Here is a 72,089-nt window from a genome sequence, read left to right as displayed (position 1 = left end):
TATCTAAGATTATTCGAGAAAATTTAGGGGAGATCACTCCCGATTTATTCTTATTTAAAAAAAGAATAACACGGAACATATCAGTTAAAAAGTACTCTGATATCTTACTGAGTGTGCCACGTCTATATCTTATTGAGCAATGGTCTGTATAAACAATATGAGTCATACTAGACATCCTGCTTAGGTTAGAATTTAATTGAAGACTCAAAGGTAAGTCTGAAATCATGTGTTTATACAGTGTAGTAACTAAAAAAAAGCCACCCCCTCCCCCCACTCCTCCATCCAATATCATCTATTTAAACGAAACTCCATCCATTATTACCTACCTAAATTACACTCCATTCAACATCAACTATCTAACAAAACACTAAGATACGATACGATAGCAGAGAGATTCGTTGAAACATGAAGTGATGGCATTATAATAATAGCTTAGAACCTCCGTCAACAACAGAAGAACAGAAGAATCTAGGCTAAATATTGATGTTGTAAATACCACTTGCATTAATCAGAGTTTCAGTTTGATAACAATAGAAACAAAAGTTTGAGGCTAAGAAACAAAGGATTATCGAAACTTAACCAGTAATTTGTTCGATGACGTCATAGCTAAACGATTGTTATTTAAACTTGAGTTAAAATGTTTCTTTGTTATATGATACTAACTCTTTCCTTACTATTAACAATACACCACTTCAAATATAGGTAATTATGATGAAGTAAGATTTCTCCAACAATCGAATTCGAATTTTAAAACATCCAATTTTAGGTTTAATGTTGTAATAGCTGGTTTACGGTGTTATTTTGTGTACAATATTTTAACGTATAATTTAATTCGTTGTGAACATTTGTTTTGCATTTAGGAAAATAAATACAAGCTATAGAATATGAAACTTTCTTAGTGTAAATCATAATTTGTTTAGTTGAACACAGCAAAGGAGAATTCCTCATCATATAAATACTTCAACAGATCTTCTATTTCATCTAAATATTTGCATAAGGGAAACAACGTTTGTTAGACAATATTTCACCCGAGTTCATCATTTGACGTCATCATGCCAGGTGTCGACGCATCACGTGACCTGGCAGTGACCTTGTATTTCACGCTCTTCATGTCATCCCAGTGTCAGAGCCAACCCATCTGTGACGTAATTGACCTTCGACCTACCACGACCAACGGAACACTCGACTGTTTTGTTTCGACCCCGACAGTTCAACCTGGGCACGTGACGTCATCACTGCTGCAGACGCTAACCCAGGCCACATCGTCTGGCAAGATAATGACGTCATCTTCTGTCACATCTACTAAAGCCCTAACTAAGAAGCTCTTAGGAGATAATCCAGCATCTGTTGGATTTACAGGCCAGCTGATCAAGAAAACAGAGAGCCTGAATTTGATTATAGATAGCCTGATGCAGAAACAAAACAACCTGAAGCAGAAACCAGAGAAACTGAAGCAGAAACCAGACAATCTGCCAGACAATCTGAAGCAGAAACCAGACAATCTGAAGCAGAAACCAGACAATCTGAAGCAGAAACCAGACAATCTAAAGCAGAAACCAGACAATCTGAAGCAGAAACCAGACAAACTGAAGCAGAAACCAGACATCCTAAAGATCGCGAGCCCAGTTAGCCAACAAGCCATAAAAATGATTAGGGTGGAGCGGAACACAAACAATCCAAGTTTCAGCGTCAGCTTGTCTGTCAGACATCTATTGAGTTCTATAACAGAGGCTAACGTGGGAACACTTGTAGCGCAGAATGAAACCTTTCTTGGTGCACGTAATCAAATGACACAAGCAGCGGATAACGAGTCGGTACCAGAAGCGGAAAACGAAACGGAATCTGGAGCGGATTGTGAAACGGTACCTGGAGCAGATAAAGAAACGGAACGAAGCGCGTATAACGAAACGGTACCAGAAACGGATAGCGGAGCGGTACCAGGAGCGGATAACCCGACTGGTCTTAGAGTGGATGACGAGGCATATCTTGGAGCGGATAATCAACCCGACGTAACACCATATTTCAATACCACCGACAACACGATCCATCAAATATCCACAACCGTATCATCGCCTTACAGAAACATTCGTATATCCATGAAATGGGTCTCATCAGTTGTGTTAGATCCGGTTCTTGGCGTTCTGGGAGTTCTGGGTAATTTAATCAACTGCGCCGTTTTAAAACGGAGCGGATTCCAAAAACCTTCCAACGTTTTTTTATTTAACTTGGCCATCGCCGACGTCTGCGTGCTCCTAGGATCGTTCGATTTTTTCAAATTCTTGATCCAATTTCCGGACCACACCCCGCTTGGTAGTAATTACTTAGAGTACGCATGCGCGGACCAGGGATTTGCGGAGTTGACACTGCGCATGTCCACGACAATTGTCTACATTTCGTACAGCGGTATGAGCATCAGCAACTGTTTGTGTGTGGTCATCACCATTGAGAGACTTCTGGCTGTTTTCTTCCCTTTGAGGTTCGCTGTACTTCTCACTTCTCGCTGTGCCTGGCTCGTGTCCGTCTGTTTGCACGTCTTCTGGTTCTGCTACTTTGCCATGTTCTTCAAACTTTTTGTTTACATTTACATCAGCTCACCCGATGGCGTCACCTGCTTAGCTGCCTGGGACATACATTTCAACGACCTTGAATCCGACCTTGACACAGTTGTGTGCTGGCTCTCCAGCTACTTCCTGCTGCTGGTCATCTTGACCGGCTCGGCGGCCATTTTGGTGAAAATAACGGCCATGCAAAGAAAGCGTCGGACAATGACGTCATCGGTTTTTGTGTCTTCTCTACGAACGACGAAAACTTTGTTGACCGTATGTTTGGTTTTCGGGTTTACCCAAAGTATGCGGTTTCGTTTCGCCATCCCGCAGGCCGTTTTCGACGACCTTGACATTGAACTGATGTACAACACCCTTGTGCTGACAAGTTCATACGCCAACAGCGCCGTGAACTTCATCATCTACGTGACCTTGAACAAAAAGTTCAGGAGAATTTTACTGCGCATGTTGGGATGTGAAAAGGGAAAGAAATCTGAGTTGTTTTGTAATGGGAGGAAGTCGCCATTTAAATTTATGAAATGACAAAGATTAAAAGAGGGAACTGGGTGGTCGAGGGCTAGAACACACAGTTTTGAGCCTGAAAAGTGAAGGGTTCAGAAATGACTCGGGGTGACAGATAGGAGCCCAACGGAAACAAAACACACATGACACTGACTATGTGAGAGGGATAAATGTTCTATTCCACACGACTAGAAAACGACTTAACATGAAAAGTGATTTTTTTAAAGATTATAAAATGTTCATGTTATATTGCTTATGATGCCTTTTTTGAAAATTTCCTACCTTAAAAAACTAAACTTTTTCACAAATTTTATAAACTATTCCATTTTGGTTGAAAATAAGTTTTCTGGCAACTACAGTTTTAAACCACTTCTCAAGCCTACTCTCACTCCTCAATTGGTAAGGAAAGGGATACTACTCTTTAAAACATAACCTAAATAAAGGGTAGTTTTTTTAAAAAATTCACAAAACAATTTTTTTTTCAACAACAAAAATATTTTAAAAAAAAAGTAAATTAGGAACTCATTTAATAAAATATAAATGAAGTCTTTATTGCAATTAATTGATTAAAAATTAATTCATAACCACTGCGATGGCAAACGCGTTCGTCTTATTGGACGTGGCAAATCAAAGCACTTTTGCAACTCTGATAAGCGATTCAATTTTTTTAACGTTTAAGTACTTAAAAATGGATTAAATATCATGTCTATATCCCGAGTTGCCATCCCTCCTAGTGTTATATAAGAATTTTCGAAAAAGTTTAGGGGAGATCACTACCGGTTATTTTTTTTTGTTTTTAGCATGGTTACAATACTTTCTCTATACTTTGTATAAGAGAAAGTAAAAACAACCTATGCGCTATTTCGAATGCTAAAAATACAAAAAAAGGAAGTTTGCTTACCGTATCTTCTAACTGTAAAGTTGTAATTGTAATAAAAAGCGAAAAAAAAAATCAGCGTCGCAACGACACAATACACAGAAGTGGCTATGGCGACATCAGGAACTAGAAAAAGGAACATGTACATGTAACCATTTCTGTTAACTGTAAACACAACAAATTTACATACGTATAAAAGATAAAATAATTAAACAGTTCGGTACAACATTAAGATATACCTTTATAAAATGAAATTTGGTTTTAATAAAGTTAGCTTCAATGCATTATTAAATCCTCAATCAAATTATGCTATAACGTAAACTTTGTTTGCAATTCGCTTGAGGGATCATGAAAAAAACGTAGTTGTGCTAGTTTAGAAATTTTGAACATTTTCCAAACTAGAACAACAGCTACGTTCTATCCTTAAAGTGTGAAGCATAAAGACAATGATTAAAAGCTGACATATTGACCGTCATAAGAATTTATTTTACTAGTTCAAAAATATTTCTATTGAGCTTTTATTATTATTGATAAAGGTAGTTTAATTTTCTTATTTAATTTCGTCGAACAGAGGAGATAATACATATAAAATGTAACGTTAAAAGGTTGTTCGATAACTGTTGTTTTGTGATATTAAGATTGTTGTGGTATACGGTTATCTATATATATAATTCTCTTCTGGGATCAGAAAACAAGCTGCAAGCGCGCCTTTGCAGTCCCCTCTCTTCCTCTCTATCACTACCATCCCCACCCCACCCCCACATGATCTGGTGAGCGGTGTTCACTCTGTTTACATTTTACAATCACAGAGACGGGTTTGGTGACGGCTATTAGGGGCAGATAATTTAGTTTGAAACGATTTTAAACTTAGAGGAGGTAACTAAGAGGAGGCTGCTTTCACGTGGGGGGGGGGGGGGGGGGTAGTGTTTTTAAGCAAATATTTTCAATGGCAGCATTGGTACTGTCGAATTCACAAATTATAAATACTGAAAAGTAGAAAAAAAAAACAACTAAATAGCGGCGTATGATACGCAGCGGGTCGGCTCGTAATATTAAAAACTGTCGCTAATTTTCGTTTAACGGTTTTTAAAGATGTGTGTTTTTAACACGCTTCAAACGAATAACTTACACTATCTTTCTTTTAAAAAATAAAAGAAAGTTTTAAAATTGTATCTAATAAAGATGTACATGATATATTGATATGAGAAACAATGTTAGTTTTTTCGTCTATTTTAATTTTATTTTTAGTAAATAAAGATTAACGCTTTCAAAACAAGACTTCAGAGAAATATGTGAGCATTGTGCAGTATAAGTTCTCCAAGCAGAATGGCCATCAGGTTATATATAGCACGATTTGAACTATTTATCCCAGTGGCAACTGACTTGAAATCATAAACAACTGATCAAGAAACATATGATATATTTCTAGGAATTTAGGAGGTTTTCCATTATAAATAAACTGCGATTTGAAAAAAGAACACCAACGCTTACAAAAACAGATGAATACAAATGTAAGCCCTGCTAGGGGGGGGGGGGGGGGATACCTTAAAATCTATCTAACTGTCCGGGTCAGGGCAACCGTGGTGAAACCCACGGTGGTTATATCTTATCCTTAGTCTAAATAAAATACTAAAATAAAACAAAAAAACTTTAACAATAATATAAAATTTATTTAACAAAATATGGAACCAAAAGTTATTATAAAAAACTAGAATCTAGATCTAGACAAAATAAAACACTCAAGACATACAAAACAAACAGAACTCAACGAAACAAAACACCCAATTTCGGACCACCGTCCTAGAAAGAGGAAAAATAGACAAATCAATTCAAAATGTAAAAACAGTTATACACAAGGCACTAAGAAGTTGACACAATTGAAAATAAATGGATATTGTACAAAATGAACTTTCAAATGAAAGTAGTACAAAGAACACACTTAAACGTAAATATCAGGTTACTGAGCATAAAACTACTAGTTCAATGCACACAATAATCAGCCTCAACAAGAGGTTCTCATAAAATATGTAAGTAAAATCTAGAGATAGATTCTAGATTCTCTAGATCCATGACTAAAATCTAAACCCAAACCACCATATTACCACGTGGTCTAGATACATCAACCATTGAGATTTCTTAAAGTCGAAGTGACTAAATAGTATGTAGTCACTTCGTATATAAAATAAGAAAACCATTAAAAGGAAACCATAATAAAACAGTATAAAAATAGCTCTACTTTACCATACACCACATACATGTGATACAGAAACACTTCAACACACAGGCCTCGACATTCCCACTGAATGTCCCTCCCTGTCCACACACCAACAGACAGACTCGAACCAGCCTAAAATCGACTTCCACACACCTCACACACTACACGTAAACAAATAGTCCCTAATTCACGGATAACAAACCAAACGCCACGAAACATGCAACAGAATTATATAAAAAGACACTTAATATAAACAATGACAACAATATAAACGAAATATATACAAACTAGCTATAAACAGGGACATAAACAGTGAGACAGCGGCACCAGAATACGGGACTACACAACTAAAAACTACGAACAATTTACGACATGAAACGAAACGATACATTCGCCTTCTAAGTTACAAATAATAATAATACACTCCAGCCGCTCACACAAACATTAATGTTTAAGATAGAAAATATAGTTAGGATTTAAAAGGCAAAATAGAGAAGGTTAGGTTGACAGCGAAAAGTATCACTTTAAATAATAAATAGGAGAGATTTTAATGTTTGAAATACAAAAAAAAAAAATGAAGAATATAGGCATATATATATATATATATATATATATATATATATATATATATATATATATATATATATATATATATATATATTCTTCATCTAGTTTTGTACCTCAAACATTCTATTCTTCTTCATCTCCTATATAATTATTGAGAGAGAAATAGACTTTTTATGGCCTGGAAATAAAACTATCGTCTATGAGGGCTCTGATACCAATATCTGGGAACCACTGAACTACCCAGTGACAATTATTTTCACCACTCCACGCATGTCAGACTGTGGTAATTATGTTGACGCGGTTCGCTTCAGTGATTCCGCCTACACCGCGGCTTTGTAAGACGTCTAATATATTCCCGGGAACAAGTGAACGAGTGAATGCTCGGGAACAAAAAAAATTGTCTGACAGAAACTGTTATATGACGCCAGGCCTCGCCTCGCTAGTCAAGCACAAAAGCGTCTCAGTGCCTGTGGAACTTGTGTCTATTTCTTTTTGTAAATTGAGAAACGTGAATGGCCTGTTTTTCTTCGAGTTATTCAAATGTAAATCAGTCTGTCGTATCTTTAACGTCTGGTCGTATCTTTAACGTCTGCCGTATAGACATGGCCGACGTCTCGATCGTAAAAAACATGCTATATGATCTCGTTGGGTAGAATCATAGTGTGAATTCCACAATGAAACGAGTACTGGTGTGGGTATTAAAGCAATAAAATTTAAGCAAGTAATCAATATGTGTGTGTATGTATGTGAGTGTCTGTATGCAGAGGCGTAGCGAGGGGGGGGGGGGGGGCGGGGGTGCGGACCGCACCGAGTGACACCATTTAGGGGGATGACAGCAAGGCAAAAAATAGCAAAATATATAGAGAAAAATTATAATTCCACTTAATTAAGTGATTAATTCGAGTGTTGAATAGTCTTTTAAAAGGTGCAAATCGTTTGAGGAGGGGGTGGGGAAGGGGGGGGGGATGCAAATCGAAAGTTTGATGGGGGTACAAATAAATCGAAAATTGAAAGTTTGGCCCCGGGAAGGGTCGCTACGCCTCTGGGGGTGACACCATTAAGTGCCGCACCGGGTAACACCCGACCTCGCTACGCCACTGTCTGTATGAGTGTGTTTGTCAGTTGTCTGGGTGTAACTGTGTGTATGTATGTGTGTCTGTTTAACAATCTGTATCTGTGTGCCTGTGTATGTGTATCTATGTGATTGATTGTGTATTTGTCTGTGTTTGTCTGTGTGTGTGTGCGGCTTTTTGCTTATCATTGTGTCTATGTGTATCTTGATATGTGTGTCCGAATGAGTGTTTCTGTGTTTAGTGTATGTCTACTTGTGTGTTTGCGTCTATGTCACTCTGAATATGTGTGCCTTTGTTTTTCTATATTTACATGTCTGTGTGTATTTATATATTTAACCGACGAGCCATAAAGAAAAAAATGATATATGGTGTATGACAGACGAGTGCAGTCAAGCACGACACAATTGCACTCTTACACTGTTTCACTGAGCTCAGCAAGCAGCACTGAAGCAGGGTATAATGTTACAGCAGTTTCAAGGTTTTTAATATGAAAATAATTTCAGCTGAACCTAAAATACCGTCCTCTGCGCCATCTAGCTTGTGCGGTAGTTCTCGCAGCTAGTTGGTCCTGTAGGGTAGAGGACAGTCACTGTGGTAGGTGTGGTAGTTTGATGTCCTGTAGGGTAGAGGACAATCACTGTGGTAGTTGTGGTAGCTAGTTTGATGTCCTGTACGGTAGAGGACTGTCATTGTGGTAGTTGTGGTAGCTAGTTTCATGTCCTGTAGGGCTGATGACAGTCACTGTGGTAGTTGTGGTAGCTAGTTTGATGTCCTGTAGGGTAGAGGACAGTCACTGTGGTAGTTGTGGTAGCTAGTTTGATGTCCTGTAGGGTAGAGGACAGTCACTGTGGTAGTTGTGGTAGCTAGTTTGATGTCCTGTAGGGTATACGACAATCACTGTGGTAGTTGTGGTAGCTAGTTTGATGTCCTGTAGTGTATAGGACAATCACTGTGGTAGTTGTGGTAACAAGTTTGATGTCCCGTAGCGCTGAGGACAATAACTGTGACTGTTGTGGTAGCTAGTTTGATGTCCTGTAGGGTAGAGGACTGTCACTGTGGTAGTTGTGGTAGCAAGTTTTTATTTCCTATAGGGTTGAAGACGGTCACTGTAGTAGTTCAACACGGTTTCATCTGCCTTGTTTCCCCACAAAACTAAACATAACCTACTATATGGAGACAATTTAAAGTTTAAGTAAAAAGACAAAATAAATTTTTACTTTAGAACTAATCAGTTGTGCTTAATTACCATCTCAGTACTTCAAATGAAATTGTGTTACCTTGGCTTAAAATTTGATCTAAGAAATAAACAACATGGACTTCTCATACTTCGATAGCCAACAAAAATAATTTAGTAACAAAAGTGCAAATGCCATTAAAATCGCTATTCGGTCTAATATCTTGAGAACCTTTGAAAGCAGTTCCTTACAAAAACCCACTCAGACATTGACGCATGAATTAACAGCAAAGAGTCCTTATAGAAACTGTATCTTGATGAAGCACACACGTCTCTGTGCGTATGGGTTGGACAGCCTTATAATGGCTTCACTATGAGGTAGCTCATACACACTTTGTGTTTGTGTTTTTTGTAGGATGAGACTGTACATTTTTATATTGTTTTTTCCCTCTTCTCTATTAGGTAGGTAATTTTAGTTTAAGGTTAAGTAATTATACAAGTTTAAAGTAACGATTGCATGATTATACAGTTAAGTTAATTATACAAAGGGGTAAGTAATTATACTGAAATATATACAAATAAAAATATACTATTATATATATATATATATATATATATATATATATATATATATATATATATATTACTTATAAAAATATATTTCTGTATGTATTTATATATTGTACAGCAAGGAACTGTTCATTTTACCCTACCTATGAGTTAACTGAAAGTAGTTCAACCACTAACCAGGTAAATAAAACAAATCTTAGGCAAACAGTTCAAACTATTGTTTACACACAGCGAACTATGTATCTATCCTATTTGTTTCCAAACCAGCGTTAGTTGTTTCAAACGTGTCCGTGCAGTTATACCGAATGTTGTTTCATATTAACACTTTATTTTTAATATGCTTTAATGAAATTAAAAATATATTTGTGATTACTTTTCATAAGATAAACAATCTATTTGTTCTCAGGCCTGCTTTGAAGCCTGCACGTCCGACCCAAAATGCTTGCTTTACATCTTCAATGACGGCGGGTGTAAGCTAGCAATTTTAACGGGCGATGCCCTGGACCCCAACACTAACTCCACGGGACGTGTCGTATGTGACTGCCGTGAGTGGTTCTTGTTATATGTACAACAGTGATTCTAGGGGGTCAAGACGTCCCCACGGCAGCTGATGACGGCACAGACAAACATAATTTCTTTCTTTCTATTTATTTTATTCACTTTTGGGTATAATATCCTTTCTGGTGGTATTTGTGACACGACAAAATACCTGAGATGTTTTCATAAATTAGTTTTTCATTATATATATATATATATATATATATATATATATATATATATATATATATATATATATATATATATATATATATATATATATATATATATATATTTCTAGGGAGACAGTGTTCAGTCATAGAGCATCTTGGTGCATTTACCACAGGATCAAACACTTCTCAGGTATAATTCATTTCAACTGTTTAAAGCAGATGTAATAAATCAATTCTATCACGCAGATTGAAATTTGCTTCAACAAAATAAGTTGAAAACCATTATAAAAGTATTACAGTGCTTATCGTAGAGCATGTTATCGCAGTACTTTGAACCCAGTGTTACAAAATATAGACACACATGCACACAGACACACATAAACACACACACACACACACACACACATATATATATATATATATATATATATATATATATATATATATATATATATATATATATATATATATATATATAATATCACAGGCCTGTTATACAGACTGCACATCCAACCCAAAATGTACTGGGTTTAGCTTTGTTGGGGGTAACTGCACGGTTCGTATTTTAGATGGGCCTGACATAGACACCACCAACAATCAGTCAACAAGAGGTTATGTCTTCTGCGATTGTGGTGAGTACATTTAAGATGTTTACTGTAAGTCCGGTGAGTGAATTTGTGTTATGTTTATTGTAATTGCGGTGGGTGATCTTGTTTTATGTTTACTGTAATTGTATTGAGTGAATTTGTGATATGTTTACTGTTATTGTAGCGAGTAATTTTGTTTTATTTTCTGCGATTATAGTGAATTAACTGCAGTTGTTAGTAAATGTGTGATTCAGTGCAGTATGCTTTATCTCTTCGTATTACTTTATTACACTTGTCTAAGTCTAAATGTTTTAGAAAATGCTTGCTTCGGTTATGACTATAATATATTTGTTATAGTTTTAATTAAATCTTAGTATAATATAATTTTATTACCTTTTTCCTTTTATTATGAGAGTGAATGGTAGAGCTTTTGGCTGCTAGCCCGTAGATCTCGAGTTCGGATCCACCCAGGTCTGATGGCTAACTGAGTTAAGTTGGGGAGAATAGATGCGGTTAGGTATAGTTCTGGCCACACTCTGCCTTCACATAAACAGGTGAACTCTACTTCATCTGCTAAATAGACCGCAAGGTTCGAAGGTGTATCTTTTTTACATTTTAAATACCCGACACCAGATAAAACAACGACATCTGCTACAACCGAACCCACAACAACAACACGAGCCCCAGCCCAGCGCTACTATGACTGCCACAGCTGTACCAGCGGCTGCAGCAGCAAGAAACAGAACTACCTGTGTCCTGCCAATGGGAAAATAAAGACTGGGACCAACACACGTTTTGTCAGGTGTAAGGGACCCTGCATGTCTACTGTCAAGCGAAAATTCTATCCAGGTGCTCAGTGCTATTTATATGTCTATTTCCTTATCAAAAACATATATTGTTATGGTTACTACTTACCACTAAGATAAAAATAAAAGCTAAACATAATTGATTTTGTTTTATAATTAAATATTTTAATTTTAAATGCACATAAATAAATTAATGATTTTACTTAAGGTATCTAGAGTAAGATCTTTCAATTAACAATGGAAAAGAAAAACATATTATATACATTAAGGAGAAAAAATTAAAAATTCAATGACTTTTTATAACCAGAACATGGTAATCATTCCAGATGTGGTCCGTGGATGTTCAGACGGCAAGTTCCCAGGTCTACGTATCCCAGCCAATGGATGCCTGACTCACAAGAAGGAAGTCACGTGCTTTTGTACTGGTGACCGCTGTAACACCAGAAACATGGTGCAGGAGCAGAGCAGGATGGGAGATGCATGGTGGATGGGGCGTAGACACAACTAATAACATGATGTTGACATGATGTAGACATTGGCAAATGACAAAACGTAGAACGCACTAAATGACACTATATAGACATTGGTAAACGACATGACCTGGCCACAAGTAAATGATTGTGGCCAGAATATCTTTATATTTTTGACACTATTAGACCTTTTAAAAAAGGTTTATTTCACTGACTACGATAATCAAACTTGGTGTAAGAGGTTGGTCCCAACAACATTTTTCAGATGGCTTGAAATTTAAAGACTGTGTAAATAAAACGTTTGCTATTGGTAAACGGTTAACTAATGTATTTTTAAAAAAATATTTGACCTACTCTATGCTAAATCTACATCAGTAAAACTGCTTAAAAATGATATACATGTAGGCAGAAGAACTGATAAGGTTTGTTGTACAAAATGCCCTACAGGAACCCGAAATCAAAGTGTGCAAGAGTTTCATTTTGGTTGGGAAGGAAATAATTATTGTTTTCATGAAAATAAAATTTTTTTTTTAAGTTAAATAAAATGTTCTATTGGATACAGTTTTATTTTCACTTAACTCGATTTTACAAGTTGCTTTTTATCCTCTATCTATTGTGCTTTTGTCGTCCTTAATGTGATAGGAAAGGTTATTGACTTCGTCAAATATATATTCACATTAATTCACGGGATGCAGCTAGTATATATATAAATAAATAAATAAATAAATAAATATATATATATATATATATATATATATATATATATATATATATATATATATATATGTGTGTGTGTGTGTGAATCACATATATTTGTGTATGTGTGTGTTTTGAGGCGCCTTAGTCTAACAGAGTATTGGCCTACTGCACATTGCCAGATTCTCTTCTAGTATCAAGCCGCCCCCCTCTCTCTCACTTTGCTGATAAACCCAAGATAGAGGAGGTTACCTGTGTAGCACGGAATAGTCAGTGTCACAGAAGCGGTAGACAGGAAATCAAAGTCGATATTCCTATCACCCAAGGGACTTCACTCATTATAGGATTCAGAATTTATTTCTCCAGGGTAGCAAAACCCTGCTTACGAGCCTTATCTGGCGCGGGTTTGAACTCTGGATGGGGTGGGGGAAGGACACACATACACATATACACACGCAACACACTCCCACCCACACCCTCCCACGCATCCACACTTCACGCACAACCAACCACCCAACAACCCAACCCACCAAGCAACCCACCCACACCCACAACCACAACGACCCACACCTATATACACACCCACCCACACACCCAAAACCCACACATACCCACAGCCACACCATCTCACGTCCACATACTCTCACATCCACTACCATATCCATCCATCCAGCCACACACACACACACAAACCCACACCCACAACTCTCACACACACCACCCACACTTACACACCCGCCCACACCCAAACCCACAACGACACACCTACACACACAAACCCACCCACATCCACACCTCAAACCAACACCAACCTACCCCCTTCAAGCATACTCATCCCTCCCAATCACTTACACACCCACACACAATACGCACACAGCCAACCCCACACATACGCTCACCGATACCAGCACACACAGTTATATACACACACCTACACGCATACCCACATGTCGCACACAAACACCCAAATACGCTCACACATACAAACAACTACACACAAACATTTATGAACCACTCACAAAAACCCACCCAAACAAACACAAACACATACACACATATAAATAGACATGTAACCTACAAGATGTTCTTGTTTGTTTTAACACAGAATATTAGCAATATACAAAAGTTAGTAGTTCTTGAGAATATGAATCATGCGTCTTATAACCCAAACTATTTAATATTCTTTTTAATCTTTTAAGATACAACCTTTTTAACTTTCAGACACGGTTGACCGACCATGTGAAAATATGTAAGCAATTAAAACGCAGAAGTTTTCAGTCACAGTACACCTACTAGATGATCCTGTCAGCATGTTAAAACGCAAACGTTTTTATTTCAATGTCATTTGATTGTGTTGGGTAGTAACTGACAGTATGTTCTTGCAAAGCAAATGAACAAAAATAAAAAAAATAAAAAATAAAAAACAACGTTAAAATATCTAAGTTGAGAACGATAAAATAATTTAATATGAACAACTTTTCAATTTTTCGCAGACAGCAGATAAATAGTTCTACACAATTTTTAATATTAATTGTTGTTTTTAAAAATAAATAAAGTAAAAAAAAAGTTCTGTTGAAAGTTCTACTACGCATTAACAAGAACGTGAGGCAATGACAAGATGAAACGAGTCAAGTTTTTGAAATGCAGATTTTAATTTATAAGCGACTTCTAAACTAATATTTACAAAAAAAATTGTAATCAACTTTTAGAGTTATACATTGAATTAGAGGTGTAACTTGTAATCTTAAATACAAATTCAATTATTTTTACTTAGGATTTTAACCAATGTAAAGCATAGAACAAAATGGTCCTTTTTACTTTCTAGTGTGCAGAGTATAGTGGAAGTATTGTAATCGTGAAAGAAAATCACATGCAATTTTGACACATTTCACCGTTTTACACCTCAAAACTTCATCATATACGGAGTATAGAGGAATTATTTAAATCGGGTCAAAATTCTAATACCAGATTTATCAAAATCTCTGCGTCTTACGCGTCATCGAGTAGGAAAAACTTTGCTTTATAGTTTGGTCCGCTTGTCTGTATGGATGTTTGTCTGTCTGAGAACACGATAACTTGAATACCGTTTCAGCTAGGTTGACGAAATTTCATATATAAATATTATATCAAATTTATAGATCTGTATTAACTTTTCTGCGATTTTCGGTAACCGAAAGTGGAACTTATTCTACTTTCAGTTTTTAAATTCTACAACTTGAGTACTGTTTCTTTTCGATTGACGAAATTTCACATATAAATTAAAAATAATAATCAAATTCTCTATTTTCTATCACATTTTGAGTACTTTCCGTTGACCGGATGTTGTACTTTACGCTACTATTTTCGATTTCTCCCAAAACGCATATGATTTTTAATTTGTTTCTTTGTCTTTCTACCTAATCGAGTTATTTTTACTTTTCGCGAAGGTCAAGAATAGAAAACAATGCACTGTTACTTAATTAGATGATTTATTAACGCTTTGAAAATTAATTAAGGTATTCTTTATATCGACTATTATACACACATTTTTTTGCTGTTCATTTGATGCACAATTATATTTTCTATTCAATTTAAAAAAAAATTAAAGTATTTAAAAGTTGATTAAAATCATGTTTAAATGCAGAGATGCCATCCCCCGCAGTGTAATATAAGAATATTCAAGAAAATGTAGGGGAGATCACTCCCGCTTTATTCAAATATAGACTTCATCCAAAGTCACAGAAGTCACACATGATTGTAACGCATGAATCACTTCACGCATTAAAGACTTGAACTGAAGCTAAAAAACAAGGTTATGTGTTTCACGTTGCAGCTGTCTAATTTTAGCAGTTCTTTGTCCTAAAAATATTTTTTAACGAATATCTACACTATGACTGAACAGCCTGTAGGCCTATATTTTAGTATTTTAAGAACGTTGAAGTCACTGTCTAGAAAGGATTGTAAGCGTTAAGTTGGTCTTCTTTCTGTTGTGTTTGCCCATGGCTGTATGGGGTAAGGTTTGACGAGTCCACTAAAGCGTCGTACCAGTGGCGTAGGCAGGGGGGGGGGTTAGGGGGGGGGGTCATAACCCCCCCCATAGAACCCTCGGTATATATAAAAAGTATGAGGGGGGGTGCAAATCGAAAGTTTGAGGGGGGGGGGTGTAAATCGAAAGTTTGAGGGGGGGGGTGCAAATCGAAAGTTTGAGGGGGGGGGGGGGGTGCAAATCGAAAGTTTGTCCCCGGGTAAAAATTGGAACCCTCCCCCCCCCCTTGAGACGATCCTGGCTACGCCACTGCGTCGTACATATCTACAATGGAAGAGAGAGACGGTGCACTCAGTGTTGTGGTCAGCCTGCTACAGAAAGTGTGCATTGAGTTGTGTGGTCAGTGTTTTAATAATACAGCAACTACAAGTGCTAAAATAATGACTTGAACAATGTGCGAGAGACACTATAGACTGCACCTCTTTTAATGCGTCACAGCTTTTGAGAAAATAAGTCAGGTGTAACCAAGGTGACCTTGGCGAATGTGAATGTCAAAAATACACGCCCTACTGAATTTGTAATAGGAATGCCCTGCCACGTGAAACTTCATAACTAAGCGTTTTTTATATGTATATGAAACCTTTTTTTGTTTGTTATTATTTTCGAGATGTTTGAATAGATGGCTAGCTAGTAAGAGTTATAAGTTGTAGAAATGTTAAAACCCGATGTATTCCACAGCTTAAGGCGTATGTTTGAAATACTGGGATCGAGACAACTAAAATCAGAAGAGACAAATAAAGCAGATACTCAGAGAGTTCAAACAGCTCCCCAGATAGCTCACACAGCTTCTCAGATAACTCTCCCCGGTAGCCTACTAAGAGAGTTCAAACAGCTCTGTCGTCGATGCTCATTGACTACCGAATTAGTAAAGTTGACGAAAATTCATATACAAGTATTTTCAAACTATCTTGTAGTTATATACCAACTTTTCGGCGATTTCCAGTAACCGGAAATTGTGCTTACTCTACTTCCGGTTTCTAAATAGCACAATTTTAAATTAATTTTTATAAAGTGATTAAGCATCAAATTATATCAAGGCTCATGCAACATTTAATTTTCATCCGGTCAAACGTATCAATTAAAAAAAATAGTTCACTAATTTACACGTATGACAAAGACAAATACAACTAAATTAGCTTGTACACAATTTATATTTTAATTTTAACTTAAAATCTCACTTTTCTGAACTGCTTTTCTAAAAACAATGTATAATGATACAAGTATCTATTCAACATTTGACAAGATCCGAATTTGCTTAAAACTAAATCTGTTAGCTGAGCGATATATTGGTTTTAGTATTGGTGTTATAGTAAACATTGTTTCAAATAATTAATTGTTTTATAGAGAGTCACGTCACAGAATATCGCTAAGTGGCTCAACATTGAGATATACATTTTCTTTCAGGTTCTCATTTTTCATTGAAGAAAATTTTAAATATTAAAATCGATTAGATAATATAAAATTAAGTTGGCTACATTTAAATAATCAAAATATTAATTTATCGTTTTCAGTTTTGGCATTTAGACAATATTGTAAATTTTGGGTAGATGAAATTAAATATTTTGAAAAACAAAAACACATTCTATAAGTAGGTTTCTAGAAACTTTAGAGCAATCTCCAGTAACAGGAAATGATACATAACAATATATGTGCGGTTTCTTTAAAATCTTTTCAATTAGTCGGATGAAATTTCACGTGTAAAATTCTATAGATAGTTTTTCATCACTTCATCACTTGTTGTCGATTTCTCTTAGCCTGAAATGCCACTTTTTTATGTCTTTCGTAATTTTTTTGAAGAATTTGATATTTTTTAATCAAATGCCGCAATTTGCTCTATGGACTGTTTCCCTTTATGTATTTTGTCAAAAACTTCCATTTTTCTATCTTGTGATTCTACTGACTTTGACAACCCCAACCGTAAATGTTTTGTACGAATAATTATCATTAAAATTAAAAAAAAAACCCACGTTTTCTGATTGAACTAAAAAGTAGAAAATAAATGTTATACATCACAATAATGGTGATTTTCTTTTACTTTTACTTTTACTTCGGCGTGGGAAAATATGCATTGGAACTCACCCCTGCTTTATTTTAAAATATTTGTAAGGCTCCGCATTACGGCTAGTGTGATATAATTATCTTAATTTTTAGATGATTAGATGAACAACCTCCCTTCATTAACTTAAACCCACTAAAAACATAGCATCCACAAAAACCACACCGCTACTTGTTTCACACCAAACATGATTAACACGCACTTTTTAAACAACTATTCTACGACACCCACGTCAATTCCAGCCATATAGACGTCACGCATGACTGCTACGTCCTGAAAGGAGGGCTCAGAAAACAAGTTATTACGTTCTAAGTTGTGGCCTTACAAGTTTTATAGATCTTGACCTGAAACAGATTTTGGAAACGAAAAGTTTGACCGTACCGAAATATATAAAACAGAATAAACATCAGCGTTTTTATGTTGGAATTTTATTTACGTTGATGTTGGAGAGCTGAAAAACTTAGTAAAATTACCTGGACAAGTTGAGAGTTTTAGTATAGCAAGCATGAAGTTGGTCTTCTTTTTGTTGTGTTTACCAATGGCTCTATCAGGTAAGGTGTTACTGGTTACTTCTACTGGTGTCACCGTGTTTGTGTTCAAGGTGCTTGCTGGGATATAAGTTACAACATTGCTTTCTAAGTTATAAGTTATATATATATTTACATTTTGTATGTATTTAATTAGTTTAAATTTTTTGCTCTTCCTTTTCCAATATATGACAAAGTATAAAGAAATGAAAAAATTGTATTTTAAACATATTAATTACATAATTTTCTCATTTAGTTTTGCAAAACAACCACCTATATCACACGTACAAACACATGAGCACTCAGAGAAACCAAGTTCAGAAATTTAACCAACTAATTTTTCGTTTTGTTAAGAAATTTAAGAATATGATTATTTATAATAATATACAGCTGATTATACTTTGAATGTTTAACATTTTTTTATAGTATCCTCCCACTTCATTTTTGCGTTTTTTGTTTGTTTGTTGGTAGCTCAAGATTGCACGGCGTCGCTTAGCATTGTAAATAAGCCTTTAAATGTATCATCCGCGCAGGTAAATTTTTATTTCTTTAAACTTTAAATTGTTTTAAGAGTAGGGCCTACAATAATTAATTATTGCTTGTTTTTGGTTAGAATTTCGTTGATTACATCTACGATGTCAATATATATAATTAATATATTTTTAAAATGGTCAAATATTTGACATCAAATAGTTTAGGATGAAACTTTGCTTTCCTAGTATCTAGATCTACATAAAAATTCCACTGTAGGTCTGTAAAATAATTCCACCCTAGATCAATATAATAATTTCAATCTAGATCAATATAATAATTTCACTCTAGATCTACATAATAATTTCACTCTAGATCAATATAATAATTTCACTTTAGATCTATATAATAATTTCACTCTAGATCTATATAAAAACTAGGTATACTGCCTAGCTTCGCTAATTCATTTACCCAGGTCTATGGAAAAAAATGAGCCAGAGGTACAGAGCGAAATAGCACCCTGTCGGGGCGCCGGTGACCGCCCGGATTCGATTCAGTTAAAGACCTTTCTTATTCACAGTCTATCGCACTATTTAAAACGAAATTATGCACCATAGCGCTCACAGGATAGCCTAGAGCACCAAATCAAACCCTGCCGGTGCGCCGGCGGAAGCGCCTGATTCAATTTTAGTGAACGACTATAATACCCCAATCTTCAGACACAATAAGAATTTTGTAAATTTTCTTTAATTTTGTTTAATGCACATGCCGTCAAACAACACTATAAGTTTGGAAAATGAAATTTGTTTGAAAAGCCTTTAATATTAATTTTTTAAAACCAATAATCAAGATAAGAGCCCTTTAGATATATTTCAGTATGGCGATCAAGTCTAGTTATTTGTTCCTTTGTACCACGGGTGCGTGATCTTGATCAAGAAGGAAAATCCGTTTTCCCCAAAAAATCTTGACGTTTTACACCTCCATGAGGCGAAAAAAATAGATTAGCAATTTTGTCCGTATATCTGTGTGTTGCTGTGTGTCTGAGAACACGAAAATTTGAGTACCGTTACAGTGAGGTTTGAATGAAATTTAATATATATGTATTAAATCAAATTTGTAGTTCTGTATCAATTTTTCAGCTATATCCGGTAATCGGAAATGGAACTTATTCTTCCTTTGGTTTTCCTAATGCTTTTAAATAACCAGAGTACTCTTTCAGATAGATACATGAAAATTCACAATTATCAAATCTATTTCTCTGCATTCTGTCATATTTTGAGTAATTTTCGTTTACCGAAAGAAATACTTTACGCTATTTCCGATTTCTCAAAAAAAAACAACACAACACATAGTAATTTATTAAGTACTAATATTCCACACTGTTATAAACACATTGTGTGCTGTTCACTCGGTGCGCATTTCTTTTTTCTACAATATTCTAATGTATTTTAAATGTATTACATATTTAAAAATTGATTAAAGATCGTTTTTTTGAGAAATCGTAATTAGCCTAGATTAGTACTTCTGGTCAACAAAAGCTACTCAAAATTTGAAAGAAGACAGAGAATTAGTTCTTTTTACTTATATGTGAAATTTTATTTATCTATCTGAAATAGTACTCAGGTTATAGGAATTAAAAAAAAATTGAAAGTAGAAAAAGTTTCACTTCCGGTTATCGGAAATTACTGAAAACTTGATAATGATCTGCAAATTTGATATAATACTTATATATGAAATTTCATCAACCTAGCTGTAACGGTACTCAAGTTATCGTGTTCACAGACACCCATACATACACACACACACACACACACACACACAAGGAATATGAATTAAAGAAGAATTTTAAGAAGCATATGTAGGCTTTTTCTAATTTAATGCAGAATAGGTTATTTAAAGTAATAGGAATAATAGAAATAGTGTAGTTTACAATTATATCACTTACTTTGTTGTTTAATTTATTATTGTAACGCTTTGTTCTTTAATTTAGAAATAAGTCTGTTGTGTACAATTTTATAATTTACTAGGAGTGTTTTGAAAGCTGTGCTTCCGACCCTAAATGTACTGCATATAGATTTGCTGATACATGCATAAATGCAGTCTCCAACGACGTGCCTGCTGATACTGACACTGAGAATATTACTGGTACTGTTACAGTATTCGTGCATTGCAGGAGTAGTAAGTAATTAGGTTCCATATAGTAAATTTAAAAAAAGCCAATGTTTGATAAAGTATATATAAAGTATAAAGTATATATATATATATATATATATATATATATATATATATATATATATATATATATATATATATTAATATTCATATATAAATATACACATATAAATATTCATATATAGGCCTATAATATATATATATATATATATATGTATATATATATATATATATATATATATATATATATATGTAATTTTTTACCAAACAGCACAGCAGTGTAAAGCAAAAGCAAGTGCTATTGAAGAAATATCATCAGTTAACAACACTGTAGGTTTAGTAGAACAAATATATTATCGTATGATTAGATTGGGTCGTTTATAAAAAAATATTCCTAAATTTAAAAAAAAGTATCCTTTGTTTCTCCTGCTAAACTCACACAGTATGTCTTGTGTTGAAACTATTTACATCATCGAAGCTATTTAGCATTGTATTACTGATAGTATAACTGTGTGGTGGAATTGTAGAGTGTTTGACTGACTGCTTAAAGTCTCGAGTTCGGATCTCGGCTCGGACTGGTGAGTGTAGGACATCACTGAGTACACCCAGCTCTGATGGGTACCTGACTTGCGTGAGGGAAAAAAGACGGCTTGGCAAGGTGCTGTCTTCACTTTCCCTACATATGCCGAGGTAGTTGAAACAGATGAACTCTAGTTCATTTGCAAGATTTGCATGAACTCTACTTTATCTACCCCATATGCTTTGGTCACGAACAGTTGAAAAACAAAATTTTATATTGTTACTTTTTTTATTGAACTAATAAACGAAAACTCTAAATCACAGTTTCGCTAATTCACATGATCTATCTTTCCTAAATTTCGTCATTTACACTGAAATGTAAATGATTACACTGAAAAACTCCACAGGAATGTTTCCGCAACTGCTCCTCTAATCCAAGATGCTATGGTTACAGATATTCAATAGGAAACTGCATATATGCTTTAGCGAGCGGAGACGACATCGACATTTCTACCTCCACCTCGACAGCTATTGTGTGCTGTTCTTGTGGTGAGACAGTACCCACTTCTTGTCCCAAGTTTTAACCAAAGCTAGTTTTGGGGATTAATTTATAAATATTTTTTTTCTTAGTAAATAGCACGATACATACAAAAATGATTAAATCAAATCATACAATGAATAAAAAAGCATTCAAACATTAGAACAGTTAGGATCAAAGTAATGTAAAAGATGTCGAAAGGATTATGAAGATAGAAATAATTGTTTAGGCACTTCTCTGTGCCGCTCAAACTAGAGAACTGTTGACGCTTGAATGATGTTATTGAGCAACTTTCGGTTTTATGTTTTATACGGTAACATTGAAATTTTGGTGTTTACAAAAAACCCAAAGTATTTTCTCTTATCTACTTTTCATATACACATATTATATATATATATATATATATATATATATATATATATATATATATATATATATATATATATATATATATATATATATATATATTCATGGATATGACGGTGTACTAATACCGTTATAGCTGTTATCAATATAATTTTATACCAGATGATCCGATATCGACGACCGCAGCATTTACCACCACCACGCTAACAACCAGTCCTATAACGACCACCATTACAAAGATAACCACTACAGCTAGCACAACCAGCACCACCAGCACACGAGCACCAGCCACCACGCAAGCAGATACAACCACGAACGAACCAGCAACCACAACAAGATTAGTAACAACCGTGAACAACCAGCAGACTACGAATTCTGCAACCAGAAATAACCCAGAACCCACACCAACCACACGAGCCCCAGCCCAGCGCTACTACGACTGCCACAGCTGTACCAGCGGCTGCAGCAGCAAGAAACAGAACTACCTGTGTCCTGCCAATGGGAAAATAAAGACTGGGACCAACACACGTTTTGTCAGGTGTAAGGGACCTTGCATGTCTACTGTCAACAAAACACCTTTTGGTGGCGGTGAGTAGATCATGAACATTTATCATTAAATAAGGTGCCAGAAATACTAATTTGAAAAACAATGTGATAACATTATATGCAGTGTATAGGCTGTTGGTTGATACGCTCGACTGCTAACACTTAAGTCTCCAATAACATCCCAGGACGGACTATGATATAGAATGTGACGAAACTAACATGTTTTCTAAAAACAATATCTCATACATTTTCGTTTTAATGTATTTCTATACTTGGGTCAAAGGTACTGACCCATTTGCGGTAACAATGTTAAGCGTTGCTTGTACTGCCTGCGTCCGATAATGACATAATAATTGATTCTTTTTATCTTTTTAAATAAGAGTCGCTATGTTACTAGTAGAAAACAAAATACAAACATAACTTTCTTTTGCCAATGCTAACCATATCTAAACCTAACTTCTGCCCAAGTCCTACTAGAGCCCTAACTCAAATATCTGAACTTAACACTAAACCTTTTTTCTGAAATACTATCAACACCCTGACACACTAATATAGTTCTTCTGTTCCAGATGTGGTCCGTGGATGTTCAGACGGCAAGTTCCCAGGTCTTCGTATCCCAGCCAATGGCTGCCTGACTCACAAGAAGGAAGTCACGTGTTTTTGTACTGGTGACCGCTGTAACACCAGAAACATGGTGCAGGAGCAGAGAAGGATGGGATATGGATGGTGGATGTGGCGTGGACAGCATTACAAAAAATGAGAAGATAATGCTAGTAGACCGACACATAAATAACATAAAATGGGTTGAAAATTCTTTTGATTATTTTCTAATATAACCTGATTGTTTTTTTTGTTTTGTTTGTTTTTCACTATATCCTTTTGAATGTTGTCGTTAATTTCAGTGTAGGCCTAAATTGCTAAACTAAATATATAATTATGAGGTTTAGCTAGAGCGCTCCACGGAATTATTGAAATTTTCAAAAGTAAAACAAAATAAAATCAAATTGAATTTATTTCTATAATCTTTTCCTTGTCAAAGTTGAAGACTAATCTTGGTGTAATTATTTATAAATATGTCAACATATTTGTGGTCTATACCAAAGAATAAAACGTATCAATTAGTTTGCAGGTTTACACAGAAAAATGTTTTACAATCGAATAAATTGTGACAAAGTAAAGGCTAAAAACAATTTACGTTTGTTTTGTTTTCTTCATGAATAAAATAAAATTGATATAGATCACTGACACTTCATTTGTATCCAAATAAACACAAATCATATAAAAAAACACCGTATTTTTTAATAAAAAATATGGTAGGCCTATTAGAATGAATGCAAATCAAGTAACCATTGTAGTGTGACAGGACAAATGATCTCAGGACAAATGATCTCAGACAAAATATCTCAGACAAAATATCTCACGGACAAATGATCTCAAGACAAATTATCTCAGGACAAATGATCTCAAGGATAAATGATCTCACGGACAAAAGATACCAGGACAAAATATATCAGGACAAATGACATCATGGACAAATAATCTCAGAATTTAAGGGCCTAGTTCCAACCAAAAAAACAATTATATTTTCATTATAGTGGTTTTGTAAAAAACAAACAGGTCTACTATAGCAGTGATTGTTCTACAGTAAGGGGTCATCCATAAATGACGTCACGGTTTTTTGACGATTTTTACCTACCCCCTCCCCTCCGTCACACATCGTCACAATAAGCCAGACCCCCACCCCTAAAATGATGTCACACCTCGGCCTTCAACCCCCCCCACTCAAAATTGCAGTTGAAGTTTTCTTAAAACATCGATATTTTTCCAAAATCTTGTCTGAACTCTGTCAATATAGAGTATTTTAATCAATTCCTATTGCAATTTATTAAAAACAGTTTTCTGAAACGCGAAATAACGTTTTAAAATAGTTTCTAACATTGCTTTTTTATAATGCAAAAGTGTGACGTCGCACCATCTGAACCTCCCCATCTCTCCCTCATCACACACCGTCACAAAATTACGGACCCCCCTCCCCCTACGAGTGTGACGTCATTTATAGACGACCCCTAACTAACACACACTGTTGTGTAGAAAAATATAAAATCTACAAGAGCTGTACTTTGAAACTAGATAGGCAAACATTCAGACTACTTCCAAGACTTATTACCCTTCTTTAAAACACAGGTGCCCATATGGGCATATAGCTCGTTTACATCGTTTGTACAATGTAAATTAAAAAGCAATTTATTCTCTTAATTATTATCTAAATAAGGCACACCAAAGAATCCTATGGCTATAAACATGTATGTATTCAAAACTAATAATATAAATTTCAAAAAATCATAAAAATAAACATAACGCGAGAAACCATTGCACAAATCAAGCTTACGTGTTTATATAATTTTGACCAGCTTGTCTACTAATTAATTTTTTTCCCCACAATTTTCGGTAAACATGAAAATGTAATACAAACATTTGTTCTGGTCATTTGTAAATCACGATTATTGCGGGCCCGAAATGAGTTCGGACTTATTTTTGTCTGGTTCATTATCTCAGAGTGGTTATACATTGCAATAAAATAGATTAAAATACTCAGGTAATAGACTATTTTAAATTTAGAGAAGAATAAAATTATCAAGCAAACGATTGAATTAAAAAAACATCTTTAGATAGAATAATACAACATTGTTTAGCTTTACACATAACTTGAACATTTTGAATTTATGATATTACTTGTTAACTATAATTTCTTTTATTCATTGTAAATTTTATAAACACATTTTATAACTTGTAATAAATTTGCTTAAAGCTAAAATGTAATAACTTCCGACATATTAAGGATTCATATTTAATATTGTTATTGCCCCTATACTTCTATTGTTTAAGACATTAATTAACAATATGAAAGTGGTCAAACTAGATAAAGTAATTTATTATTTACTCTACAGGCTAGGAGTGCTTACTAAATTTTTGCGATTTAATACATTGTAAAAAAAAAAACACTAACTTTAAAAAAAAACGTGCACACATATTTTAAAATGATTACTATATAAAACCATCATATACACAGTGTTGAAAACAGACGAATTAAATAAAATATGAAACAAAGCCTAGACTTTTACGAGTTTAAAATAATCCAACACTATAAAGTATGGTAGGGCTCGTTCTCATTTTTTTCACGGCAACTTTATACCACTTCCGGTTATCGGAAATAATTAAAAGTTGAATGTAATTCAAGAATAAGATTTTATGATAATATATGAAATATCGTCTTAGAAACTAAAATAGGGCTTAGTTCTCAAGTTATTTTGCTCTCACGGAAATAAAGTTCCATTTTCTATTACCGGCAATCACTTAAAAATTGATTGAAACATGCGCATGCAAATTTAGACTTGTATGTGAAATTTCCACTGCCTAACTTTAATGGTACTTAAGTAGAATGTCCAACTTCCGGTTACTGGAAATCATTCAAACGTTGAAGGAAAACTATAAATTTGATATAATACTTGGAAATGAAATTTGGTCAACATAACTGAACAGTACTCAAGTTATCGTGTCAGGATTTAGATTTTTTTACGATTAAAATACATCCTTCATTTTCCATTTACGACAGAGTAGAGAGGTTTAAAACGGCAAAAATTGTCGAAATTCCATTTAATTCTATTTATTTTTTGTGTACGATTACATGTATTTCTTCATGTTCTGTATACGAGAAAGTAATTTTTTTTAGATATTTTAAATTGGTACAGAGTACTGTCGTGTTAAAAAAGTTACTTTATTTTCTGTTGGTACGAAGTGCTGGCGTGTTAAAAAATGTTAGGCGTTTTCTGTTGGTACAAAGTAGTCTTGCTATTTTTTTTAGGTATTTTACATCGGTACGAAATCTATCATTTCTAAAAGAAAATGCCTTACGTACAATATACTGTTACGTATAACATGTTCGCTAGTTTTTGTAGGTTCAAAGTGGTGTCTTTTTCAACTTATTAGTATTTGTGTTGGTAAAACTTGCTGTTTTATACGCATATTTAGTATTCTCTTTTCGTCCAAAATGTTATATTGCGTAACATTTTTAAATATTTTCTGTTAGTAAAAATAATGCCTTGTACGACAGGTGTGTTATTTTCTGTTGTTAGAAAATACGTTCCTTTGTGGTTTAGTTTTTTTTTTTAAATTCAGATTTTTCTAATATTGATTTAATGGAATCTCCTTGTGAAAAAACGTATTAATATTCTTAGAACCAACGATAGTAAAATAAGACCGTTAAAATTATAACCTGAAGATAAAAAAAAAATTTCTTAGGCGAAGCAGCATCTAAGAAAAAAATATTTTAATTCTGCAGACATTTCAAAGTGTTACAATATATGGGTCGAAGGGGGGTGGGGGGGGGGGGAGCTACCTGCTGCAATATCGCTGGTGTGTCTGGGCGCCGCCCTTAGTTTGGTAGTCATGTGTTGTAGTAGCCCCCACCTAATCTCTAGTAGACGGCGCTCATCAAACGAATGTAGGCTAAACTTGTCTATTAGCTAACAGTTAACTTATTTTTATATTTATGTGCCAACATAAACCCTTAACCCAAAAACGCAAGCAACACGTCAAATCCCAATATTCAAAGCAACACAGTCTTCACGAACACACTGAAACGAACATTTCGACTTTCAAAAGAAAAAAAGATAATTTTATTAAAAAAAAATTCAAAGCGTGGTTTATAATTAAATTTTTATGGCAAAAGAAAGCTAGATCTAGGTATGGCACAGGATTTGAGGGCCAGTTTCTTGATATGTCAGCAGGTTTTAGCTGCAGAGTTTCTTAAATCCTGTGAATCTTTTTTCCCTTTTGATGTATTAATTTGAGAAGGCCTGACTACAAACTTTGATATACTGTCATCACATAAGCTCATGTTCGTCTACCTAATCTTTCCACTTGGTTTTTGAATTTTCAGAAAAGTCAAAAATACAAGTTGAGTTATGTTTTTTTTGCCGACTACGTTTTTAATTAGTTCAGATTATGTTTTGTTTTCAATTAAAACGCTGTAACGTATTTGTAACTTTCGTTTGTAAAAACTGCGTCGTTTATTTTATATATGTGAGAATAGTGCAAGGGACACTACCCCCCTGGTTTATATAAGAGGGGGATGAAAGGACGGAAGGGAAAAGGGGTGGGTGGGTTGGTGGGTAACCCACTGTTTCGATCCAGGATGTCTTACAAGAGTGTCGGAAGAACTGGTGCTACTTAAATTAGATTCAATGCGCTAGATTCGATATTTTTCTTCAACCATTTTCTTAAAGGTTATTAGGTCTTCAGTGGTGTAAGACGGCAAGTTGGCTGACTTCAGCTCGGGTTTACACGCCTCAGTGAATCTGTCGCACAATCTTGACATTCTATCAGACACTGTCAACTGAAATAAGTGGAAATGCTAGTCAACAGGCCAAGGAACTGAGGCGTCTTACATCCGAGCCGTTTGATAGCAGGTGTAAGTGCTATTCTCACATTGTCAATATTAAATCAACAGCAGTCAACTTTACATTAACAGCAGTCAACATTATATCAACATCACATTAACAGTAGTCAACATTATATCAACATCACATTAACAGTAGTCAACATTACATCAACATTACATCAACACAACGTCAACACTACAGCAACATTATGTCAACATTACATCAACAGCAGTCAACAATACATCAACATCACATCAACAGCAGTCAACATTATATCAACACTACATCAACACAACGTCAACTTTACAGCAACATTATGTCAACATTACATCAACAGCAGTCAACAACCGCTATCGGTTTATATTAATATTATCAGTTTTTAAACTAACCAAATAACATTTCTTGGCTTATAGATTTATTAGTACAAACGTAAAAAAAGCAATTTAAAACTTTCAAAACAAGCAGTTTGAAAGTTCCTATGGTGGTTTAATTAAACATTTACTTTAGTAACGTAAAAACAATATAGAATTTTAAAAAAATCATTTGTGATTTGACGGGAAAAGAAATATGTAAAAGCAGTGTAAATCAGGGTTCTGAAACTTAAAAGTTACGAAAAAGAAAGCCTAAAGCTCTTTTTATTTATTTTAACCCGTTATTTTTCTTCACATAATCTGCGAATGGTTGAAGTTTTACAAATTTTAGAACCACTAATTTAGATTCAGAGATTTTTGTTCAACCTCTATAAATGTCGGACTTAAATAAAACATAAACCAGTTACCGGACAACTTACCTTGGTACCATTTTGCTGTTATGATTCAACGACATCACCCACTCCCCGCCCCCCGCTACCAACCTTTGACCCAAATCCCCTTCAGTGATCTGCATGACTGGAGACAGCAACTGAACTTGGCTGTACGCGTCAAGAGCGCCATTGGTACACTTATCAGGGGGAAGCTAGGGGAGGGAGGAAAGGGCGGTCGCCCCAGCAAAAAGGGGTACAAAAAAATTAAACGGCTCATTAGCTAGGCTATTTAATTATACACGGTCAAAGTTAAGAAAGTAAGCAGCTAGAAGTCTTCACACACTGATTTAACGGTTTTCTACATCAATTGTCTCTTTTGGACATTAATCTAAATAAAAACTTATTTTTATCAGCGTGTACACTTGACAACAATTTCAAAATAGTTGTCATCGACTCCGCCCTTGCGCCTCCCGCTCCGCTAGCAGATTAAATCCACGCAGTACAGCAAACTCCGTAGACCGTAAAGATATTATTTAAAGTTGAACTGAGAAAAAAAATCATATGACATTTGACATGCAAGCCTTAATTCATAAACCAGCATTGGCCCACACTTAAAGAAAATCCCGCATAATACATACTCTATTCATCCTAAGTATAAGCTCTACAGGCTCTGATAGCTTTTAACCAAGAACCTGCAAGACTATATACAAATCTTAGAATTCTTAGAATGTCTTTGAACTGGCAAAATTAAAACTTTGGAGTGTGTGACAACTACATGGCTTTATAAAAAGATTACTGCCAAAATCAACATAAGGCACATAGCCATATATGTTGGCACGGTTCCTAACATGATAAACCAAAATGCTTTAGTAAACATAATTAATCCGTTGCAAAGTTTGACAGCATTTCTAGCTATGTCAGGTACCAACCAGCCCACTTCAATGTTGAAACTGGTCTTGAACGATCATCTATAATAATAGTTTCGCTGTCTGTCTATCTGACAAGAACGCTCTGTCTGACAAGAACGCTCTGTCTGACAAGAACGCTCTAGAGAAAACACAAGCAAAATAAAAACATGCACAGTAATTCGAAAAACGAAATATGACGTCGACACATTTAGCGTAGAGTAGAACATAATCTCAAACCAGAGAGTGCACACAGTAATGTAATGACGTCATTGATTATCGCGTAAACATTGAAAAAAAGGAAATGTTGTCTAATCTAAATGGTTTGCGTGAAGAGTTTCTTGCATACAATTCTTCGGGTAGGGGCGAAGCCCCACCCCCCGCGTAAGAACGTCTGAGCCCCCCCCCCTCCCCAACTCAAAAGAAATTTCCTCATCGATACTCTATAATAAAATTACCGCCTAATTAATGTGTCTAATCTAAAAAGTGGTTTTCTTGCAATGGGACGGTAGACATGTTTTTTTTTGGAGGGGGGGGGGTGGGAGGGGGGGGTTGTGGGGTGGGGGGGTGGGGGTGGTGTGTGGGGGGTGGGTTGGTTTCAGTGTTTCTTTCAGACTTTTTCCTCCCCGGAGAGGGGTGGGGGTACTTGAAATTTTCGGGGGCGGGGGTAGAATTTTCGGGGAGGGGGCGGACACTGGAAAAAGTATATAACTATATTTCGTTGAATGGGACGGTAGACATGTTTTTTTTGGGGGTGGGGGGTGGTGGAGGGGTGGGGGGGGGGGGGGTGGTGTGTGTGTGTGTGTGTGGGGGGGGTGGGGGGTGGTGTGTGTGGGGGGGTGGGTTGGTTTCAGTGTTTCTTTCAGACTTTTTCCTCCCCGGAGAGGGGTGGGGGTACTTGAAATTTTCGGGGGCGGGGGTATAATTTTCTGGGAGGGGGCGGACACTGGAAAAAGTATATAATTATATTTCGTTGAATGGGACGGTAGACATGTTTTTTTTTTGGGGGGTGGGGGTGGGGGGCGGTGTGTGGAGGGGGTGGTGTGTGGGGGTGAGGGGTGGGGGTGGGGGTGGTGTGTGGTGGGGGGTGGGGGTGGTGTGTGGGGGTGAGGGGTTGGGGTGGGGGTGGTGTGTGGTGGGGGGTGGGGGTGGTGTGTGGGGGTGGGGGGTGGGGTGGGGGTGGTGTGTGGGGGGGTGGGTTGGTTTTAGTTTAGAGAAAAGAGACAGCACTATCAGCCTAGCGCCCGTTGTACCCTTCCTCAACGGGCCATTTTTCTCGTCTATAATAATAGTTTCGCTGTCTGTCTATCTGACAAGAACGCTCTGTCTGACAAGAACGCTCTGTCTGACAAGAACGCTCTAGAGAAAACACATGCAATTTAAAAACATGCACAGTAATTCGAAAAACGAAATATGACGTCGACACATTTAGCGTAGAGTAGAACATAATCTCAAACCAGAGAGTGCACACAGTAATGTAATGACGTCATTGATTCTCGCGTAAGTAAACATTGAAAAAAAGGAAATGTTGTCTAATCTAAATGGTTTGCGTGAAGAGTTTCTTGCATACAATTCTTCGGGTAGGGGCGAAGCCCCACCCCCCTCGTAAGAACGTCTGAGCCCCCCCCCCCCTCCCCAACTCAAAAGAAATTTCCTCATCGATACTCTATAATAAAATTACCGCCTAATTAATGTGTCTAATCTAAAAAGTGGTTTTCTTGCAATGGGACGGTAGACATGTTTTTTTTTGGGGGGGGGGGGGTGTGGGGGGGGGGTGGTGTGTGGGGGTGGGGTGGGTTGGTTTCAGTGTTTCTTTCAGACTTTTTCCTCCCCGGAGAGGGGTGGGGGTACTTGAAATTTTCGGGGGCGGGGGTAGAATTTTCTGGGAGGGGGCGGACACTGGAAAAAGTATATAATTATATTTCGTTGAATGGGACGGTAGACATGTTTTTTTTGGGGGGTGGGGGGTGGGGGCGGTGTGTGGAGGGGGTGGTGTGTGGGGGTGAGGGTGGTGTGTGGTGGGGGGTGGGGGTGGGGTTGGTGTGTGGGGGGGTGGGTTGGTTTTAGTTTAGAGAAAAGAGACAGCACTATCAGCCTAGCGCCCGTTGTACCCTTCCTCAACGGGCCATTTTTCTCGTTAATACTAATAGTTTCGCTGTCTGTCTATCTGACAAGAACGCTCTGTCTGACAAGAACGCTCTGTCTGACAAGAACGCTCTAGAGAAAACACAAGCAAAATAAAAACATGCACAGTAATTCGAAAAACGAAATATGACGTCGACACATTTAGCGTAGAGTAGAACATAATCTCAAACCAGAGAGTGCACACAGTAATATGACGTCATTGATTATCGCGTAAACATTGAAAAAAAGAAAATGTTGTCTAATCTAAATGGTTTGCGTGAAGAGTTTCTTGCATATAATTCTTCGGGTAGGGGCGAAGCCCCACCCCCCGCGTAAGAACGTCTGAGCCCCCCCCCCTCCCCAACTCAAAAGAAATTTCTTCATCGATACTCTATAATAAAATTACCGCCTAATTAATGTGTCTAATCTAAAGTGGTTTTCTTGCAATGGGACGGTAGACATGTTTTTTTTTGGGGGGGGGGGGGGTGTGGGGGGGGGGGGGGTGGTGTGTGTGTGGGGGGGGGGTTGGTTTCAGTGTTTCTTTCAGACTTTTTCCTCCCCGGAGAGGGGTGGGGGTACTTGAAATTTTCGGGGGCGGGGGTAGAGTTTTCTGGGAGGGGGCGGACACTGGAAAAAGTATATAATTATATTTCGTTGAATGGGACGGTAGACATGTTTTTTTTTGGGGGTGGGGGGTGGGGGCGGTGTGTGGAGGGGGTGGTGTGTGGGGGTGTGAGGTGGGGGTGGTGTGTGGTGGGGGGTGGGGGTGGGGTTGGTGTGTGGGGGTGGGGGGGGGTGGGGTGGGGGTGGTGTGTGGGGGGTGGGTTGGTTTTAGTTTAGAGAAAAGAGACAGCACTATCAGCCTAGCGCCCGTTGTACCCTTCCTCAACGGGCCATTTTTCTCGTAGTGTTTAAGATAATGCGGGATTTCAGGTTTTTCTGTGTTTTGATATTGATGTTTCTGGACAAAAATAAGCACACGCTCAAGCTCAGGGATATTATAATATTGGGTTTCATTGTAATCAGCAGAACATTTAGCATGTAATCAGCTCTATCATCGAACTAGATTCACGGCTTTTTTTTTTATTCGTGACGACTCAATATGTTCATTGATAGCCGAATGGTGTATTAGCAGAGTAAATATAAATAATACAAGTATTAAAGGAAACCTTTGTAATAAAAAGAAGTAAACATTTTAATGCACTAATAACAACAATTTAAAAAAAAAACATTTTAAAAACATTAATTGTACCAATGGTTGCGAAAATGAACGACGGATGTTTTTCACTGAATAAACATGTTTATTTTAATATTGCTAACTTCTTGCATTTAAAAGCTAATTAGTATAAATGTATTATATATTGTTTCCTACTATTTACGTACATTACTGCAATCCAGTCAGTTTAAATAAAGTATATTTCAGAGAAGAATATATCTAGAAAGACCGAAATATTTGCATAATAAGTGGGTCAAAATTGAGAGTGTAATAGATTCTTACTCGTGCTGATTTTTATTGGCATTTCTCCGAAGGGGAAGGGGGGGGGGTGAGGGGAGCTACCAGCTACAATATCGCAGGTGTGTCTGGGCACCGCCCTTTGTGTGGTAGCCCCACCTAATCTCTAGTAGACGGTGCTCATCAAACGAATGTAGGCTAAACCTGTCTATAAGCAAACAGTAAAATCATTTTTATATTTATTTTACAACATAAACACTTAACCCAAATACGTAAGCAACACGTCAAATTCCAATATTTAAAGCAACACACTTTTCCCGAACACACTAGAACATTCGTTAAATCCGCCCCCTCCCTTCCCATAACACACAAATTTTACTTTTATAAAGCGTTTTACCAGTCTGTGTTGCCGGGTTCGTACTTTGGCCTTCGAAGCGAAGGTATAAAAATAATTTTTTAGTACAAAAGATAGCTGGATCGAGGTGGTGCACATGATTGTAGGACCAGCTTATTGAAATGTCAGCAGGTTTTAGATGCAGGGTTTCTTAAAGACTGTGAATCGTTATCGTAACAGTTGCTTTAAATGTATTAACTTAAGAGTTCAAAAGGTGCTGAAAAATCTCGTTATATATGAATATATATATGTATGTTTAGGGGGCAGATAGCTCCCGCTTTACTTAAGGCCATACACCACACGTTTTCGACAGTTTACGTTTTTTTTTAACTAGAATGGGTTTAATATCTAACCTGAACGTTTCCAACCTCTACAGCCAACGGTTATCTAATGTGATAACAGCCAACGGTTATCACGATGTGAAGCATGGTACACCCCATTAAATTTTCACACTACTACGGACAGTGGCTATCTTCGAGCGTGTGGTACGTGCTTCATTTCCTACGAGGCGCCGTATAGTATACAGCAATATATCGGCCAAGCATTCGTGTACCCGCTGGTGTAGTGACATTCTTTTTTGTTCTACAAATAAGCAGGATAAACGTGATTTTCTACAAAGTAAAATTTCATGTCAAACTCCATTTAAGGGCATGCGCGTAAAAATAATGAATTGGGAGATATTCATTGATACATTTGACCAGGGGCGGAACTACAGTGCCGCCAGACTCCGCAATGCGGGGGGCCCCGCTTCATTTAGGGGCCCACAGCCGACCATAATATTTTTTTATAGTTTAAAAAAAATAATTTTCTTGCATTTTTGACTTGATGGTTGTTTTGTAAAATGATTATCGTAGCTGCGGTTGGATTATTTTTATTCTATAGACTCCACCCACGCTCTTGTATATTATTTTTCCCTTTGTTTTTAAACCACTGTGAAAGTCGAGTCCTCTTTCTCCTACAATCAATCTTATCAAAGATAAGCAAACGTTCAAACCACTTCCATGACTTATTTCCCTTTTTTAATAGTCAAATAGGGGTGCTCATAAGCTCTTTTTAATAGATTTGTGCTAAACAAACTAAAAAGCAATTACTTCGCTTAATTTTTTTTTTATAAAATACTAACTAAAGAATGACATTGTACAAAAAAGAAATGTATTTAAAATTAGTAATATAAATACAAAAAAAACATAAAAAAAACATAACTCGAGACACCACTACTCATACAAAGCTTTTATGTTTTATATTCTTTGGGCCGACTAAAGATCAGAGATCCTAGAGCAGAGATAAACTAGCAATATTCCAAGGAAACAAAAGCATTATTGGGGAAGACACAAAAAAAATACGACATCCTAATCAAACAACAAGCGACACCCTTATACGCGAGAATTAGTTGGGCCAGGGAACACAATATAATAGATATTCAAGATACATTTAGAAACCTACATAATAAACGCATTACACCAAAAGAAAGGGAAGTAGCATACAGATTGATTTTTAGTACAACTCCAGTTTCACGAAATACAAAGTCAAATCAAAATGTTAAAATAACATGTCAAACGTGTAAACAAAATATACAAGAAACTGAGAAACACATTTATTTAGATTGTATATCAGTACAGAAAGCAAAGCAAACACTTGCGAAAATATTAAATACCACCAATCAAATAGCCACAACAAATAAAGCAATCACACTTAATTTAATTAACACGACTAGACAAAGAACAGAAGACGAAAACAGACTAGTAGCAACAGTTATTTATAGATCGACTGTATGGCAAATTAGGAACAAATCCAGATATTTTTTTCACAAAATACACGGACATCGAGTTAAAAGAAATATTTCAAGCAAAGCTAAGACATAGACTGGGAACTCTCACTTAACTGGGGAAAAAATGTACAGGAAAGCAATCAATAAAGTATTAATTTTAATTTAGACAGTCTCAAGCCAAACATCACTCGATCAGCCCTCAAGTAAATTAACATTAGAACAGTCTTTTGTTTCCCAGGTTTTTAAAAGTGCACAACCTGAATGGTAGAAAGAGATACACACCTCACCCCCCACACACACATTCCCCCCCCCCCACTCAACCGGACAGGCGGATATTTCAAGGTAGCGTGCCTTCATCGCCAAGGGTCAATTTAATGTCATGGACATTTTTGGAATGATAGATCAGTATGAGTATTACAGAGACACTTCTCCCACGGTCGTTTCTATTTCTGTCCATGGGTGTCTACAATGTGAACTTTTGACTCCACAGCTAAGGACTGAGCACAGTGAAGAGAAACCGAGTTTGCACACCTTATTTTAGTCTAGTCTTATGCCATTTTATTTTCTCTCTTTGATTATTATATATGCAATTGATGTTCACATCTTTGATGCTGTGTAAAACTATCAAACAAATTACTATTACTGATTTAAATGTTTAAAACAATTGATTTAAAAAAAAAACTGTTTGAGGACTGTATAGATATAGATGTTTGAAAGAGAAGAATGTTTGCTTTGATGTGTCTCGTTGTAATAACATAACTTTTCCGATTGCTTAAAATTTGTATCATTTTAATTCTCTGTAATCACAAATTTATTTCAGCTCTACTTAAAAACCCAAATTCTACACCGCCCCCCCCCCCCGCCCCCTCACCCACCACGCCGAGGGAAAAAATCCCTTGAATCATCATTTAATTACACATTTGCATTTTCATTTTGTTTTTTATTTATTTTTTAATTTTTTTTTTATATTTAGACGTTTTGTATTAGATCTATGTATAAGTAAACCATCTTAAATGAATGAAAGTAGGCTACAAGTAAGAAAGAAATATTACTATTGTAAATCTGTATCAGTCCTCACAAGCCGATGATGAAAACTGTAATACTAAAGCGAACACACAACTGACGCTGTAAATTACATGTCTGAGGCAAAAAAAAAAAAAAAACACTGATGTGATGCCTGGAAGAAACTCTGTTTCTATTGTTTTCGTGTAAATAAATTTACGAAGGAGACTGTGGAAAAAAAATACCATGTTCGTATTTTGTGTTTATATATATATTCTAGCCGTCCCGGCCAGGCCCTGCACTGGCCTCTGTTAAAAACCTACCTGTAAATGACAGTGGCATGTGTGTTTCGTAATCAGCATGTACCCGGCATTGCCCACCCTAACCACAATCAACCAAAACACAAAAAGAGCCGCAAACTTAACACAAACAAACACAACACAAACACAACATTAACACAACAGAACCACAATACAACCCAACACAAACAAAACACAAACACAATTCAAACACAAAACGACACAAACCAGGAGGCTAGTATTATATAAAATTGTATATCTTCTTGTATTTTAAAGCAGGTGTCTATAAAAGAGCTTTCTGAAACCTATCTGTAAAGGAACATGACGTGTGTTCTTCAATCAGCATATACCCGGCATTGCCCACCCAAACCACAACCACCCAAACCACAACCAGCCAAAACCAAAACACAAAAAAGCAAACATAACATAAACGCAAACAAAAGTACAAACGATAACACAAACACAAACCCGACCACAAACACAAATACAAACACAAACCCAAAGAAAAAACACAAACGAAAACGAAAAAGAAAGAACAAAAACGAACCAAATCAAAACGCAAACGCAACCACTAACGCAAACCCAAACTTAAACAGAAAGAAAACACTAACGCTAACATAAACGCAAAGGGCTCACAGTCTAGCCCGGGGCGCCAAATTGCACCATGCTGGGGCGCTGGCCTAATCGCCTGTTTCAGCTTAATAAACGACTATAGTACCCCCAACTTGTTTTTTGCGGGGTGACCCTTTTTTTCTATTTCCGCCACTGCATTTGACCAATCATATTATAGTACAGTATATCAAAATAATTCACGATAGATTGCAAGTAACCACGTGTGCTAGGCCTGTCTTCGTTTGTTTACTTTATTTGCATATACTATTTTAATTGTTTTTTTTTAAAATTATACAACAATAAGTTTAATAATAGACATTTTGCCAAGAAATGTACTGTTGATTGTCATTGGAACACTATTAAACACTGTTTAGTACGCTTGATACTAAGCTGAAACAATGCAATTGACATGTCTGACATTTTGAAGAATGTACTTAGTCCATCCACTTCATCCCACTCATCACTTTCTCGCTAGTTCATAGTCTTTTTACGGCATGCTGTGACTTTACATTGGACTGCAAACGAAACATGTGTTATTTTGTATGCCCTTCGCTCCGTGTAGGGTTTGCTAGAAACTAATGTAAATAGTGGGTTGGATAGCTAATAGGCATTCACTTAGGCCCTGTCCTTACCCTATCTACACGGATGTGTTATTCACGGTAGAATGAACATTGATAATCTATGGCTCCGCCGATCTTTACGAACTTTCCAGCGGTGGGGAGGTGTGGGGTGGGGGTGTTTAGCCTCAAGCACTGTACTAAGGATTGTGCAGTAGGCTATTATCAAAAGGCAGTAAAATTGCGTAAGCTACAATTTAATTAGGAATAAACATTGCATTGAAGTGAGAAGACCGGCTAACAATCAGAACTGAATCTGGTTTGATGATAGTTGTTCTGAGAAAAATAATCGATTGATAGGGTGCGTAAGACTTAATAGTCATTTACTCATTATCTGTTGTATACATATTTTCTGCTTACACACAAAAATCTATCTAAAACTTACAACATAAATCAACTGGTATTTTATTAGTCAAATGGTTCTTCCACACATAACAAGACGCCGTTTTCTGTTTTCTATAAGAGGAAATTCACAGGGCCTTTTTCTGCCCTTCTTTTCACGTTTTCTCAACTTTGTTTTTACTCAAAATTCAACATTCAAATCGCTAAGGCTTTACAATCCTTTGTCAGACAAGACCGAAACATTCCACGTGCATTCAACATTATGCCTTCTACAAAACTACGTTTGGACATTAAGTTTACTACAATACTTTAGGAAATATTTATGTTTATGTAGCACCAACCCCTTATTTTTGTACACAAATGTAGTACAAATTTGTATTAAAAATAGAATAAGAGCCATCGCAATGAGTAAACGTAGAAATGTATAGTTTGGTTTGAGAAATCTGTACCAAAGATCTGTAACAAAGTTATAGAGATTAGAAAAGGTGTTAGTTTCCACACATTTTTGTGGCTTCCATGGCAACCAGTACTGCTAGTGGCGGCTATATAATTTTTTTGTCTATAGGTTAACAACTATTTATATATGAATTTATTTAACTCCCAGAAATGTGTTAAATAAATAAAAAATTCTATCTGTGGTGTCTATCCTCAAATTAGGAATTTATTTATAATAGAATGTTTTCCTTGTTAGCAAATCGACGCCAGAATTTGATGGCAAAACAAAACCAGAAGCAAAATGTGTATTTGAGTAATTATAACTTGCTCGTACAATCCACCCCACAAAACTGATACCTGCACCACGCAGCTTCTATATTACCCACCCCAAACAATTATCATATGATCACTTCCTAACCAACCACCACTAACACCAATCTCTACCATCACTAACCTTCTATTCACTACCCACACCCACCACCACCCTAACACCCTAACACCCACCACCACCATACCATTCACCCACACCACCGTCTTAACATCAATACTCAACGCCTACCACCCAACCATCCTTACAATCCCTATCCTTCCCCTCCTATAAACACCTATCCCAACCATCAACCCCCTACCCCCTATCCTTTAAAAAATCACGTGACTAAAGTCGTCATATTATAATAATGTAACATGCCCTCAAACCAACATTCTACAGCTTAAACAAATTGGGCGGTTCCTATCTGCATATCACGGTTGGTTAATTTTTACGCATGACCAAGGAGAAGAAAATAATCTGGGATTCCAAGAATCCTTGCCAGAACGCGACAGTGCAGAAGGCCACCAAGAATCTCTTGTCTACCTATCATGTGTCAGGATATTCCAAAGATGAAACTGATCATTTTGTTGATCTTGTGCCCATTTGCTCTGTCAGGTAAGAAATTAATATTCTTTTTTTTCTTTGCTTACCTCTAATTTGTGAATGTTTTCTATCAATTTATGGCAGGATTATATTTTTTTTTTGCAAATCACATATTCTTAACACACATACATAAATAATTTAAAAAAAAAAAAAAACAGAAAAAAAAAAAAAAAAAAAAAAAAAAAAAAAAAAAAATATATATATATATATATATATATATATATATATATATATATATATATATATATATATATATATATATATATATATATATATATATATATATATATATATATATATATATATATATATATATATATATATATATATATATATATATATATATATATATATATATATATATATATGCTGTACCGGCTAGGCCCTGCACTGGCCTCTGAGTTAAGGATCATGACTTGTGTACCCGGAAAGAACATATAGCCCTGAACCGAACTCTAACAACAAGCCAGACAACAATACAAACGAAAACACGACTAAAACGAACTTATGCACATAAGCTCTCTCGGGAAGTCCCGTAGCGCTAAATCGCACCCTGTCGGGGCGCCATTGGACGATCTGGATTCGATTTATGTGCGTCTATAGTAACAGTTATTTTTCACAGCCTATTGCATTTATTAAAACGTTTACTTCGTAGCGCCCACAGGATAGCCTAGGGCGCCAAATCAAACACTGCCGACTGAAATACCCAAAGCTTGTCCGCAAATGGAAAGAGAAATAAACATAGAGGACATTTAGAAAGTATTTAAAATATTCGTGTTTTACCTACCCAAAATGCATTTTATCAATCAACGCATTTTTAAATATATTAAATATTTTTATTTCACCGAAGTAATGTTTTTTTTAAAGAGTAAGTTAAAAAAATGTGATCAACCAAGGGAAGTAATTAGCAATGAAGGAAAATAGTCAAGTATTTTGTACACTTTTAAAATTTTATTGAAGGATAATACATTTTCTTTGACTTTAGTTTTTCCATGTGACGTTCATTAAAATGTTTAGTTTGGAAAATGGAACTAGTTTTTCAAAACCGTCCACATTATTTTTTAAATTATTAATGTAGATAAAAAATACTTAAGATGTATTACACTATGGCGATCAAGTGGATATTTTATTTACTTTATACCTCGGGTACCTAACTCATGTTAGTTAAAGTAAAGGCAGCTGGGCAAAGTGCTGACCACATCTTCCATTCATATACAGAGGTCAAGAAACATTCCTTATATTATGAACTCTATATGTCCAATGGATCGCCAGGTCTAAAAAAGGTTTCTTTACTTTTTTATTTTAATTACAACAGCAATGCTTTTGTTTTATTGACAGGTAATACGACAGCTTCACCCGGAATAATAGTGAACGGTAAGACTTGTTTACTGGTCTGTTGTGTGTTTGTGTGTTTTATTTCTGTTGTGTGTAGTGCTTTATTGTGTTCAGCTCTTTCAGTATGCTTGGTTGTGCTCATTGTGTTCTGTTGTGTTTAGTGTGTTTATAAGTATGTTTAGTGTATGTTGTTTATTGTATTGTGTTGCATTTAGTAACATAGCTGTATTGAATGTGTTCTATTGTGTTTTTGTGTCATAAAATTAGTTTTTGTTGTGTTTTATGAACTTCGTTGTGTTGAGTGTGTTCTTTTATATTAACTGTGATCTGTTGTGTATTTTAGTCTGACTTGTCTTTATAGTTTGGTGTTAATTATTTTCTCTTGCTACCAAATGCAAAGTTTCATTTTTTTCCTTATCCTATATTGTACTCAATAGATCAAAAATTTTTGTGCACTGTACAAAATCAAATTTGGAAAAGAAATTGCTCCCCTCGTTACCGTGAAGAAATAGACTTTTAATATGCTATTCTAATATATAAGAGCCCAAGTGGCACTTCTCTCTCTCTCTCTCTGTCCGCAAAATATTTTCGCAGTGTATCACATCAGAATCTTCAGCGATATATGGAGAACTTGATACGGATTTTTGTTGAAAATAATATGATAGATGTTTTATATGTATAGCCAACATTTTATTTAAAGAAGAAAATTAAAAAATAAAGGCGTATTTGAATGTAGAAAAACAGTTTTAATTATGCAACAGGAAAAGTGTTTATAGTTGTCAAAAAGAACCCACGAAAAAATGACGTCACTAATGTTTATACATTAACTAATGACGTCATCTGCTGAGTATAGAATAAAAAGAAAAGAACTATTTCATTCAAATTTGATTTAGATCTACGTACGCTATGAAATGTATACAATAAAATTTTTCCGGCCTAAACTTATAAAATGTATTTTATCTATTGGATTCTAGATCTAGATATTCTAGATCAAGACTAGATCTAAATCTACGCCAAAACTAGACGTAGACGCTAATAAGTCGCTAAGATCTAGATTTAGACTATCTACTCTAGAATCTATTCCAAAAAATAAATGTCTATATTAAGGAACTGGCTAATTTGGGATAAAAAATAATTTGAAAGAATATGCATATTCGCGTAAGTTAAGTTTTTTAAATACGTCTTTCATTCTCCATATTTTATAAGGTGCCTCAATAGCTGAGATGATAGTGTACCAAGCAGGTGGTGCAAGATCGAAACACACCAAGTCAAACTTTATTTTTAATTTTTTTTATATGTGAATTTCCGATTTTAGATTATAAACAAAGGAACTACTTCATTCAAATTTGATTTAGGTCTAGATCTATAGCTCTGTTCATCAAGACGTACGCTATGAAATATATACCATTTTATCGGTCAAACTAATACAAATTACTGTTTAGGTGCCGCACCGGGTGACACCCAACCTCGCTACGCCACTGTTACTAGGCATACTGTCTAGCTTTGCTCTTGTTAGAGAAAGCTGGTGAAATATTCGCAGACTTATTAATTGCAAGATAATTAAAACTAAAAACATTTCCTTGATAGTAGGCCCTAAAAATAAGAGACTATATTACATTAACTTTTGAAGTTTATGTCTACAACTTAATGAAAATAAAAACGAAATTCTTACCTTAAACGAATGCTATATTTCGTAGTTTTCTGTTTGAGTTATAAATAATTTTAAGGGGATATGCTCCATTTTTTTCTCTTTTTTACTTTCTCGTATATACGAAGTATAGAGAAAGTATTGTAATCGTGCAAAACAATCTCTTGAAATTTTAACAATTTTCACCGTATTACACCTCAGTCCTTCATCACATCCGAAGTATAGAGGACTTATTTTAATCGGGCAAAAATTATCAATCCAATTATCAAAATTAAGAGGTTTTATGCGTAATCCATTCTGAAAAACTGGGCTTTGCAATCCTGTCCGTATGTCTGTGTGTCTGTCTGTGTGTGTGTACACACGATTACTTGAGTACCGTTACAGCTAGTTTGATGAAATTTCATATATAAGTATTTTATCAAAATCGTAGATCCGTATCAACTTTTGAGCGATTTCCGATAAACGGAAATGGTACTTTTTCTACTTTGAATTTTTCAAAAGCCTATAACTTGAGTACTATTTCAGATAGATAAATGAAATTTCACATATAAGTAAAAGATCTAATTTTCTACCTTCTGTCAAATTTTTAGTAATTTCCGTTGACCGGAAGTAGTAATTTACGCTACTTCCGATTTCTCAAAAAACAAATGTAAATTTTTAAAGTACTAATAATATTGAGCACTATTATGCACTTTTTTATTTGGCGTTCACTTGGTGTGCAATTCTTTTGTCTACGAGATTTTATTCTATTTTTAAAACTTTAAGTATTTAAAATGGATTAAAAATTCATGTCTATAGCCCGAGTTCCCATCCCCTGTTGTTTTATATAGGAATATTCGAGAAAGTTTAGGGGAGATCACTCCCGGTTTATTTTTTATAATTTAACATCTAAAGCCTTTTGAATACTTTTATCATGTTTGGCAAATGAAAGTAAGTATTAAACAGCAAAATAAGAGTTGAAAACAATTTTGGTTGTCATGGAAACTAAAAAAACACTCCGCCATTTTAATTTTTTCGGTACTTTTAAATATGCAAAGGCTTTTTTATTTATTCAATAATAGCAATCAAATTTTAACTGCTTGTATTTCAGTATATATTTAAACTTTTGTCACTACAACTTTTTGAAATAGCTACTATTAAGAATTTTACAAGGTCTAAAATACAGTACCCTTTTTAGTATTCAAAAGTATCAAAATTTGCTTATTATTTACCTTAAACTTTTATTCTATGAAAGCTATCACAATTCACTCGAGACAAAAGTTTTATTTCTGAACGAAAAACACTTACTGAATATATGGTAGACATTGTTTAATAAATTAAAAAAGTAGTAGGCTTTTCAGTGTTTAAAAAGTGTGAACTGAGAAAAACTGCAAAAAGTAGCGAAAAGATATAAAATGTTTCGTAGAGAGCTTGTAAGATTGAGAAAGTAAGTATTGTTTAATTAATTGGGTCATAAAAATGGTAGTTTAAACAAGCATTTTCCCATTAGGTTTATTATTTTCTTAATACAAACACCAACAAATTCTCCAAAAGTGCAAGAAACCCATCAATACGAAAACAACAGAAATTTGATGATTTTTGTGAGGAGCATATCCACTTAAATTAATTTAAAAAATAACTACTTTTAAAAGTAACCTCCCTAGTACACAGACCGAATCACGTAGTCTTTGTTTACTTTTTTTCCACAAAAAAAATATGCTATGTTTTTATAAGAATTTATTTCATTGAGAAAATATATCGGCCCTCATGGTTTATTTCCTACTGGCAAAAAGATTTTTTGTTACAATATCATTTAATAAAGATTATCAAAATTATATATATATATATATATATATATATATATATATATATATATATATATATATATATATATATATATATATTATATATATATATTATATATATTATATATTATATATATATATATATATATATATATATATATATATATATATATATATATATATATATAAATATATATATATATATATATATATATATATATATATATATATATATATATATATATATATATATATATATATATATATATATATATATATATATATATATATATATTATATATATATATACATCCCCGATGTACAGGACGTATGTGTCACGTGTATGGTGATTTGGACACAAAGTATCCATCTGCAACAACTAATCAGGTAAAAATTATTTCCTTAGATAATTAACTCTGGTCGATCTTACAAAATTACAATTCGTATTCCCTTATCTTTATTTTTAGTACCAATGTATATCTTTCATGTTTGAAATGTATTTAGGGTTCATCCATAAATGACGTCACACTCGTAGGGGGGAGGGGGTCCGTAATTTTGTGACGATGTGTGATGAGGTGGAGGGGGGGGGGGGGGTTCAGATGTTGCGTCGTCACAATTTTGCATTATAAAAAAGCAATGTTAGAAAACGAATTTTAGACGTTATTTCGCGTTTTAGATAACTGTTTTAATAAATTGTAATAGTTTAGATAAGATTTTGGAAAAATATCGATGTTTAAAAAAAATTCAACTGCAATTTTGAGGGGGTGGGGGGGGGGTTGTAGGTTGAGGTATGACGTCATTTTAGGGGGGGGGGTCTGGCTTTTTGTGACGACGTGTGACGGAGGGGAGGGGGGGTGGTAAAAATCGTCCAAAAAAAGCGTGACGTCATTTATGGATGACCCCTTAAAGATGATTTAAATTCAATTTTTTTTCTCTAGGATTGTTTTAACGCTTGTGCATCTGACCCGAAGTGCACAGGTTATAATTTTGAAGACGGCCAATGCTCGTATAACTACATAGGAATGACAGAAAAGAACCCGGTTACTGACACGTTTGGTTTTGTCTACTGCGAATGTAGTGAGTGTACTGATTTTTTATTAGAACAACTGTACCATAAACTGGCCGTTCCGCCCGGCATCCGGATTTTAGCATAGCACTACGGCTCGATTACCTAATTCTCAGTAATCATAATGTGTAAATGATATTATCTTTTAAATTAGCCACTATTTCGAACCTGGCTATCGAGAGTGCTGATGAAGTAAAGCGTATGTTTCTGTGACCTAGGCATAATATGAAGAGATAGTATGAAAATTTACATGTCCATATGTCCTGACTTTTTCTAGCATAAGTCAGGTACCCATTAGAGCTAGGTGTGCTCAGTGCAGCCTAGACACTCGATCACATGATCTGAACTTGATAATTTAGGCTAGCAGAGTTCACTCTACCACCCGACCACGCCGTCCCATATTTAATCTAATGGGCACAGCTTCAGGCGTCACAACTGAAACAGTAAACATTTTATCTTCTAAAGCATGTTATGTTTTCACAACGTAAATTAAATGTACAAAAGCGTTTAGCTCCAAAAAGTTTCTCAGACTTTCTTTCTTTAATTCTATGACGGCCCCGTGTAATGCAGCTAAAATCTTTTTATTATAATAAGACTGAGAGCCATACTCATATTAGGTTACAGTAAGAAAATCTCACACGATTGATGCATTAGATTTTACATCCAACGAAACCTCACAAGTGACAGGACCGTACTGGTGCCGTTCGACCGTTGTGTCATGTTTTTTGGTGTGTAGTCAGCACACAGCACATGCTATCGAGGCAGCTAGAGAAATTAAAGTCTTTTATAACAGAAACCTTTAACGGGGTATTCTCTTATATACTCCATGAAGCAGGTGAATCCCCTGTTTCGTGAACCACGTACCAATTTCAGCTGGGTGATCTCGGGGATTTCGTACGAGTTTAAGCTAGGGTTTCGAACTCGAGACTTTCGGGTTAGCAATCGGATGGTCTATCATTCAACCACGACGTCCCATTTATATATGTATATATATATATATATATATATATATATATATATATATATATATATATATATATATATATATATATATATATATATATATGCGTATATTTATGCGTATATAAGTATATATTTACACATGGATTCTATTTCATTGTTTCCTAGCCCAACATTGTACGTCTGTGACCGAGCAGGAATCCATCACATTGAGCGTTGAGACATCTGAGGTAACTACCTCAAGATAATCTTCTTCATCAGTACCACATAATCATCATGGTGTAACCTTATTAAAGCTATTGTGCTGGAAGATCTAGCAGTAACTATTTGGGCGCTCACTTAATGAGAATATATTGCCATTTATAGGGAGTTCATTGACAGGTTTACGTTATATAATATTTGACCCATGTTCACGTTTTGTCACATAATACAATAGGGCTGGTAAGTAGGTCACCAACCAGTACTACGGCTCAATAAAACCGTGTCGGCCTTTTGTCTTGTCGGCCTTTTGGATGTCGGCATTTAGTCCTACACTCCAATTTTACATGGTGTTGCAAAATGTACTTGATATATCAAGTTTCTTTATAGTTATTTAAATAGTAGTGTATAATTTATGTTCTCCTTTTTAGTGCATTATTACATACAAGCTTGTTATTAAAACGTTTTTTTCTGAAAATAAGTTTTGTTAACTCTCAGAATACTTTTAATTTTATCACTTGATCACACTGTGATCCGCTGTGAACAGGATTGTTTCAAAGCTTGCGCGGCCAACCCAAGGTGTATGAACTACGGATTTGGTGACGGCAGTTGTGATCTTAGTGCTGTGAAGGGAGATCCCCAAGACACCGTCACGAACCAGAACTCACACGGGAAAGTCTACTGTGATTGTGGTGGGTGATGGGTTGGTGATAAAGTTGTGTGTACCATCAGTGTGGACATGACAGTCTTGACTTGGCAGTGTTGACATGACAGTACTGGCACAATATTGTTGACAATACAGTACTCACTTGACAGTGCTGACATAACACATTAGTGCTGACACGACACATTAGTGCTGACATGACCCATTAGTGCTGACACATTAGTATTGCTATATATCATTATCTCTGACTGGTTTATTTAGTTCTAACTAGTTATCCAAAGACATTAGCTAAAGTTGATTTTGTTTAACACGACTGAATTTTCGACAATACCAAAACTATTTTTTTTCACAATAGACGCAACAACAGCTGCACCGGCTACAACAGCACCTGCAACCACGACGCAAGCAGTGACAACCACGAGCCAACCAGCAACCACCACAAGATCGGCAACAACCACAAACAACCAGCAGACCACGAATCCTGCAACAACCACGAATAACCAAGAAGCAACAACCAGGAATAACCAAGAAGCAACAACCAGGAACAACCAAGAAGCCACACCAACAACACGAGCCCCAGCCCAGCGCTACTACGACTGCCACAGCTGTACCAGCGGCTGCAGCAGCAAGAAACAGAACTACCTGTGTCCTGCCAATGGGAAAATAAAGACTGGGACCAACACACGTTTTGTCAGGTGTAAGGGACCCTGCATGTCTACTGTCAACAAAACACCTTTTGGTGGAGGTGAGTAGATCATGAACATTTATCATTAAATAAGGTGCCAGTAATACTAATTTGAAAAACAATGTGATAACATTTTATGCACTGTATAGGCTGTTTATTGATGCGCTCGACTGTTAATACTTAAGTCTCCAATGACATCCCAGGACGGCCTATGATGTAGATTATGTAGAAACTATCAGGTTTTTTAAAATAAAATTAGTAGAAAACTAAATATTAATATAAATTTCTTATGTCAATGCTAACCATATCTAAACCTAACTTCTGCCTAAGTCCTACCATGGCCCCCAACCCTAATGTCTGAACTTAAAACTAAACCTGATTTTGAAATACTACCAATACCCTAACAATCTAATAAAACTGAAACATCCAGTGGTTGTTTTGATATTTTTTATGGCAATCTTTTCTCATCAATTAAAGTACACATGTCACAAATATTCATTTTTCTCAAGGAAAAACATGTTTGTAATTCTAAGGTTACTGTTCTATTTTTACCAGATGTGGTCCGTGGATGTTCAGACGGCAAGTTCCCAGGTCTACGTATCCCAGCCAATGGCTGCTTGACTCACAAGAAGGATGTCACGTGCTTTTGTACTGGTGACCGCTGTAACACCAGAAACATGGTGCAGGAGCAGAGCAGGATGGGATATGGATGGTGGATGGGACGTGGACAGCATTAAAAAATCAGGAGATAATGCTAGTGGACCGACACATAAATAACATAAAATATGTATAAAAATACATTTGATGATTTTCTAATATGACCTGAGTGTTTTATTTTTTGCACTATATCCTTTTGAATTTTGTCGTTAATTTCATAGTACATTGCTAAACTAATTATATAATTATGTGGTTTCGTGGCCGGCAGCTAGAGAGCAAGAATGAATTATGAATATTTCAAAATTAAAACAAAAATTAAAATATCAAATTGAAATTATTTCTATAATCTTTCCTTAACAAAGTTGAAGACTAAGCTTGATGTGATTAGTGTATGAATCTGTCAACATATTTTTGGTTTATAAAAGAGAATAAACTTATTAATTTGTTTTTGCAGGTTTACATAGAAAAATGATTTTAGTTAGCACACATGGTTTACAATCTAATAAATTGTGTCAAAGTAGGCCCTATATGCTAAAAACAATGTACGTTTGTTTTGTTTTCTTCATGAATAGAATCCAAATTGATATAGGTCACTGACAATGCATGTTTTTACAAATAAACTCAAATCATATTAAAAAACACCGTATTGTTAAAAAAATTTCAGGTAGGCCTATTAGAAGAAAAATAAACTAACCATTGTATTTTAATTTTGTTTTTGTTATTTCCATTTTTCGTAAACTATTAGCAACCGAATACACTAACTATTGTATTTCCCCTTTTTTGTAATTTCCATTTTTTCAACTTTTAGCAACGAAAAAATCTAACATTTTATTTTCAATTTAAAAAAAAATAATTTACGTTTTTTGTCAACTGGTTGAAACCAAATAAACTATTTTATTTTCTTTTTTTTTTAAATAACTTTTATTTATTTTTGACATTTTTTAACAACAGAATAAACTAACTATTGTATTTTCAATTTTTAAAATAATTTTAATTTTTAGTCAACTTTTAGCAACCAAATAAACTAACTATTATATTTTCAAGTTTTGCTTATTTCCATTCTTATTGCGCTGTAGTATGTTGTGAATACACTGACCCGCCGTTACGAATAATCAATTTCGTCACACAACATTTAAGACACACAACCACAAACTAGTTACAAAACACAATTGCAAATAAAATAAAGGCTCTTTACAATACTCAAATCGAGTGTACTCACAGTCTGTTGTAAATACTACACAATATAATGATATGTCTCAAGTCTCAATAAGGTAAGAATTCCAAACAGATTTTGTAATCACTTGATCAAAGAATACACTGCACATGTGTGTAAAATGGGCCGTCTAGATTGGTTTATCTCTTAAATTTCACATTGTCAGGGCTCATGTATTCGTTTCCTGAAGACGATGTTGCCCGTCTGACTGAGGTTTATAGTTCAGCTTTTTTATATTATTAAGTATTTTAACATTTACAATATTTTGCAATTTAATGAGTAGTCAGGGTTTTATTGCTAAAAGATTTTTTTTTTATTTTGCCCTGAAATATGGTCAAAGGGAAGGCACCAAATTAAAAATGTTTTAACACTATCTATGAGTTATCTCTAAAATAAAACACAATTTCCTTTATTGAGCATTTATTAGCTTTTCTTTATAGTTATTTAAATAGTAGTCTATAATTTATTTTCTACTTTTTAGTGCATTAGAACATAAAAGCTTGTTTTTGAAAACGTTTTTTATGAAATTTTTTTTATTTATTTTAGCCCGTTATATTTCTTCTCATAGTCTGTGAATGGTTGAAGTTTTACAAATGTTAGAACCACTAATTTAGATTCAGAGATTTTTGTTCAACCACTTTAAATGTATGACTTAAATAAAACATAAACCATTTACCGGACAGCTTACCTTGGTACCATTTCGCTGTTATGATTCAAAGACATCACCCACTCCCCGTCCCCGTCTACCAACCTTTGACCTCAATCCCTTTTACCTCACATTCAGTGATCTGCATGACTTGAGACAGCAACTTAATTTGGCCGTACGCGTCAAGAGCGACCTTTAGGGGGTGCCAAAAGTGGTAAAAAAATAAATTTAAAAGGCTCATTAGCTAGGCCATTCAATTATACACGGTCAAAGTTAAGACATTAAGCAGCTAGAAGTCTTCACACACTGATTCAACGGTTTTCTACATCAATTGTCTCTTTGGGACTTTCATTTATAAAAACTTGTTTTTATCAGCGTGTACACTTGACATCAATTTCAAAATGTCTATCATCGACTCAGCCCTCCCTCCTCCCGCTCAGCAAGCAGATTGAATAAAGGCAGTACAGCAAACTCCGTAGACCGTAAAGATATTATTTAAAGTTGAGCTGAGATAAAAAGAATCATGTGACATTTGACGTGCAAGCATTATTTTATTAACCAACATTGGCCCACACTTTAAAAAATGCCCGCATAATACAGACTCTATTCAGTTTAAGTATGAGCTCTACAAGCTCTGATAGAATTTAACGAAGTAGATGAAAGACTATATACAAATCTTAGAACGCTTATTAACTCCAAATATTAAAACTTCGGAGTATGGGGCTACGACACGGCTTTAAGTAATGATTATTGCCGAAATCAACATAGCCTTATATGTTCGCGCAATTCAATACGTATTAGACCACAATGCTTTTGAAAACATAATTAATCCGTAGCAAAGCCTGACAGCATTTCTAGCTATGTCAGGAACCAACCAGCCCACTTCAATGTTGAAACGGGTCTTGAACGATCATCGTGTTTAAAATAATGTGGGATATCAGGTTTTCCTGTGTTTTGATATTCTGGACAAAAATAAGCACACGCTCAAGCTCAGTGATATTATAATATTTGGTTTCATTGTAATCAGCAGAACATTTCGCATGAAATCAGAGCAGATATCGAACTAGTTTCACGTCTTTTATTTTTATTCGTGACGACTCTATATGTTCATTGATAATCGGATGGTGTATTTGCAGAGTAAATAACACAAGTATTAAAGGCTAAAGGAAACCTTTGTAATAAAAAGAAGTAAACATTTTAATGCACTAATAACATGAATTAAAAAAAAAACATTTTAAAAAATTAATTGAAGCAATGGTTGCGAAAATGAACGACCGATGTTTTTCAGTGAATAAACATGTTTATTTTAATATTGCTAACTTCTTGCATTTAAAAGCTTCTTATTATAAATGTATTCTATTTTGTTTCCTCCTATTTACGTTAATTACTGCAATCCAGTCAGGTTAAACAAAGTATATTTTCGGAGAAGAATATATCTAGAAAGACCGAAATATTTGCATAATACGTGGGTCAAAATTGAGAGTATAATAGATTATTACTCGTGCTGATTTTTTTTGGCATTTCTCAGAAGGGGGGGGGGGGGAGGGGCGGGGGTGAGGGGAGTTACCAATTACAATATCGCAGGTGTGTCTAGGCACCGCCCTTGGTGTGGTAGTCATGGATTGTAGTTGCCCCCCCCCCAACCTAATCTCTAGATGACGGTGCTCATCAAACAAATGAAGGCTAAATTTGTCTATTAGCAAACAGTAAACTCATTTTTATATTTATTTTACAACATAAACACTTAACCCAAAATACGCCAGCAACACGTCAAATTCCAATATTTAAAGCAACACACTCTTCTCGAACACACTAGAGCAATCACTAAAGCCGCCCCTCCCTTCCTCATAACACATTTTACTTTTATAAAGCGTTTTGCTAGTCTGTGTTGCCGGGTTCATACTAAGCGAAGGTATTTAAATAATTTTTTTAGTACAAAAGATAGCTGGATCGAGGTGATGCGCATGATTGTAGGACCAGCTTATTGAAATGTCATCAGTTATAAGCTGCAGGGTTTCTTAAAGCCTGTGAATCGTTAGCGTAACTGTTGCTTTAAATGTATTAACTTAAGAGGTCAAAAGGTGCTGAAAAATGTCGTTATATATGAATATATGAGCATGTTTAGGGGGCATTTAGCTCCCGCTTTATTTAAGGCCATACACCACACATGTTTTCTACAGTTTAAGGTTTTTCTTCTACTATGGGTTAACTATAGTTCTAATAGTAACACCATTTAGCTAACTAACCTGAACGTTTCCAACCTCTACAGCCAATGATTATCTGTTTATCGCGATGTGAAACATGGTACCCCCCCCCCCCCCATTAAATTTTCACACTACTACGCGGACAGTGGATATCTTCGAGCGTGTGTTACGTGCTTCATTGCCTACGAGGCACCGTATAGTATACAGCACTATATCGGCCAAGCACTCATGCACACGCCGGTGTAGTGACATTTTCTTTTGTTCTACAAATAAGTGAGATAAACGTTGTTTTCTACAAAGTAAAATTTGATGTCAAACTCCATATAAGGGCATGCGCGAAAAACATAATGAATGGGGAGACATTCATTGATACATTTGACCAATCATATTATAGTACAGTATATCAAAATAATTCACAATAGGTTGTAAGTAACCACGTGTGCTAGGCCTGTCTTCGTTTGTTTACTTCATTTGCATATACTCTTCTAATTGTTTTTTTTTAATTATACAACAACAATATGTTTAATAATTGAAATTTTGCCAAGAAATGTACTGTTGATTATCATTGGAACACTATTAAACACTGTTTAGTACGCTTAATACTAAGCTGAAACAATGCGTCATGGGCATGTCTGACATTTTGAAGTCCATCCCCTTCACCTCCCTCATCCCCTTCTTGCTATTCAACCAATGACCAGTTTATAATCTTGTTACATCATGATGTGATAGGCTTGAACGCGTTCATCAGACTTTACATCGGATTGAAAACGACACATGTGTTATTGTGTATGCCCTTCGCTCCGTGTAGGGTTTCCTAGCAACTAACGTAAATAGTAGATGGGATAGCTGATAGCAGGGGCGGAATTACAGTGTCGCCAGACCCCGCAATGAGGGGGGCCCACAGCATTTAGGGGCCCACAGCCGACCATAATCAATTTTTTTATAGTTACTTAATTTTCTTTTATTTTTGACTTGATGATTGTTTTGTTAAAAAAATACTGTAGCTGCGGTTATTCCCCAGTGTTTCTTCCAGACTTTTTTCTCCGGGGGGGGGGGGGGGGGGGTTAGGAAGGGCACTTGAAATTTTCGGGGGGGGGGGGGGGGGGTGGGGGAGGGACGGTTGATGAATAGATTTGAACTAAACAATTAAAAAGCAATTACTTTTCTTAAAAAAATACATACTAAGAAATGACGCAGTATAAAAAGAAAATGCATTTAAAATTAATAATATAAATACAAATCGACATAAAAATAAGCATTACGCGAGAAACCATTATATATGCAAAGCTATGGTGTTTCATATTCTTTAGACCGACACGTGGTCAAGACATAATACAGCAGACATAAAGTAAAACACATTTTTCAAAAAAGACTAATTCATTCACACACATGAGATGTTGTAATTTTTTTAATTGAAACAAAAAAAAAAACAACAACAAAGACCTGAAATGAGTAACCTCTTCTTCTTCGTTCTTAATTTTTAGTGTTGGAGGGGATCGAGCCTTATCTGCCAGAGGGTTTGAACTCGAGACTTCTTCGCATTTATCAACCATTAGCTTTGGCCGACTCGACTACGCCTCCATCACAATTAAAGATAAGTGTCAACTTGTTATGCGCCATTGAGGCCATTGACTCCGATTTCAGCCTGCTTTTATTTTTGGATTTGCTTCCATAGCCTTTGTCCAACCAAGAACAAGCTACAAGGCAGCAGTTGTTTGATTTTGGAGTTGTCTCTCATAGAAGAGCTGCTGTCCCCAGCTAACGAGCCTCATCTGCCCGAGGGTTCGAACTCGAGATTTTTCGGTTTAGCAACCATGTGCTTAACCGACTCGACCAAGCAGACCTGAAAAATGAGTAACATATGTTCATATTTTTGTTATATATATATATATATATATATATATATATATATATATATATATATATATATATATATATATATATATATATATATATATATATATGGGGGAGGGCTAAACAAATTTGTGGGGTGGCTATTTTTTCTTGTTCCGTGCCACTGGCTGATAGGCATTCACTTAGGCCCTGTACTTGACCCTATCTTCAAAGATGTGTTATTCACGGTAGAATGAACATTGGTAATCCATGGCTCCACCGATCTTTACGAACTATTCAGCGGTGGGGAGGTGTGGGGTGGGGGGTGTTTAGCCTCAAGCGCTGTACCAAGGATTGTGTAGAAGGCTATTATACTACAATTTAAGTAGGAATAGACATTGCAGTGAAGTGAGAAGTCTGGCCAACAATCAGAACTGAATCTGGTTTCATGATAGTTGTTCTGAGAAATACAATCGTTTGATAGGGTGCGTAAGACTTAGTAGTCATTTACTCTGTTGTATACATATTTTCTGCTTACACACAAAAATCTGTCTAAAACTTACAACATAAATCAAATGGTATTTTATTAGTCAAATGGTTCCTCCACACATAACAAGACGCCGTTTTCTGTTTTCTATAAGAGGAAATTCACAGGGCCTTTTTCTGCCCTTCTTTTCACGTTTTCTCAACTTTGTTTTTACTCAAAATTCAACATTCAAATCACTAAGGCTTTACAATCCTTTGTCAGACAAGACCGAAACATTCCACGTGCATTCAACATTATGCCTTCTACAAAACTACGTTTGGACATTAAGTTTACTACAATACTTTAGGAAATATTTATGTTTATGTAGCACCAACCCCTTATTTTTGTACACAAATGTAGTACAAATTTGTATTAAAAATAGAATAAGAGCCATCGCAATGAGTAAACGTAGAAATGTATAGTTTGGTTTGAGAAATCTGTACCAAAGATCTGTAACAAAGTTATAGAGATTAGAAAAGGTGTTAGTTTCCACACATTTTTGTGGCTTCCATGGCAACCAGTACTGCTAGTGGCGGCTATATAATTTTTTTGTCTATAGGTTAACAACTATTTATATATGAATTTATTTAACTCCCAGAAATGTGTTAAATAAATAAAAAATTCTATCTGTGGTGTCTATCCTCAAATTAGGAATTTATTTATAATAGAATGTTTTCCTTGTTAGCAAATCGACGCCAGAATTTGATGGCAAAACAAAACCAGAAGCAAAATGTGTATTTGAGTAATTATAACTTGCTCGTACAATCCACCCCACAAAACTGATACCTGCACCACGCAGCTTCTATATTACCCACCCCAAACAATTATCATATGATCACTTCCTAACCAACCACCACTAACACCAATCTCTACCATCACTAACCTTCTATTCACTACCCACACCCACCACCACCCTAACACCCTAACACCCACCACCACCATACCATTCACCCACACCACCGTCTTAACATCAATACTCAACGCCTACCACCCAACCATCCTTACAATCCCTATCCTTCCCCTCCTATAAACACCTATCCCAACCATCAACCCCCTACCCCCTATCCTTTAAAAAATCACGTGACTAAAGTCGTCATATTATAATAATGTAACATGCCCTCAAACCAACATTCTACAGCTTAAACAAATTGGGCGGTTCCTATCTGCATATCACGGTTGGTTAATTTTTACGCATGACCAAGGAGAAGAAAATAATCTGGGATTCCAAGAATCCTTGCCAGAACGCGACAGTGCAGAAGGCCACCAAGAATCTCTTGTCTACCTATCATGTGTCAGGATATTCCAAAGATGAAACTGATCATTTTGTTGATCTTGTGCCCATTTGCTCTGTCAGGTAAGAAATTAATATTCTTTTTTTTCTTTGCTTACCTCTAATTTGTGAATGTTTTCTATCAATTTATGGCAGGATTATATTTTTTTTTGCAAATCACATATTCTTAACACACATACATAAATAATTTAAAAAAAAAAAAAAAACAGAAAAAAAAAAAAAAAAAAAAAAAAAAAAAAATATATATATATATATATATATATATATATATATATATATATATATATATATATATATATATATATATATATGCTGTACCGGCTAGGCCCTGCACTGGCCTCTGAGTTAAGGATCATGACTTGTGTACCCGGAAAGAACATATAGCCCTGAACCGAACTCTAACAACAAGCCAGACAACAATACAAACGAAAACACGACTAAAACGAACTTATGCACATAAGCTCTCTCGGGAAGTCCCGTAGCGCTAAATCGCACCCTGTCGGGGCGCCATTGGACGATCTGGATTCGATTTATGTGCGTCTATAGTAACAGTTATTTTTCACAGCCTATTGCATTTATTAAAACGTTTACTTCGTAGCGCCCACAGGATAGCCTAGGGCGCCAAATCAAACACTGCCGACTGAAATACCCAAAGCTTGTCCGCAAATGGAAAGAGAAATAAACATAGAGGACATTTAGAAAGTATTTAAAATATTCGTGTTTTACCTACCCAAAATGCATTTTATCAATCAACGCATTTTTAAATATATTAAATATTTTTATTTCACCGAAGTAATGTTTTTTTTAAAGAGTAAGTTAAAAAAATGTGATCAACCAAGGGAAGTAATTAGCAATGAAGGAAAATAGTCAAGTATTTTGTACACTTTTAAAATTTTATTGAAGGATAATACATTTTCTTTGACTTTAGTTTTTCCATGTGACGTTCATTAAAATGTTTAGTTTGGAAAATGGAACTAGTTTTTCAAAACCGTCCACATTATTTTTTAAATTATTAATGTAGATAAAAAATACTTAAGATGTATTACACTATGGCGATCAAGTGGATATTTTATTTACTTTATACCTCGGGTACCTAACTCATGTTAGTTAAAGTAAAGGCAGCTGGGCAAAGTGCTGACCACATCTTCCATTCATATACAGAGGTCAAGAAACATTCCTTATATTATGAACTCTATATGTCCAATGGATCGCCAGGTCTAAAAAAGGTTTCTTTACTTTTTTATTTTAATTACAACAGCAATGCTTTTGTTTTATTGACAGGTAATACGACAGCTTCACCCGGAATAATAGTGAACGGTAAGACTTGTTTACTGGTCTGTTGTGTGTTTGTGTGTTTTATTTCTGTTGTGTGTAGTGCTTTATTGTGTTCAGCTCTTTCAGTATGCTTGGTTGTGCTCATTGTGTTCTGTTGTGTTTAGTGTGTTTATAAGTATGTTTAGTGTATGTTGTTTATTGTATTGTGTTGCATTTAGTAACATAGCTGTATTGAATGTGTTCTATTGTGTTTTTGTGTCATAAAATTAGTTTTTGTTGTGTTTTATGAACTTCGTTGTGTTGAGTGTGTTCTTTTATATTAACTGTGATCTGTTGTGTATTTTAGTCTGACTTGTCTTTATAGTTTGGTGTTAATTATTTTCTCTTGCTACCAAATGCAAAGTTTCATTTTTTTCCTTATCCTATATTGTACTCAATAGATCAAAAATTTTTGTGCACTGTACAAAATCAAATTTGGAAAAGAAATTGCTCCCCTCGTTACCGTGAAGAAAGAGACTTTTAATATGCTATTCTAATATATAAGAGCCCAAGTGGCACTTCTCTCTCTCTCTCTCTGTCCGCAAAATATTTTCGCAGTGTATCACATCAGAATCTTCAGCGATATATGGAGAACTTGATACGGATTTTTGTTGAAAATAATATGATAGATGTTTTATATGTATAGCCAACATTTTATTTAAAGAAGAAAATTAAAAAATAAAGGCGTATTTGAATGTAGAAAAACAGTTTTAATTATGCAACAGGAAAAGTGTTTATAGTTGTCAAAAAGAACCCACGAAAAAATGACGTCACTAATGTTTATACATTAACTAATGACGTCATCTGCTGAGTATAGAATAAAAAGAAAAGAACTATTTCATTCAAATTTGATTTAGATCTACGTACGCTATGAAATGTATACAATAAAATTTTTCCGGCCTAAACTTATAAAATGTATTTTATCTATTGGATTCTAGATCTAGATATTCTAGATCAAGACTAGATCTAAATCTACGCCAAAACTAGACGTAGACGCTAATAAGTCGCTAAGATCTAGATTTAGACTATCTACTCTAGAATCTATTCCAAAAAATAAATGTCTATATTAAGGAACTGGCTAATTTGGGATAAAAAATAATTTGAAAGAATATGCATATTCGCGTAAGTTAAGTTTTTTAAATACGTCTTTCATTCTCCATATTTTATAAGGTGCCTCAATAGCTGAGATGATAGTGTACCAAGCAGGTGGTGCAAGATCGAAACACACCAAGTCAAACTTTATTTTTTATTTTTTTTATATGTGAATTTCCGATTTTAGATTATAAACAAAGGAACTACTTCATTCAAATTTGATTTAGGTCTAGATCTATAGCTCTGTTCATCAAGACGTACGCTATGAAATATATACCATTTTATCGGTCAAACTAATACAAATTACTGTTTAGGTGCCGCACCGGGTGACACCCAACCTCGCTACGCCACTGTTACTAGGCATACTGTCTAGCTTTGCTCTTGTTAGAGAAAGCTGGTGAAATATTCGCAGACTTATTAATTGCAAGATAATTAAAACTAAAAACATTTCCTTGATAGTAGGCCCTAAAAATAAGAGACTATATTACATTAACTTTTGAAGTTTATGTCTACAACTTAATGAAAATAAAAACGAAATTCTTACCTTAAACGAATGCTATATTTCGTAGTTTTCTGTTTGAGTTATAAATAATTTTAAGGGGATATGCTCCATTTTTTTCTCTTTTTTACTTTCTCGTATATACGAAGTATAGAGAAAGTATTGTAATCGTGCAAAACAATCTCTTGAAATTTTAACAATTTTCACCGTATTACACCTCAGTCCTTCATCACATCCGAAGTATAGAGGACTTATTTTAATCGGGCAAAAATTATCAATCCAATTATCAAAATTAAGAGGTTTTATGCGTAATCCATTCTGAAAAACTGGGCTTTGCAATCCTGTCCGTATGTCTGTGTGTCTGTCTGTGTGTGTGTACACACGATTACTTGAGTACCGTTACAGCTAGTTTGATGAAATTTCATATATAAGTATTTTATCAAAATCGTAGATCCGTATCAACTTTTGAGCGATTTCCGATAAACGGAAATGGTACTTTTTCTACTTTGAATTTTTCAAAAGCCTATAACTTGAGTACTATTTCAGATAGATAAATGAAATTTCACATATAAGTAAAAGATCTAATTTTCTACCTTCTGTCAAATTTTTAGTAATTTCCGTTGACCGGAAGTAGTAATTTACGCTACTTCCGATTTCTCAAAAAACAAATGTAAATTTTTAAAGTACTAATAATATTGAGCACTATTATGCACTTTTTTATTTGGCGTTCACTTGGTGTGCAATTCTTTTGTCTACGAGATTTTATTCTATTTTTAAAACTTTAAGTATTTAAAATGGATTAAAAATTCATGTCTATAGCCCGAGTTCCCATCCCCTGTTGTTTTATATAGGAATATTCGAGAAAGTTTAGGGGAGATCACTCCCGGTTTATTTTTTATAATTTAACATCTAAAGCCTTTTGAATACTTTTATCATGTTTGGCAAATAAAAGTAAGTATTAAACAGCAAAATAAGAGTTGAAAACAATTTTGGTTGTCATGGAAACTAAAAAAACACTCCGCCATTTTAATTTTTTCGGTACTTTTAAATATGCAAAGGCTTTTTTATTTATTCAATAATAGCAATCAAATTTTAACTGCTTGTATTTCAGTATATATTTAAACTTTTGTCACTACAACTTTTTGAAATAGCTACTATTAAGAATTTTACAAGGTCTAAAATACAGTACCCTTTTTAGTATTCAAAAGTATCAAAATTTGCTTATTATTTACCTTAAACTTTTATTCTATGAAAGCTATCACAATTCACTCGAGACAAAAGTTTTATTTCTGAACGAAAAACACTTACTGAATATATGGTAGACATTGTTTAATAAATTAAAAAAGTAGTAGGCTTTTCAGTGTTTAAAAAGTGTGAACTGAGAAAAACTGCAAAAAGTAGCGAAAAGATATAAAATGTTTCGTAGAGAGCTTGTAAGATTGAGAAAGAAAGTATTGTTTAATTAATTGGGTCATAAAAATGGTAGTTTAAACAAGCATTTTCCCATTAGGTTTATTATTTTCTTAATACAAACACCAACAAATTCTCCAAAAGTGCAAGAAACCCATCAATACGAAAACAACAGAAATTTGATGATTTTTGTGAGGAGCATATCCACTTAAATTAATTTAAAAAATAACTACTTTTAAAAGTAACCTCCCTAGTACACAGACCGAATCACGTAGTCTTTGTTTACTTTTTTTCCACAAAAAAAATATGCTATGTTTTTATAAGAATTTATTTCATTGAGAAAATATATCGGCCCTCATGGTTTATTTCCTACTGGCAAAAAGATTTTTTGTTACAATATCATTTAATAAAGATTATCAAAATTATATATATATATATATATATATATATATATATATATATATATATATATATATATATATATATATATATATATATATATATATATATATATTATATATATATATTATATATATTATATATTATATATATATATATATATATATATATATATATATATATATATATATATATATATATATATATATATATATATTATATATATATATACATCCCCGATGTACAGGACGTATGTGTCACGTGTATGGTGATTTGGACACAAAGTATCCATCTGCAACAACTAATCAGGTAAAAATTATTTCCTTAGATAATTAACTCTGGTCGATCTTACAAAATTACAATTCGTATTCCCTTATCTTTATTTTTAGTACCAATGTATATCTTTCATGTTTGAAATGTATTTAGGGTTCATCCATAAATGACGTCACACTCGTAGGGGGGAGGGGGTCCGTAATTTTGTGACGATGTGTGATGAGGTGGAGGGGGGGGGGGGTTCAGATGTTGCGTCGTCACAATTTTGCATTATAAAAAAGCAATGTTAGAAAACGAATTTTAGACGTTATTTCGCGTTTTAGATAACTGTTTTAATAAATTGTAATAGTTTAGATAAGATTTTGGAAAAATATCGATGTTTAAAAAAAATTCAACTGCAATTTTGAGGGGGTGGGGGGGGGGGGGTTGTAGGTTGAGGTATGACGTCATTTTAGGGGGGGGGGTCTGGCTTTTTGTGACGACGTGTGACGGAGGGGAGGGGGGGTGGTAAAAATCGTCCAAAAAAAGCGTGACGTCATTTATGGATGACCCCTTAAAGATGATTTAAATTCAATTTTTTTTCTCTAGGATTGTTTTAACGCTTGTGCATCTGACCCGAAGTGCACAGGTTATAATTTTGAAGACGGCCAATGCTCGTATAACTACATAGGAATGACAGAAAAGAACCCGGTTACTGACACGTTTGGTTTTGTCTACTGCGAATGTAGTGAGTGTACTGATTTTTTATTAGAACAACTGTACCATAAACTGGCCGTTCCGCCCGGCATCCGGATTTTAGCATAGCACTACGGCTCGATTACCTAATTCTCAGTAATCATAATGTGTAAATGATATTATCTTTTAAATTAGCCACTATTTCGAACCTGGCTATCGAGAGTGCTGATGAAGTAAAGCGTATGTTTCTGTGACCTAGGCATAATATGAAGAGATAGTATGAAAATTTACATGTCCATATGTCCTGACTTTTTCTAGCATAAGTCAGGTACCCATTAGAGCTAGGTGTGCTCAGTGCAGCCTAGACACTCGATCACATGATCTGAACTTGATAATTTAGGCTAGCAGAGTTCACTCTACCACCCGACCACGCCGTCCCATATTTAATCTAATGGGCACAGCTTCAGGCGTCACAACTGAAACAGTAAACATTTTATCTTCTAAAGCATGTTATGTTTTCACAACGTAAATTAAATGTACAAAAGCGTTTAGCTCCAAAAAGTTTCTCAGACTTTCTTTCTTTAATTCTATGACGGCCCCGTGTAATGCAGCTAAAATCTTTTTATTATAATAAGACTGAGAGCCATACTCATATTAGTTTACAGTAAGAAAATCTCACACGATTGATGCATTAGATTTTACATCCAACGAAACCTCACAAGTGACAGGACCGTACTGGTGCCGTTCGACCGTTGTGTCATGTTTTTTGGTGTGTAGTCAGCACACAGCACATGCTATCGAGGCAGCTAGAGAAATTAAAGTCTTTTATAACAGAAACCTTTAACGGGGTATTCTCTTATATACTCCATGAAGCAGGTGAATCCCCTGTTTCGTGAACCACGTACCAATTTCAGCTGGGTGATCTCGGGGATTTCGTACGAGTTTAAGCTAGGGTTTCGAACTCGAGACTTTCGGGTTAGCAATCGGATGGTCTATCATTCAACCACGACGTCCCATTTATATATGTATATATATATATATATATATATATATATATATATATATATATATATATATATATATATATATGCGTATATTTATGCGTATATAAGTATATATTTACACATGGATTCTATTTCATTGTTTCCTAGCCCAACATTGTACGTCTGTGACCGAGCAGGAATCCATCACATTGAGCGTTGAGACATCTGAGGTAACTACCTCAAGATAATCTTCTTCATCAGTACCACATAATCATCATGGTGTAACCTTATTAAAGCTATTGTGCTGGAAGATCTAGCAGTAACTATTTGGGCGCTCACTTAATGAGAATATATTGCCATTTATAGGGAGTTCATTGACAGGTTTACGTTATATAATATTTGACCCATGTTCACGTTTTGTCACATAATACAATAGGGCTGGTAAGTAGGTCACCAACCAGTACTACGGCTCAATAAAACCGTGTCGGCCTTTTGTCTTGTCGGCCTTTTGGATGTCGGCATTTAGTCCTACACTCCAATTTTACATGGTGTTGCAAAATGTACTTGATATATCAAGTTTCTTTATAGTTATTTAAATAGTAGTGTATAATTTATGTTCTCCTTTTTAGTGCATTATTACATACAAGCTTGTTATTAAAACGTTTTTTTCTGAAAATAAGTTTTGTTAACTCTCAGAATACTTTTAATTTTATCACTTGATCACACTGTGATCCGCTGTGAACAGGATTGTTTCAAAGCTTGCGCGGCCAACCCAAGGTGTATGAACTACGGATTTGGTGACGGCAGTTGTGATCTTAGTGCTGTGAAGGGAGATCCCCAAGACACCGTCACGAACCAGAACTCACACGGGAAAGTCTACTGTGATTGTGGTGGGTGATGGGTTGGTGATAAAGTTGTGTGTACCATCAGTGTGGACATTACAGTCTTGACTTGGCAGTGTTGACATGACAGTACTGGCACAATATTGTTGACAATACAGTACTCACTTGACAGTGCTGACATAACACATTAGTGCTGACACGACACATTAGTGCTGACATGACCCATTAGTGCTGACACATTAGTATTGCTATATATCATTATCTCTGACTGGTTTATTTAGTTCTAACTAGTTATCCAAAGACATTAGCTAAAGTTGATTTTGTTTAACACGACTGAATTTTCGACAATACCAAAACTATTTTTTTTCACAATAGACGCAACAACAGCTGCACCGGCTACAACAGCACCTGCAACCACGACGCAAGCAGTGACAACCACGAGCCAACCAGCAACCACCACAAGATCGGCAACAACCACAAACAACCAGCAGACCACGAATCCTGCAACAACCACGAATAACCAAGAAGCAACAACCAGGAATAACCAAGAAGCAACAACCAGGAACAACCAAGAAGCCACACCAACAACACGAGCCCCAGCCCAGCGTTACTACGACTGCCACAGCTGTACCAGCGGCTGCAGCAGCAAGAAACAGAACTACCTGTGTCCTGCCAATGGGAAAATAAAGACTGGGACCAACACACGTTATGTCAGGTGTAAGGGACCCTGCATGTCTACTGTCAACAAAACACCTTTTGGTGGAGGTGAGTAGATCATGAACATTTATCATTAAATAAGGTGCCAGTAATACTAATTTGAAAAACAATGTGATAACATTTTATGCACTGTATAGGCTGTTTATTGATGCGCTCGACTGTTAATACTTAAGTCTCCAATGACATCCCAGGACGGCCTATGATGTAGATTATGTAGAAACTATCAGGTTTTTTAAAATAAAATTAGTAGAAAACTAAATATTAATATAAATTTCTTATGTCAATGCTAACCATATCTAAACCTAACTTCTGCCTAAGTCCTACCATGGCCCCCAACCCTAATGTCTGAACTTAAAACTAAACCTGATTTTGAAATACTACCAATACCCTAACAATCTAATAAAACTGAAACATCCAGTGGTTGTTTTGATATTTTTTATGGCAATCTTTTCTCATCAATTAAAGTACACATGTCACAAATATTCATTTTTCTCAAGGAAAAACATGTTTGTAATTCTAAGGTTACTGTTCTATTTTTACCAGATGTGGTCCGTGGATGTTCAGACGGCAAGTTCCCAGGTCTACGTATCCCAGCCAATGGCTGCTTGACTCACAAGAAGGATGTCACGTGCTTTTGTACTGGTGACCGCTGTAACACCAGAAACATGGTGCAGGAGCAGAGCAGGATGGGATATGGATGGTGGATGGGACGTGGACAGCATTAAAAAATCAGGAGATAATGCTAGTGGACCGACACATAAATAACATAAAATATGTATAAAAATACATTTGATGATTTTCTAATATGACCTGAGTGTTTTATTTTTTGCACTATATCCTTTTGAATTTTGTCGTTAATTTCATAGTACATTGCTAAACTAATTATATAATTATGTGGTTTCGTGGCCGGCAGCTAGAGAGCAAGAATGAATTATGAATATTTCAAAATTAAAACAAAAATTAAAATATCAAATTGAAATTATTTCTATAATCTTTCCTTAACAAAGTTGAAGACTAAGCTTGATGTGATTAGTGTATGAATCTGTCAACATATTTTTGGTTTATAAAAGAGAATAAACTTATTAATTTGTTTTTGCAGGTTTACATAGAAAAATGATTTTAGTTAGCACACATGGTTTACAATCTAATAAATTGTGTCAAAGTAGGCCCTATATGCTAAAAACAATGTACGTTTGTTTTGTTTTCTTCATGAATAGAATCCAAATTGATATAGGTCACTGACAATGCATGTTTTTACAAATAAACTCAAATCATATTAAAAAACACCGTATTGTTAAAAAAATTTCAGGTAGGCCTATTAGAAGAAAAATAAACTAACCATTGTATTTTAATTTTGTTTTTGTTATTTCCATTTTTCGTAAACTATTAGCAACCGAATACACTAACTATTGTATTTCCCCTTTTTTGTAATTTCCATTTTTTCAACTTTTAGCAACGAAAAAATCTAACATTTTATTTTCAATTTAAAAAAAAATAATTTACGTTTTTTGTCAACTGGTTTAAACCAAATAAACTATTTTATTTTCTTTTTTTTTTAAAATAACTTTTATTTATTTTTGAAATTTTTTAACAACAGAATAAACTAACTATTGTATTTTCAATTTTTAAAATAATTTTAATTTTTAGTCAACTTTTAGCAACCAAATAAACTAACTATTATATTTTCAAGTTTTGCTTATTTCCATTCTTATTGCGCTGTAGTATGTTGTGAATACACTGACCCGCCGTTACGAATAATCAATTTCGTCACACAACATTTAAGACACACAACCACAAACTAGTTACAAAACACATTTGCAAATAAAATAAAGGCTCTTTACAATACTCAAATCGAGTCTACTCACAGTCTGTTGTAAATACTACACAATATAATGATATGTCTCAAGTCTCAATAAGGTAAGAATTCCAAACAGATTTTGTAATCACTTGATCAAAGAATACACTGCACATATGTGTCAAATGGGCCGTCTAGATTGGTTTATCTCTTAAATTTCACATTGTCAGGGCTCATGTATTCGTTTCCTGAAGACGATGTTGCCCGTCTGACTGAGGTATATAGTTCAGCTTTTTTATATTATTAAGTATTTTAACATTTACAATATTTTGCAATTTAATGAGTAGTCAGGGTTTTATTGCTAAAAGATTTTTTTTATTTTGCCCTGAAATATGGTCAAAGGGAAGGCACCAAATTAAAAATGTTTTAACACTATCTATGAGTTATCTCTAAAATAAAAATACAATTTCCTTTATTGAGCATTTATTAGCTTTTCTTTATAGTTATTTAAATAGTAGTCTTTAATTTATTTTCTACTTTTTAGTGCATTAGTACATAAAAGCTTGTTTTTAAAACGTTTTTTATGAAATATTTATTTTAGCCCGTTATATTTCTTCTCATAGTCTTTGAATGGTTGAAGTTTTACAAATGTTAGAAACACTAATTTAGATTCAGAGATTTTTGTTCAACCACTTCAAATGTCGGACTTAAATAAAACATAAACCAGTTACCGGACAGCATACCTTGGTACCATTTCGCTGTTATGATTCAAAAAGATCAACCACTCCCCGTCCCCCGCTACCAACCTTTGACCCCAATCCCCTTCAGTGATCTGTATGACTGTAGACAGCAACTTAATTTGGCCGTACGCGTCAAGAGCAACCTTTAGGGGGGCGCCAAAAGTGGTACAAAAAATATTTAAAAGGCTCATTAGATAGGCCATTCAATTATACACGGTCAAAGTTAAGACAGTAAGCAGCTAGAAGTCTTCACACACTGATTCAACGGTTTTCTTCCTCAATTGTCTCTTTGGGACCTTCATTTATAAAAACTTGTTTTTATCAGCGTGTACACTTGACATCAATTTCAAAATGTCTATCATCGACTCCGCCCTCCCTCCTCCCGCTCCGCAAGCAGATTGAATCCGGGCAGTACAGCAAACTCCGTAGACCGTAAAGATGTTATTTAAAGTTGAGCTGAGATAAAAAAAGAATCGTGTGACATTTGACGTGCAAGCCTTATTTTATAAACCAGCTTTGGCCCACACTTAAAGAAATGCCCGCATAATACAGACTCTATTCAGTTTAAGTATTAACTCTACAGGCTCTGATTGCTTTTAACGAAGAAGATGAAAGACTATATATAAATCTTAGAACGCTTATAAAGTCTTAGAACTCCCAACATTAAAACTTCGGAGTGTGTGGCTACGACACGGCTTTAAGTAATGATTATTGCCGAAATCAACATATATGTTCGCGCAATTCAATACGTATTTGACCACAATGCTTTTAAAAACATGATTAATCCTGACAGCAATTCTAGCTATGTCAGGAACCAACCAGCCCTCTTCAATGTTGAAACTGGTCTTGAACGATCATCGTGTTTAAGATAATGTGGGATATTAGGTTTTTCTGTATTTTGATATTGATGTTTCTGGACAAAAATAAGCACACGCTCAAGCTCAGTGATATTATAATATTTGGTTTCATTGTAATCAGAAGAACATTTCGCATTAAATCAGCTCAGACATCGAACTTGTTTCACGTCTTTTATTTTTATTTGTGATGACTCAATATGTACATTGATAACCGGATGGTGTATTAGCAGAGTAAATATAAATAAAACAAGTATTTTAGGAAACCTTTTTAATGCACTAATAACAAGAATTTAAAAAAAACCCTTTAAAAAAATTAATTGAAGCAATGGTTGCGAAAATGAACGACGGATGTTTTTCACTGAATAAACATGTTTATTTTAATATTGCTAACTTCATGCATTTAAAAGCTTATTATAAATGTATTCTATTTTGTTTCCTCCTATTTACGTTCATTACTGCAATCCAGTCAGTCTAAATAAAGTATATTTTCGGAGAAGAATATATATATATATAGAAAGACCGAAATATTTGCATAATACGTTGGTCAAAATTGAGAGTATAATAGATTATTACTCGTGCTGATTTTTTTTTGGCATTTCTCAGAAGGGGGGGGGGGGGGAGGGAAGGGGGTGAGGGGAGTTATCAGCTACAATATCGAAGGAGTGTCTGGGCACCGCCCTTTGTGTGGTAGTCATGGATTGTAGCAGCCCCACCTAATCTCTAGTAGACGGTGCTCATCAAACAAATGTAGGGTAAACCTGTCTATAAGCAAACAGTAAACTCATTTTTATATTTATTTTACAACATAAACACTTAACCCAAATACGTAAGCAACACGTCAAATTCCAATATTTAAAGCAACACAGTCTTCCCGAACACACTAGAGCAATCACTAAATCCGCCCCTCCCTTCCTCATAACACATTTTACTTTTATAAAGCGTTTTACTACTCTGTGGTGCCGGGTTCGTACTTTGGCTTTCTAAGGTATATAAATAATTTTTTAGTACAAAAGATAGCTAGATCGAGGTGGTGCACAAGATTGAAGGACCAGCTTATTGAAGTGTCAGCAGTTATAAGCTGCAGGGTTTCTTAAAGCATGTGAATCGTTATCGTAACAGTTGCTTTAAATGTATTAACTTAAGAGGTCAAAAGGTGCTGAAAAAATGTGGTTATATATGAATATATGAGCATGTTTAGGGGGCAGATAGCTCCCGCTTTATTTAAGGCCATACACCACACATGTTTTCGACAGTTTAATGTTTTTTCTACTAGTATGGGTTTAACAATAATTCTAATAGTAACACCATTTAGCTATCTAACCCGAACGTTTCCAAGCCCTACAGCCAACTGTTATCTGTTTATCGCGATATGAAACATGGTACCCCCATTAAATTTTCACACTACTACGCGGACAGTGGCTATCTTCGAGCGTGTGTTACGTGCTTCATTGCCTACGAAGCACCGTATAGTATACAGCAATATATCGGCCAAGCACTCGTGTACACGCCGGTGTAGTGACATTCTCTTTTGTTCTAAAACTAAGTGAGATAAACGTTGTTTTCTACAAAGTAAAATGTGATGTCAAACTCATACTAAGCTGAAACAATGCGTCATGGACATGTCTGACATGACTGACATTTTGAAGAATGTACTAAGTCCATCCACTTTATCCCACTCATCACGTTCTCGCTATTCATGTGACTTTACATCGGACTGCAAACGAAACATGTGTTATTGTGTATGCCCTTCGCTCCGTGTACGGTTTTCTAGCAACTAATGTAAATAGTAGGTGGGATAGCTGATAGACATTCACTTAGGCCCTGTACTTGACCCTATCTTCACGGATGTGTTATTCACGGTAGAATGAACATTGATAGTCTATGGCTCCACCGATCTTTACGAACTATTCAGTGGTGGGGAGGTGTGGGGGGGGGGGGGTGTTTAGCCTCAAGCACTGTACTAAGGATTGTGTAGACGGCCATTATCAAAAGGCAGTAAAATTGCGTAAGCTACAATTTAAGTAGGGATAAACATTGCATTGAAGTGAGAAGGCCTGCTAACAAACATAACTGTATCTGGTTTCATGAGAAAAATAATCGATTGATAGAGTGCGTAAGACTTAATAGTCATTAACTCATTATCTGTTGTATACATATTTTCTGCCTACAGACAAAAATATATAAAAACTTACAACATAAATCAACTGGTATTTTATTAGTCAAATGGTTCTTCCACACATAACAAGACGCCCTTTTCTGTTTTCTATAAGAGGAAATTCACAGGGCCTTTTTCTGCCTTACTTTTCACGTTTTATCAACTTTGTTTTTACTCAAAATTCAACATTCTAATCTCTAAGGCTTTATAACCTTTTGTCAGACAAGACTAAAACATTTCACGTGCATTCAGCATTATATCATCTACAAAACTACGTTTGGACATTAAGTTTACTACAATACTTTAGGAAATATTCATGTTTATTGTAGCACCAACCCCTTATTTTTTACACAAATGTACTAAAAATTTGTATTAGAAATAGAATAAGAGCTATCGCAATGAGTACACGTAGAAATGTATAGTTTGGTTTGAGAAATCTGTATCTTTCATCCGATTTTAAAAATTTCTGATGGGAACAAAGTTATAGAGGTTAGAAAAGGTGTTAGTTTTTACACTTTTTTGTGGTTTCCATGGCAACCAGTACTGCTAGTGGCGGCTATATAATTTTTTTGTCTATAGGTTAACAACTATTAATATATGAATTTATTTAACTCCCAGAAATGTGTTAAATAAAAAAAAAATCTATCCGTGGTGTCTATCCTTAAATTAGGAATTTATTTATAATAGAATGTTTTCCTTGTTAGCAAATCGACGCCAGCATTTGATGGCCAAACTAAACCAGGAGCAAAATTTGAAAATTTGTATAACATTGTGTGGGGTGAATGTATGTTTCGAGTGGAGGTGTAAAAAGGCTATGTAGGAATATAAATCTAAAAAATATTGTGAGCAGGCGCATGCGCAAAAGAAAGGAGGAAGTGCAGGTGATTGAAAGTGAAAGCCGTTGTTTTTGGTAGTGTAGCTGCTGTATCTGTGATATCAATAAAATTTTAAAATCAGCAGTGATGCGGTTTGTATTTGCCTTTAGTTTGTGCCATGAAGTTGGCCGTACAAGCAGGGTGTGACAAATATATTTTGAGTAATTGTAACTTGTAACCCAACAGATCTGACACCTGCACCTCGCAACTTCTATATCACCCACCCCCTAACAATCATCATATGATCACTTCCTTACCATCCACCAAGCTCTACCATCACTAACCTTCTATTCACTTCCACCACCCTAACACCCTAACACCCACCACCACCATACCATTCACCCACACCACCGTCCTAACATCAATACTCAACGCCTACCACTCAACCTTCCTTACAATCCCTATACTTCCCCTCCCATAAACACCTATCCCTACCATCAATCCCCTACCCCCTATCCTTAAAAAATCATGTGACTAAAGTCGTCATATTATAATAATGTAGCAAAGCCCTCAAACCAACATTCTACAGCACAAATTGTGCGGTTCCTATCGCGCGCTGCTTATCACGGTTGGTTAATTTTTACGCATGACCAAGGAGAAGAAAATAGTCTGGGATTCCAACATCCCTTGCCAGAACGCGACAGTGCTAAAGGCCACCGAGGATCTCTTGTCTACC

The 72,089-nt window shown here is 35.2% G+C and overlaps 4 protein-coding genes across 4 annotated transcripts; all 4 read left to right on the top strand.

Moving 5' to 3' along the window:
* Window positions 1-9,315: 9,315 nt before the first annotated feature.
* On the top strand, window positions 9,316-12,318 carry LOC131938236 (uncharacterized). The gene is made up of 7 exons (XM_059296158.1): window positions 9,316-9,433; window positions 9,660-9,721; window positions 9,948-10,086; window positions 10,380-10,441; window positions 10,739-10,883; window positions 11,472-11,687; window positions 11,971-12,318. The coding sequence occupies exons 1-7, from the start codon at window positions 9,388-9,390 to the stop codon at window positions 12,150-12,152; spliced, it is 852 nt and encodes a 283-aa protein (XP_059152141.1). The 5' UTR covers window positions 9,316-9,387; the 3' UTR covers window positions 12,153-12,318.
* Window positions 12,319-18,191: 5,873 nt separating this feature from the next.
* LOC131938235 (uncharacterized) lies at window positions 18,192-23,888 on the top strand. Its single transcript, XM_059296156.1, has 7 exons — window positions 18,192-18,442; window positions 18,890-18,951; window positions 20,917-21,067; window positions 21,333-21,391; window positions 21,988-22,129; window positions 22,647-23,072; window positions 23,600-23,888. The coding sequence occupies exons 1-7, from the start codon at window positions 18,397-18,399 to the stop codon at window positions 23,788-23,790; spliced, it is 1,077 nt and encodes a 358-aa protein (XP_059152139.1). The 5' UTR covers window positions 18,192-18,396; the 3' UTR covers window positions 23,791-23,888.
* A 16,036-nt stretch (window positions 23,889-39,924) lies between these two features.
* LOC131938233 (uncharacterized) lies at window positions 39,925-49,866 on the top strand. Its single transcript, XM_059296154.1, has 8 exons — window positions 39,925-40,089; window positions 41,416-41,451; window positions 45,170-45,231; window positions 45,783-45,921; window positions 47,039-47,100; window positions 47,616-47,760; window positions 48,088-48,477; window positions 48,973-49,866. Exons 1-8 carry the CDS (start codon window positions 40,023-40,025, stop codon window positions 49,152-49,154), a joined length of 1,083 nt encoding a protein of 360 aa, XP_059152137.1. The 5' UTR covers window positions 39,925-40,022; the 3' UTR covers window positions 49,155-49,866.
* Window positions 49,867-56,653: 6,787 nt separating this feature from the next.
* Window positions 56,654-66,439, top strand: LOC131938234 (uncharacterized). Its single transcript, XM_059296155.1, has 8 exons — window positions 56,654-56,850; window positions 58,069-58,104; window positions 61,749-61,810; window positions 62,363-62,501; window positions 63,601-63,662; window positions 64,178-64,322; window positions 64,650-65,039; window positions 65,535-66,439. The coding sequence occupies exons 1-8, from the start codon at window positions 56,784-56,786 to the stop codon at window positions 65,714-65,716; spliced, it is 1,083 nt and encodes a 360-aa protein (XP_059152138.1). The 5' UTR covers window positions 56,654-56,783; the 3' UTR covers window positions 65,717-66,439.
* The last annotated feature ends 5,650 nt before the right edge of the window (window positions 66,440-72,089 follow it).

The sequence above is a fragment of the Physella acuta genome, unplaced genomic scaffold (assembly GCF_028476545.2).
Source record: "Physella acuta isolate Inbredline_101_S28 unplaced genomic scaffold, ASM2847654v3 ptg000239l, whole genome shotgun sequence".
In the NCBI taxonomy this organism is placed as follows: domain Eukaryota; kingdom Metazoa; phylum Mollusca; class Gastropoda; family Physidae; genus Physella; species Physella acuta.
This window is presented reverse-complemented; position numbering and strand designations above follow the sequence as displayed.

What these genes read in the sequence shown, in the direction of transcription:
- LOC131938236 (XM_059296158.1), top strand. Translation starts at nt 9,388, where the DNA reads ATGAGACTGTACATTTTTATATTGTTTTTTCCCTCTTCTCTATTAG. An exon ending in CAGGATCAAACACTTCTCAG is followed by an intron (nt 10,442 to 10,738) that starts GTATAATTCATT and finishes ATAATATCACAG; the next exon opens with GCCTGTTATACAGACTGCAC. An exon ending in TTATGTCTTCTGCGATTGTG is followed by an intron (nt 10,884 to 11,471) that starts GTGAGTACATTT and finishes ACCCGACACCAG; the next exon opens with ATAAAACAACGACATCTGCT.
- LOC131938235 (XM_059296156.1), top strand. Translation starts at nt 18,397, where the DNA reads ATGAAGTTGGTCTTCTTTTTGTTGTGTTTACCAATGGCTCTATCAG. An exon ending in TAAATGTATCATCCGCGCAG is followed by an intron (nt 18,952 to 20,916) that starts GTAAATTTTTAT and finishes ATAATTTACTAG; the next exon opens with GAGTGTTTTGAAAGCTGTGC. An exon ending in TATCATCAGTTAACAACACT is followed by an intron (nt 21,392 to 21,987) that starts GTAGGTTTAGTA and finishes AAAACTCCACAG; the next exon opens with GAATGTTTCCGCAACTGCTC.
- LOC131938233 (XM_059296154.1), top strand. Translation starts at nt 40,023, where the DNA reads ATGTGTCAGGATATTCCAAAGATGAAACTGATCATTTTGTTGATCTTG. An exon ending in GAAAGTCTACTGTGATTGTG is followed by an intron (nt 47,761 to 48,087) that starts GTGGGTGATGGG and finishes TTTTCACAATAG; the next exon opens with ACGCAACAACAGCTGCACCG. An exon ending in CAAAACACCTTTTGGTGGAG is followed by an intron (nt 48,478 to 48,972) that starts GTGAGTAGATCA and finishes TATTTTTACCAG; the next exon opens with ATGTGGTCCGTGGATGTTCA.
- LOC131938234 (XM_059296155.1), top strand. Translation starts at nt 56,784, where the DNA reads ATGTGTCAGGATATTCCAAAGATGAAACTGATCATTTTGTTGATCTTG. An exon ending in TTTTGTCTACTGCGAATGTA is followed by an intron (nt 62,502 to 63,600) that starts GTGAGTGTACTG and finishes ATTGTTTCCTAG; the next exon opens with CCCAACATTGTACGTCTGTG. An exon ending in TGAGCGTTGAGACATCTGAG is followed by an intron (nt 63,663 to 64,177) that starts GTAACTACCTCA and finishes CGCTGTGAACAG; the next exon opens with GATTGTTTCAAAGCTTGCGC.